At 52.9% G+C, this 69,287-nt stretch overlaps 2 protein-coding genes across 8 annotated transcripts in view; one reads left to right on the top strand and one right to left on the bottom strand.

The window, feature by feature from the left end:
* Positions 1–4,968, top strand: part of TRIT1 (tRNA isopentenyltransferase 1) — a 20,915-nt gene extending 15,947 nt beyond the window's left edge. Inside the window, exons 6-10 of one of the 2 annotated variants that reach the window (XR_003997283.1) lie at positions 746–857; positions 1,311–1,423; positions 2,085–2,162; positions 2,304–3,621; positions 4,375–4,458. Coding sequence is in view for 1 of the 2 variants with exons in the window: in XM_030538804.1 (XP_030394664.1) it covers positions 746–857; positions 1,311–1,423; positions 2,085–2,162; positions 4,375–4,484; positions 4,809–4,952 (557 nt within the window). In the remaining variant the exon portion in view is untranslated. Of the gene's footprint in view, positions 1–745; positions 858–1,310; positions 1,424–2,084; positions 2,163–2,303; positions 3,622–4,374; positions 4,485–4,808 lie in introns of those variants that run through there. The other variant, XM_030538804.1, reaches the window with a different exon arrangement.
* A 21,092-nt stretch (positions 4,969–26,060) lies between these two features.
* On the bottom strand, positions 26,061–63,859 carry LOC115637511 (protein FAM49A-like). 6 transcript variants are annotated; one of them, XM_030538811.1, is made up of 13 exons: positions 63,700–63,859; positions 41,258–41,342; positions 39,462–39,639; positions 39,169–39,249; positions 34,690–34,811; positions 34,492–34,597; positions 32,733–32,869; positions 32,170–32,247; positions 31,473–31,589; positions 30,518–30,597; positions 30,010–30,136; positions 28,713–28,783; positions 26,061–26,834 (listed from the first exon to the last, which is right to left on the bottom strand). In XM_030538811.1, exons 4-13 carry the CDS (start codon positions 39,236–39,238, stop codon positions 26,771–26,773), a joined length of 972 nt encoding a protein of 323 aa, XP_030394671.1. In that variant the 5' UTR covers positions 39,239–39,249; positions 39,462–39,639; positions 41,258–41,342; positions 63,700–63,859; the 3' UTR covers positions 26,061–26,770. The 6 variants fall into 6 exon arrangements, with proteins under 6 accessions (XP_030394671.1, XP_030394670.1, XP_030394669.1 ...); XM_030538810.1 differs by lacking the exons at positions 39,462–39,639; positions 63,700–63,859 and having other exon boundaries at positions 41,258–41,339; XM_030538809.1 differs by lacking the exons at positions 39,169–39,249; positions 39,462–39,639; positions 63,700–63,859 and adding an exon at positions 35,976–36,055 and having other exon boundaries at positions 26,062–26,834; positions 41,258–41,281.
* Between the last annotated feature and the right edge of the window lie 5,428 nt (positions 63,860–69,287).

The following is a 69,287-nucleotide window of genomic DNA, read 5'->3' as shown; positions in this document are numbered from 1 at the left end:
CCCCCTTCCTTGGGGTTCACCCTCACACTCCCTGGGTCATGCCCATATGCCCTGCACGATGTGGTCCTGATGGTGCAGGACTCCTAATAGTTCTTAGCGTATCACCCAACATGAGGCTGGATCCGTCGAAAAGGATTGGAGTTTTGCCATTGGCTTTAATGAGAGCAGGATTTGGCCCGTTACTGTGCCATAATTCTCACAACCCCCGTCAGTAGAATTATTCCAGTTTTACAGACGGGGAAACTGAGGCAGGGAGAAGTGAAGTGACTTGTCTAGGCTCAGACAGTGGGATTGTGGCCACCTTGGGAATACAACCCAGGAATCCTGTCCCCCGCTCCTGTCCTCTGTCCATTGGCTTGTTTCTTGGCAAGTATGGAATGGCCCAGTGCTGCCATCCAGGGATCAGAGTGTGAGTTCGCTGCTCAGTCCCTTGGTCGCTGGTCCCTCTTCCGGAGCTTTGGCAATGGTGCCCCTGGCTCCAGCAGGGAGGGGGCATTCGATGTGGGAGTCACACAGTGAGAGGGGCAGCAGGTTTGTGAGTGTGGAGATGTCTGGGGTGGAGCGTACGGCTGGCAGTGCCCCCCCACGAGGATTTAGGGTGCCTGGTGATGGAGCCATGCGCATGGTCCTCGGGAGGTCCGGGGTGCAGTCTGCTGCCGTGGGTGTATGTGGCTGGGAAGCCAGGCACTCTCCTTTCTGCGAACGCAGCTCTGGGTGTTTGAATGGCTGTTGTGATCTCTGCCAGCTCTAGATGAGCGGCTGGACAAGCGGGTGGATGACATGGTGGCAGCGGGGCTCCTGGAGGAGCTGCGGGACTTCCACCGGCGTTACAACCAGGAGAAGGTGGCTGAGAACTGGTGAGTGTTTGGCTGGCTGCTTCACACTCAATTAATCCCCTGTTGTTGCAGGGGCCTTGAGCATTGGTGCACCTCAATGCTCCTATTCGCTGCTTGTGGCCCACGATACATGAGTCTCCTGGAGAGCCAAGTACTTGCCCTGATTGTGGCTGAAGGGCTTGGTGTGGGGGTAGTTAGAGGGTGGTTAGTGGCCTGTGACATCCAGGATTGGGCTGGTGTGATGATACCTCCTGGCTGTAAATCCTGATGCCGGGCTCCTCATGTGGGCACCTGGACATCCCCACCACATATCTCTGACGCAGACCATTGCTGGGATCGCTCCCATGTGGTCGGTGATGGCTGTGCTGCTCTAAACCCGTGGGAGCTGCTGTTGTGGGGACACAGCACAGAGGGGGGCAGCTTCTTGCTCCAGCGCACAGGGGTTGACCCGCTATCTGTGACCTTATTCTCTAGCCAGGATTATCAGCACGGCATTTTCCAGTCGATTGGCTTCAAGGAGTTCCACGAGTACCTTACGACAGAGGGGAAGTGCCCGGAGGAGACCAGCACCTTGCTGCTGGAGAAAGGTGGGAACTGCTTGCCCAGGAGGCTGTCGCTTGCTCACACCTGCGGAGGGTCTCGTATCTACCCCTACCCGCACTTTGCAATGGCCCAGGAGGTCCCAGCCACCCATGCCTGATAAGCCCTGCAGTGCAGGAGATGCAGCTGTCACTTGGCAGAGTCTTGAGCAGGGTCTGGTGCCCCTTGGCCAGCTGAACCAGGCTGTCTCCCTGGGGGAGGGCTCCCTGGAGCTGGGCTGCAGGGTATCTCCCATAATTAGAGGCTGAGGGAGATGGAGACTCCTTTGCCATTGCTTGGTGAGCCATGGGTTTGCTCACTTGCCCTTTAGTCGGATCCAAAGATGGAGAAGATCTGTTGAGGTCTCCAATCCACCCCCTTGGAGCCCTCTGTAGAATCGTCCCTAGAGTCTGTTCCTTGGGGCTTTGCCCAATCGAGTTTTAACTGTTCCCCATGATGGTGTTTCCATCACTTCCCTTTGGAGAGTCTTTCCCCGCTGAGAGACCTCCCTGATCATTAGCCTAGAGGTCACCCCCCATTAGCCCGGCCATCCCCCTCCTCCCTCGGGGTTCGCACCTTCCCACACCCTGCCCCACGCCTAGCTCCTGCTAGCTTCTTTAACATCCCTGGAGTCTAATTCACACCTGCTTTGTTACCTCCATTCAAAAGGGATCCAGGCCCTGAAACTAGTGACGAAGAGATACGCCCGGAAGCAGAACAAGTGGATCCGAAACCGCTTCTTGAGACGTAAGTGTTTCTATCTCTTCTTTGCCCCCGCCCCCAGCTGCCCTCGGAGTGTCCCCCCCCCCTCCCCTCTCATCCCTTTGCCCCTGATCTGCTCTGGGGAGTGTCCCAGCCCTCCTCTTTCTCCTCCATCCCTCTGTGCAGCGTCCTCCGCCCTCCTGACTGGAGAAGGGAGCCTGCTGCTATTGGTGGCCGAGCGAACTCTGGTTTTGTCAGTTGATGTCCAGCCCATGGAGGGGCTCCGAGTTCTCCCAAGGGGGGTGAATTGCATACAGGTTGTGCTCTGACCCTGCTCTCCGCAGCCCCCCCTCCCTGCGAAGAGCTCTCCTCCACCATTGTGGTTCTACGGCCAAGGCAGCTCTCTGGAGGGAGGGGGCCGGACCCGACGGGGCGGCTGGATAAATAGCAGCATCTCCAGGCAGAGACCACGTTCAAGGACAGTTACGTAACACAGCTCTCCCAGGGCCACCGAGGAAACCGTTCCTGCATTAATTCCCTCCTGCTGAGTCCCATGGACGTTCTCTGCCTGGGTGCAAGGCCGCCCGCTCCACAAATTACCGGGATCTGTCCAGCAGCCTCTGCTGTGAGTAAGCTTTGAGTGTGTCCTGTCTTCAGGCTGCCTAGGCACATCAGGACGTGCTGTTCCTGCTTAGCTCCCTGCCCATCTGGACCAGGTCTGACCAAGACCTTGCTGCCCCGGCCTTGAATGTGGTCATTCCCCATCCCACCTGGAGTGGGCGTTCCTGAGCTCCCTCCCAGGCCCCCTTCAGTGCACCGCTCCCTGCTTGTCCAGCTGTGACAGGGAGGTCTCCACCCCTCCCAGGAGAAGCTTCCTCATTGCTGGCTAAAATCCCAGCAGAACAAAGCCCCACGTGCCACCCGTCCCTCCACACATCCCCTCCTCCTGTGCTAGCTGTTGCTGGCAGTCGGCTCCCTGGCTGCTCACAGGCCAGCTCTCCCCTGAAAGGGGCCACGGGAGATTTGCCCGTCGTGTTTACCTCTCCCCAGGAGCCCACACGCGCGCCGGGCTGGAGTGAAAAGCCCCACTGACAGCTGCCCTCCAGATTAGGAGCTGCAGCCGATTGGTTGTTAGGGGCCTGCCATGGACACCATGATGGCAGGAAGCCAGTGGGACTTCCCTTTCCCTGGAGCAGGGCCAGGATCAGCAGCTGGGAGCTGAGCATTTGTTGAAAGGTGGCTGGTAGGGGCAGGAAAAAGAAAAAGAAACCCAACCAGGCCAAAAGACTGGCTTTGAACGGGGTGCAGAGCTTTCCTGGGGCCAGGTGCGTGGCATTCACGTCTCACCTTTCTGCCGAGCAGCAGGTGGGAGACAGGTGTGCCTTCGATCGGCCTCTGAAGAACCTTGCTTGTGGTTGGCCGAATAAAAGGCAGCACCTGCCGGATGCCACAGCCTTTGATGGCTTTGTCTGAGTGGCGAGGCGCTCGCTCTGCTGGCTGGCAGGTGGGTCCTGGCAGCATGGTGGGGGAGCGACATCGCTGGGGAGCATGCGCTGCCTGGGTTTGCAGACATCTCTGCGCTCTGAGTGCCGGGCAGGCCTCTGGAAGCGCCAAACGCCCTCACGTTGGCTCCAGGAGACAGATTGGTTGGTTTTCAAATAGCCCCGCATCAAATGCAGGCATTCAAATGAAGCACACCCATTGCGATCTGCAGACGTGTCCGCAGCACGTCCACCTCTGCGGCCTTGTTAGCCGTGACCGCTGTAAATAAAGCAACCAGGCTCACAAGCAAATACCTGATCCAAGCATCAGGCTCGAGCCTACCTAGAACAGCTGCACCTCACATAATTGCTACGTGCTGGAGCCATCTGGGTCTCCTCTGCTGGCTGAATGAGCTTGGACTTTTCCAGTGGACCGTGCTGGTGGGAAGCGGGTTGTAGTTATGAAGGGAGCACAATTTGCTTGGCTCTTGCCAAGCTCTAGATGTTGGGTTTGCTTTCCTGCTCCTGGATTGCAAACTGCCCTGCTGGACCCTGGGGTTGAGAAGGTGCAGTTCCTAGCAAACCAAGGTCTCCGGTAATCCTGTCTCGGGACTGCTCTGTCTCGGAACGTTGAAGGACAAGCTGATGAGGATAATGTGGGGCCTCTCCAGCGAAGGGATGTTCGGGTTCTGCGGCCGCACCGCTCAGGAGTAGCGTGACTGATTGGCTGGGATACTGCTGGTAGCTAATTGCTTCTGCTCTGCTTTTCTCCCTAGGCCCTGGACCCAATGTGCCCCCAGTGTATGGTTTGGAGGTGTCTGATCTCTCCCAGTGGGATGAGAATGTGTTGAAACCTGCCCTTCAGATTGTGGAGAGCTTCATCCAGGTGAGGTTCATCCGTGGCCAGGGGTCTGTGTGAGCAGTTGCTTAGGAGAACCTTATTTGGTGTGTGTCTGATCTCTCTGTCCTGCGCTGGGTGGGGACTGTTACCAGAACTGCAGCGGGTCTCTGCTACAAGCTGAGATCTTCTCCCCAGAGCTTCACCCTGGGAGTTTGCGATCTCCAGGCCTCTGACCTAGAGCTCACTCTCTCCCAACTCCAGGGGCTTCCTCTTTACTCCTCTGGCCTCCAAACTTGCCCCTCTTAGGCTGGCCATGGGTTCTTGCTGTGTCTCTAACTCCAGATTTCCGTCTCTCCTGCTGTTACCAAGGAACCCCCAAGCATGCCCCTTCTCTCATACTGGGAGGAGACGGACTCCGTAGCTCCGACCCTCAAAGGTCAGGAGGAAAGCCTCATATCTTCAAATCCCATGACAGTGGCAGTGACGAGAGAAACCTCGCTGAATAGAAACTGACCTGACACGTTTGTAACCTCAGGGGCGGCAGCCATCGGCAGACCCTGTAAAGATGGAGAGCGAGATAAATGAGGACAAACGGAGTCATCACGTGTGTGAGCTCTGCAACAGAGTCATCATTGGGGACAGAGAATGGGCAGGTAAGATCCGGGGGGTGGGGATAGGGGAGGGAATATATATGGGACAACTTAAATGTGGAGATTGCAGTTTGTGCGAAGGGAACAAAATGAGTCCATAGATACCTGCTGTTGGCCATATGACCATCACATGATCTCAGGCTTCCAAGGATTGTTTACAGCCCTCTGATAAAAGCAGCCACTTGCAAGCCGGGAGGCGGTATGTCAGCCATGCCACAGCAGCCATCTGTCAGCTCTTACCATCGGGCTGGGGGGAGGGAAACAGTAAAGCTCACGTTCTCTTCTGGCAGTGGGTAGTGGGAGCCCTCTCCATCAAAACACACTTCTTAGCGCATCACTTCTGAATTTGTCAGTGTTCGTTCTGAGCCGCTGGTCCTTGCTAGCAATTCAGGAGGGTTAGAGAACCTGCACCGAGAATTTTGTTTCTTTTACAATCCATTTTTTTATTTAAAAGCAACAATAATTTACCCTGGAAAGTTTTTTAAAAGTTGGGTTTGCTCCAACATTTACGTTTTGTAAAACTAAAGCTTTTCCCAGATCTAACGTTGATAGGAACATTTCCATAAGTTTGAAAATTGAATTTTAATCTCATTGGAATCGAAATATTTTAAACACATTAACACTTCCCTGAAGCTCAGAACCTCCAAGTGAAATTGGCTAGAAACTGACTAGCAACAAACATGAAACTGACATGTCTATCTTCCTTGTGCAAACTGAGTGAAATGCTGAAAGCAAATGCAGTATTAATAGCGAGAACTAGGTTTTAAAGATTAATTTAGTTTTATTAATCCAAGGAGCGGCTTCTAACATAGGTAGGGAAGTTGGTGTTTTTAATGTAGCAGTTCTCTTTAATATGCTTAGATCATAAATGTAGTTATCTAGTTTTTAGTAGATCTGTGTATTGTCCTAGTTTGAAGACATTTTAAAAGACATCCACACACATTAAGGAGAGAGTATCTCTGAAAGACCTGAGAGCCCACTCCATGCTGCTAGGCATAGGAGGCAGCATGACCAGAGTGGTACTTTCATAAGCAACAGTTACAGGGCAATAAATTCCTTTTCTGGGGTTGTTGCCTAAGTTCCCGGTTATTAATAATATTTATTTATCCTTGATCAATGCTGCATCCCCTGTGTCCATCCATATTTGGCACGAACCCATCAATAGTGCTGGAGCAGTGTTGGGGGGAGGGAGGACGCATGTAGAACTGAACTGAAACGTTGCCATTAAATGGAATCTTAACACTACAGATTTAAACACACGAGGCAGGAAATGAAAGCACTGGGGGCACAAAGTCAACTTGAAATCGAGTCAGTTTCTAAAAATGAGTTGGAAATAGTTTCAGAAACTGCTCCTGGCCCTGATGGTCCTCTCAGTTTTTGTGTTTTGTTTTTTTTCTGTTTTTTACAATTGCACTTTCATGTTGTTTAAAATGAAAGACTCTCACAAATGACAGGAGAGACATGTACTGTCTCCATTAAACTTTGGTACCACTTGTAACAAGATTTTAGAGATGTGCGATTTCATTGCAACCTGATGGTGTCCCAATAACATTGCAATAAAGTACCAGATTTGCATGTAATTTTCTTTAGAAGGAGGCGCCCCCCCCTCCCCCCCCCAAAAAAAAAGTCTGGAAAAGACCCTAGGGCCCCCATCCTGCAGACACATATGCACATGCTTAACTAAGGCAATGTCTACACTGAAGTATTGCTGCCTGAACTATGGCGCCATGATTAAAGCAGCAAAAACCCCTGAGTGTGGAGGCTGTTATACCAGCATAAAAGTGCTTATACTGCCATTACTATTCTGGTTTGGTGAAGCACCTTATGCCGATATAACTGCATGTACACTGGTGCTTTGCCTGGCATAACTGTATTGTAAATGAATCATACCTCTTACGAACATAGTGACGCCAGTGAAACTTTGAGTGTAAGCCAGGCCTAAGCAATGGGACTGCTTGGGTGCTTAAAGGAATGCACAAGCGTGAGTATTTGCAGGATCAGAGCCTACCTGTGGCACACCTGTAGGTGTTAATATTGTCCAGTCTATAGACACACAAAACACCCAGCTGTGGCATATTGTATATAAAGACATAGTCTCGGCTTCGTGGTGCTGCAGACAATTGTCCAACTTCACGACATGATGAGATACGAAAACCGTTTTGTGATACGAGTCTCGCGGCAGCTGTTCCTCGCTGAGGGCTAGACGCGTCAGCAGTGTGGAGGTCACCCGTTTGTGAGTCTTTTGGCACAAAAATGGTTTTGCATCTCTCTCTAAAGTGCAGAGTGTGTGTGTGATATAATATAATGTTTATCCATTTGGATTATTCAAGTGGGTGACAGGATTTTAAACACACCAAGGCCTTTTCCTTTAGTGCTAAGAATGAGTATGAATTGGTTTGGCCTGAGAGGAATATGTCTAGGAGACTGGAACAGGGGCTAATGGGACTTGAGAGCTGGATCCTATGAGGTAATGAGCATCCTTCCTCCTCCTCCCCGCCTCCCCCCAGTAGTGAATGGGAGTTGAGGGTGCTCAATACATCACAGGACTGGACGAGTTGGGTGTTTACTTCCCCAAGATCCCCTGAATCACAAGCTCTGCTTTATCTTTGCTCTCAGCTCACACAAAGTCGAAGTCCCACCTGCACCACCTGAAGAAAAGATGGAAGCTGCACTCAAAGCTCAGTGCTGTGGAAAGCCGAGTTAATGTCACAGAGACTCAAGGAGTCAGTGAAGGGACAGAGAACTTGGGACAGGACAGAAACTAGGCTCAGTTCTGCATCTGCCAACCAGCTGGGGAGCCGGGTCAGCAGCTGTTCTATCCCCGATGGAATCGAGATTGAATGGAGCAGAGCGCAGGAAGGATCTGGGGATAAGCTGGGTGTCTTGCTTTCAGCATCCTGCTGTAGGCAAGAGCGTATCCTCTTCACCTGGCATGAATGGGGCGAGGATCCCCAAACTTCTCCAGCCCAGCCTGAAAACTGCTGAACCTCCAAGCAAGCTCATCAGGAGCAACCGAGCTGATTGTGTTTTTAATTCCAAGCAGTGACCCAGCATCCCAGCCTTGGGGTTTGATCTAGTTTGCTGGCATTTGAGTGAGGTGTTCTCAGGGACAGAAATAACTGTGTTCGTACCAGCCTTGGCCAAAAGATTAGAGCCACATACTAGGGAATTCTTACTGCTTTGATTTATTTTTTATGGAGCCTTTTTTTTTTTTTACATCTAAATAAAGTAGAAACGTTGGCGCTCTCTTTTTGATGAAAACGATTAGCCCTCTGGTTTGGTAGCTCTGATCTGTTCCAGGCTTCCCTGAGCTGCTCATGGGCCTGCATGTTACCCCAGGTCCAGCCCTTTTCTCCAGACGTGTTCTGCAGAGCCTGAGGAACCCATGCACCTGCCCTTCGTGTGCTGTGCGCAGAACGTAGTCTTATCTCTCTGCATATTGCAGGTGGTGAAAGCACCAGCACCTGTTAGCACCTTTGAAATGATCTTGACACTGGACTAGAACTAAAATCCCTGGAGTTGACAACAGGTGAGTCTATCCTAGCTAAACGCTGATACCCAGGGGTTTATACCGTGGTTGGACATCCATTGATGTCTGGAGAGCAGAGCCATACCTGGAGCAGATGTACTCCTGTGGGTTTCTTTGTGGTGGTGAATGCATCTGAGCTTCATTCTGATGGATCAAAGAGAGATCCAGCTCCCCTGCCTGATTTCCCGGTGTAAAAACCATTCTGTCTTCAGACTGGGCTTGTGGGATTCTTGTTGCAAAGGGAGCAGATTGTCTTTTGGCTCAGGTTTCTCCCGTGGGGCTTCCAGCCTTCAAAGCACAAGGTGTTCCTGCAGCTGCCACAGAATCACTGAATGGGGCCAGGATGAGATGAATGCCCCAGGGCTCTGCCCACTTGGGAATGGATTGAATGACTAAAAAAGTCTCTCCGGACAGATTCCCTATTGCAGACTCTGGGGATGGATCTTTGGTTGGGGATTAGGTTGAATTGCCAGGACATGCTCTCTGGGTCCCCTATGTTTAATTGTTTCTGTAAATGCCCTGAAAAGCAGCATCGTTGATTTGCGTGACCCACTGGGGTTAGCTCAGTCAAGCTAAAGCCAGGGAGAATTTGCAAATAACGTGTCGCTCTTTTGCCCTGGAATCAGCAAGGGCTGAACGCTGGCGTTGAAACCTTCAGACGTTGCTATTTCGTAAGGACTCTTTCCCTCCCCCTCTCCGTGTCTTCCCAGCCAGGGTCAGGATCATCCAGGCAAACTCTGTGAAGGAGGCCGGGATTACAGGGAGGCATCCAGTCTGCCTCACGGACCATGTGCTGTCAGATGACCACACTGTTAAAAATGGATTTAATGGGCCTAATCGGTTTAATATGAACTCCACTATCTCCATAGATTAACAATGTTATGCGACCAAAATAGCTGCTGCTAGTCTGCATATTCCATTGACGATCCCATTAGCGATGGACACTGAGCTGCAAGTGGGGGCTTCTCCCTTCTCCTCGATGTTGTGTGTGATGTTCACGCTTCCTCTTGGGCTCTCTCGTGGCAGGGGTAGGAGGATATGGCCCTCATGACTGTAGGTTTTGTTTCACTATCTCATTCCTCCCGTGACTGAGCTGGCAAATGAATCCACTGGTGGAAATGCAAAGGGTCATAGATTCCAAGGGACCATTATGGTCATCTAGTGTGTCCTGCGTAGCGCAGGCCAGAGAATGTCCCCAGAATAATTCCTAGAGCAGCTTTTCCCACTCACGATTTAAAAATGTTCTGTGATGGCGAATCCACCCCGAGCCTGGGTAAATTTTTTATTGCTCCCGCTGTGAAAAATGGATCTCTTATTTCCAGGCTGAATTTTTAACCTTCAACTTCCAGCCTCTGGATCATGTTAGACCTTCCTCAGCTAGACTGAAAAGCCCCTGATGAAATGTTTGCTCCCTGTGTGCATGCTGCAGACTATAATCAAGTCCCTCTTTAACCTTCTCTTCATTCAGGGCTGAGCCTGAGAGAAGCCCCCTTGATTCCTGGAGGTAGAGGGCCCTCAGCACCTGGAAGGGTCAGGTGCAAGGCTTCATTTCCCTGTCACTGTTTGGCACATGGAGGCCTAGCCCAAGCATCTTCTCTTGAGCAGATAGAAGACACCGCTCCTGTAGGTCCTGTACTGCCACCCATCATCGCAGTATCTGAGCATCCTGCAAGTAAAGTCTCTAGTGGACTTCAGACTTTCAGGATCCGAACCCTGCTGCAGATTCAGCTGGAGCAGTGGAAATGCTCCATACACAGGAGAAGGGGCTGAGGCTGTCTTGGCTCTGGACTGCAGTCTTGAGTGGGGAGGAGTTAATGTTTCTTTGAATGATCTTCCTCATTAGCTGTTGCCCTGAGAGGCCAGCGGGGAACCTGCTGGCAGCTGAACTTAGCCAGCAAACTGCACGTTACCCCTAGGTGTGAAAAACCACCCCAGGCTGTTTTTCTTCCCAGTGTTAGGTAAGTGCCAGTACGGGAGCCTGGTCTGAAGGCAGTTCTGGCTGGGTTCTGCCGAAGACCCGAATGGGTTCCTGCTGCCGTGCTGCGTGACCTTTTTTTCAGATTTCCCTCTTGGTTTTGTTGCACCCGGCCCCCTCTCTGCGTTGTTCAGCAAAGAGCGCAGTTAAAAATCAGCCTCCCTGAGAAAGTTGGTGGATCTCGAGTTTCAGGCTGTTGTCAGTTTCGAGTGGAATGAGGATGAGGAATGCCACTTAGCTCCATCTGCCCTCCGCTAATCCCCAGACAAATGCAGCCTTCCCATCTGTGCTGCCAGAGTCTCGGGGACTATCACACCAGGCACTTTATCTAAATGACTTTGGCCAAAGATAAGGTAATTAATTACAGTGGGATTAGAAAACAGCACAGGCCCAGCCTTGCCTGTCAGTAAAAACCTTTGCTAGGCTGGCCCTGACCCTGCACTAGAAGTGCAGGTAGTCGGTTCCCAAAAAGAGAGGTTTGAGGAAGTGCACGGCCTGCCTTAGGGGCAGTCCTCCCTTGGAGCTCATCGGTCACAAACACCCTGACCATCAGCAATTAACATGGAGATCCTGCTTTGCTCCCGCTTCCCAGCGTGTCCTTCCAGGGGCCCTTAGCGCTCAGGAGAGATGCTAGCAGGAGGAGCCTGGAGAATGAAGTCCCCAACCCTACAGAAGAGAAAGCAGCTGTAAGGGTGAGAGGGGGGATTCTTAGTACCTCTGCTGAGTCTGCCAGCAAAGGTGCCATGCAAGTGCCCTGTGCGCTGATGGCTTTGAGTTACTCTCCGTGACTTGAGCTGAGACCCACAGCGCTCATTCCGTGGAGATCACCAACCATTCATTGGATTCCCATTGTCTTCATAGTAAGCAGCTTATACGATTCAGTCACATATTATTGGGCTTGATGGGTGAAATGTTATGGCCTGTTATACAGGGTCAGACTAGATCATTACAACGGTTGCTCCTAAAATGTCTGGCTCCGTCTTTTGCAATCTCTGAAACTCGTTATATGTTTGTTTTATGCTGCCCCACACCCTGGGGACCCAGCTGACCTAGTGGCTCTTCCATCTCCCCATGATATTTACTGTCCTGGCAGATCTTCCATCTTTACTCCCCTTTGGATTAAATCGCCTTTCCTTGTAAGGTTTTGCTTGTGCTCTTCCTCGGCTCTGATCCCCTGTCCCCGTCAGGAGTTTCTCATTCGCCCGTACAAAGCTCTGTCATTGGGTTCACCGTTCCTTTTGTCACCTCACGTGGGTCACCTCAGCCTTTCTTGGCACTGCAGGTGTTTGGGACTCAGGGTTGAGCCATCTCTGAGAGCCGAAACTGGTGAAAGCGGCTAGAAGCCAGCCTGGTCCCTTAGCTGTGGTCTGTCTAGTTAATCCTTTTGCTTTTTTGCTGTATCCCTGTGGATTCTTCTCGGAAGCTTGCTTTCCCTTTTTCCCCTGCAGGCCTCTGAGGAGTGATGTTTGATCACAGCCTGCTCTGTTTTTAATCCCCGGCGCCCTCATTTGTGCTGTGAGATCCATTGCTGAAAATGGCTGGGGAAGAGTGGGAAAGAGTCTCCATTTCATTGGTGTGATCACTGAGGCCAGGGGAAATGGCATGACTCGGCCATGGCCACCCACTGAGTCAGTGGCAGCATTGGGCGTCTATCCCAGACTCCCAGCCCCGGGAGATTGCAGCTGTCCCTTCAGACTTTTCTTTGTTTTTAATTAGCAGCAGCAGCGCCTGGTCACCTGCAAGAACCAGGTCCCTTTACACCTTAGTTACTTGATGGCTCCTTCTTTGCATTATTGCTCGGTTGCAAACTGTGAGGTGCCACCTTTGATATTGTACGTGAAAGTGACCGGCTGGAAACGCAGCTGGTACCTGCCCGGGTGTGAACAAAGCGTCCAGAGAGGGCCCAGCTACGCTGCCAAAATGAGGTCTATGGAACCATAACGCTCTCTTACTCCTCAGCTTCTAATGGAGCTGTGCTGCTGGGGGGGAATTGGGCTGGGCTCTGCCAGGTTTGGGGCAGGCCCATTCCCCTGGGAAATCCCACGTCTCCTCCTGCTCCTGACCCCCAACTAAAGAGTTGGGGGGATCCCTGTCAGGAGATTGTCATGGAGACATCCTACCCCGGAGTCCCCTCCTGCAGGTTTCACTGAAGGGGATAAGCTGGGCCTTTGTTGTCGAAGGTCTGGTCCTGGCGTGTAGTTCTGACAGCCCCTTGGGCTACCCGTCGTCAGCAAAGCAAAGCCCCATCTGGGCTGGGATCAGAACAGTGCCTCGTTTACAGCTGGCCGCAGTCAGCCAGGCGCTAGCATGCTCCCTGGGTTATAAGCCCACTCTGTGTACTGCAGCACAATGAGAGGGAGTTACAGAAACCACCAAGGGACTCGAACCCCAAGCAGGGAAATTGGACTAGAGCCCAGCCCAGTTGTCCGGACCATGGTGAGAGCCTAGGACAGAACTGAAGCCCACATGTCCAGTCAGTGGAACTGAGAACACGTGGCCAGCAGAGAGCCCTCCAAGCTGTCCTCTCTCGCCTAAGGAAGACATCAGGTAACGTTGTGGCAACAGGTGCTGGAGAAAAGAGGTCAAGAGATTGTGTTACATAAACCCAGCCAGAGTGCTGCTCCAGCAAAGCCTCTGTGAGAGAACATCAAGAAACCTAGAACAAAGGAGAAGGCCAACAGCTGGTGGCTCACTCCAAAACCAGCTGTGGCTGGGTTTCCAGGTGGCTCTTGCCCCATGTAACGTGCATCTAGGTGAGGCAGGTGCTGCCGAAAGAGCCTCCGCATTGATTATGGGGAAATGCCCACTTGCAGTTCCTGTGCAAGGGGGAAGGGAACCTTGTGCATAAATCATTATAATTGAGCTCTTGCTGGTTTCTGTTTAAGGATGGCTCTGGTGTCATGTGGCAACAGCAGGGTTCTAGTAGTCAGGATTCAACCACTTTGATCCCCTTCTCTGCCACTGACTTGCTGGGCAATCTTAGTCAAGTCACTTACCCTCTTTGTGCCTCTGTTTTCCCATCTGTAAAACAGGGCTAATACCCACTGTGCCAAGGGCGGTGAACCGTACAGGACTCTGGATTTTAAGGCCTGAAGAGACTGTTTATGAGCATCTAGTCTAACCTATAGAACACAGACCATGGGACCCTACCCAGTGCTTACTAATTTACAAAGTACTCCAATGGAAGGTGCTGGGGAAGTGACACTATGTATATGATTAGTTTTATTGAAAGCATCGGCTCCTATTTTGAGAAGAAATTCTGCAGGGTCTCCAGTGCAGCTGCTGGGTTCCTTGTACCACTGGCATCAGACCTGCCTCATGCGCCAGGCCGGTAAGTTCTCCAGTTTGTTCCTCCTGAGGCGTGCAGGGAAATGTCTGCAGATGGGCCCCCTCCACAGTGGAGAGTTCTGCATGCTGCATCCTGTGTGTGCTGGGAAGCGAAGCCTCAGAGCAGTTTGAAGCATGCACTGGCTGCCTTTGCTGATTTCCCAGTAATACAGCACTGTTGATTTTCAAAGGAAAAAGGTGGTGAGCCCATATTTGCATGAGCAAATGAAAAGGGAGTTTGTTGCGTCAGTAAGGGATTAGCAGCCAGGGGATAATTCTTTGCTGCTGAAGGCCGTGATCTCTCTGCTGGCTGGAGAATGCTCTCAGCCTGTGGCAGAGGGTGCGGGGATAGGCCTGGCTGGCAGGATGGGTTTTTGTCTTCAGGATGCTGTCCAGTCTGCCTTGAATGTGGAAGGAGATAGCTTCTTTCCCCTTTGGTGTCATCGTCTGGTGGTTGCCTGGGGAAGAGAAGAGGGGTGAAGGTTTGAGAGACTAGGCCCAATTCTCATCTCTGTAGGGCCAATCCTGCTGGAGTCAATGGAGAGAAGTCGGAAGAGGATCTAGTGCACAGGTGTTCATGGGACCAATCCTCAGCCTTCCCGACCCTTTAATTCCCACTTGGCAGCTGCCTGGTGATACAATGTGCCCCACCTGGGGAGGGTTCCCGCGCTGAGAGGGCTGGTCCCTGGCCCCGGCAGACTCTGACCTGGTAGGAGGCTGTCTGGGGGTTGGTGTCACATGGGGAGGCACATTTGTGCAGACACATGGCAGCTGCAGGATACAAACTGAAACTGACCGTGGATTAGCAGCGCCGCTTGTGTGATCTTTAGTTCTCGAATTGGATTTTACTGCAGCCGGGACCTGGGAGGAGATAGCAACGAGAGCACTGCTTCAGCTTCCCTTCTTACACGGGGCATGAGAGCAGGGAACTCTCCGGGAGTCCAAGCCAAGGGTGTCTCTTGTGTTGCCACTCCCCTTCCCCCACCCCACTCCACCACGCAGGCTAGTGTTGGTTTGTGCCTGTATCCAGCAAGACAATGTTAACTCTTCTTATGCCAACTTGGGGAGGGGGCGGAAGGAGATGCCCTGTGTGTCTGGGTCTCTCCAGATACTGCCCTTCTAAACTAGGAATAGGGGGGAAATCAGACTCCTATTCTCAGCCCTGCTGCTTCTTTGCTGTTGGTTGGGGTCGGGGTCGGGGTTTCTGGTGGATGGACTCCAAGTCGAGGCCTTTTGTGCAGCTTTGCCATGGGGGTTGAGTTCCCGCAGCTGAGACTGGAGCACCCGTGAATAGTAGGAAACCGCCGCTAGGCGTGACAAGGCGGAGCTGAGTTCAGGCACCAGACAGATGAATGGACTTGTAGTAATAATGCAGCCAGCAATAACTGCCTGTGCATTCCAGTAAGGTCACTGCCTTGCCAACCCTATGGCACCAGTGCTGAGGATTTCCCGGTGCTGTTTCCTGACACCGGATCCCCTTCTCCAATCTGCTCGTGACTTGTGTGCTGAAAACATCGATGCCCCAGCGCCAAGGGGCAACTAGCAGCAGCGCTCGCCTCCTGCTGCTGCCGTTGCATTGCTGGACTGGGAAGGCTGCTCTTTGAAGCACACACCGCTCTTTGAGAGACTAGTGATGATACTGCTTATCCAGGGCTTTCCATCTTCGAAGTCCTCGGTGTCACGGAGTCCCCGGGCGATGCTCTGGAACTGCTCCCCACCAAGCCAGTTAGGACTTTGGGGAGCCTCCTCTCCCTTGGAGCAGACTTGTTCAGGGCAAGAAGCTCACACAGCTTCACCTCCTGGGTCTCTCCTTGGAGCATTCAGCATCCTCTGCCCCTCCGTGTGCTTCCCACAGCGAGTCCACCCCAGCGGGGTCCTGGGGAAGCCACCGGGTTTTGCACCCCCACTTTGCAGTCAGACGTGACTCTCAGCCAGCCAGTAAAACAGAGGTTTATTCGATGACAGGAACAGGGTCTAAAACAGAGCTTGTAGATACAGCGAACCGGACCCCTCGGCTGGGTCCATTCTGGGGGCAGTGAGCCAGACCCCCAGGTTTGCCCTCCACCCTTGACCCCAGCCAGCTCCAGACTAACAACCCCTCCCAGCCCCTCCTCTCTGCTCAGCTCCTTTCCCAGGCCAGGAGGCCACCTGATCCCTTTGTCTCCAACACCTTCAGCTGGCACCTTTGCAGAGGAGGGGCCCAGGCCATCAGCTGCTAGGAGACAGAGTGTCAGGCATTTAGGTGCACTGGCCCTTTGCTCTGCCAGATACTTAAGAACTGCCATGGGGACACTGAGGCACCAACACAGTACTTAGAGAAAACATTAAGAACTTTCCCAGTTCGTCACACTCGGTCAGTATTCGCTCGCTGTCCACGTCACGGGCTTTGGGGGAGTTTGGTGCATTGCCGTGAACCAGATGGGCAAACTGTGGCACAGAGGTGACATGTCCAAGGTCAGACAGGGAATCAGTGGCAGAGCTGGGACTAGAACTCGGGTGCAGCTGACTCCCAGTGCTGTGTTTGGATCTCCATGTGCATAGACGTCCTGTGCGCTCAGCGTGCATAGACAGCCGCATAGAAACATGTCTGCGCGGGTTAGCGAGGGGCCACCCTGCGGCTCAGGGTCCAAGCACCCCCCAACGTTGGGAAAGATCTGGAGCCACGTCAGGAAATTGGGATTTTATCTTTCACAGGCCCAGCAGATCTCTCCAATCTGAGCTTCCCGAACACTGGGCAAGTCTCAATGCCTGTCTATTCCCATCACACCTCCTCGCCCAGCCAGAGCTGCCAGCTCCGCTCAGGGCTGGAACGCAATCCCTGCACTTCTTGCCTTGCACCGATTATACTGGAGCGGGGCTTTGCCTCGGTTGCTAGGAGTCGCGGCTGACACAAGCCCCACCATGTGAGGTGGAACAAGGAGTGAATTATAGAGAGCTCAGTAGCTTGTTGGGAGCCAGCAGCCGGTTCTCTCGCCGCGGCACAGAGCAAACAAAGGTGCGGCGGAAGCACTCCCTGTGTGCAGCTCTTCGAGACAGCACACGCTTTCTGAAGCTACAGCTGCAATTGCCAGCCCTAGGGTTGGTTTGAGAAATGCACCGGTTGCTCTCTAGTCTCCTGCCGCGTCTTATCCCATTATCACTGAGCCAGGGGGCAGTTCCCTGCATGCCCTATTCAGGCTGGAAGCCTGGGCTGGTTGCAGAGGGACACCCCAGACTGGCAAGTGCATCCCAGGGGCAGGAAGCTCCCAGCGTGTAGGGATCACAAATCCTTGGCAAGCTGAAGATGGGACGGGCTGGTGCGGGGGAGGAAGGACAGTTTAGTGGGTAGGACATTAGCCTGGCCCTCAAGGAGACCCAGGTTCAAGTCTCTGCTGCCCCATAGCTGCCCCATGTGACCTTCCATGAGTCACTTAGGGCTTGTCTATGCAGTGAGTTACTGCACGGCAAGCCCAGGAGTGAATCCACGGTGTGCCGGCTCGCCGGGCACAACTCAGCCCGGCCTCTGGGCCTCTCTGCTCAGTGGGGATAACAGCACCGCCAAGAGGTGGTGTGAGGCTCAATACGATAAGGACGGTGCGGTGCTCCCGTGCGATGAGATGCAGCCTTAGAGCAGTGGAAGCTTCACTCCTGCCAAGGGGCTGCGGGAGCAAGAGGAGCTCTCGGGCATCGTGGTCCATCTAGGTCTGGGGACGATCCTGGGGACGTGGAAGCCTAGGCTGAGTCGTTTCCCAAAGGCCGTGCCACCGAGCAGCTCCCAGATGGCATGTGGTGACTCCCAGCAGCTACTGCCCTAGGCCAGATGGCAGCTGGTAGCCGGGCTGCCAAAGGCTCTGGGTCCTGGTGTGCAGCGGGCCTGGGGAGCAGGCTAAGGACCCCGCAGCTGAGAGGCTGGCTTGGGCGGTCTCTGCTGGGCTGCTGGCTGGCTAATCATCTCTGCACTTAGCTGGCCCTGGGCTCTGTGGGATCTGAGCTGGGGAGAGGCTCTCAGCAAGGGCAGATCTTCCTAGCCCAGGGCCTTTTAACCCCTTCTGCTCCTGCTCAGCCTTGATTCCTGACTAGGGGGAGAGATTTTACAGCTTGTTGGGTTGAACAGGAGACCGGATTGCTGATGTCCCAAACCCACTTGTAATCTTTGCTGGGACTTTTCTAGTCGCGTGAGAATTGGCTTCCTCCAAGTGATGGGGGTCAGGCGCTTCCTTTAGTGCCTGCTCCAAGTGCCGAGGGAGTCCCATGCCGTGGCCGTGAGCAATGCCTGTGGGCTCTGCTGGACGTGAGTGCTCGGGGTGGTTCTCGTGACTGTACTGAGATTGTCTCCAGCGGGCAGAGAGCTGGGCCTGTTTCTGCTCAGCCATGCTCCTGATTGGCATTGTCTGCGCCCGGAGCTAGGACGAACAGATAGAGCAGGGGCACAGAAGGAGCAACTGCCTTCCCCCAAACCTGGCCGAAATAGAGGGAACAAACAGGCTGTTTACATGATGCCTGGGAGTTTCCCGACCAGGTGCCAACTTCCCTGTTTGACATATTCCTTCCAGTTGCTCTAGGGCTGGGTCCCAAGAGCAGCATTTCCTCCTCCACGCTGTGTTTTGCCAACAGCTGCTGATCATTTATGTTGCACCATGCGCCCAGTGCCAGAGGCTGGTATGTTCCCCACACACCTGAGCTAGATGTGATTGCATTCAGATACAGGTGCCGTTCTTGGTCACTAGTGCAGGACACAAACCCACAGCCTTTGGGAGAGCCAATGCAGCTCAGCTGTCTGCGTCCTCTCCCCCATGGACGTGGTTCCCAGGGTATTTAGCACCATCAACATCTGACACACCACAAGGCACTGGCTCTAGCCTTGGGCTTACCAAGCCACGCGGCAGTCACGCCCAGCGGCAGTCCTGTGGATCTGCCAAGCGTTGGCTCTGCGGCCTGGTTACAATGCCTAGAATGAGGCGTCATCAGCCCAGCTGCTGCTGTCTCTGGTGCTTTCTCCACAGGCTTTATTGCTACCCTGGGTCTTTCTGTTTCTATCCCACAATGCTTTGTTTCATAGTTGGAAATTACCTGGAAGCCTCTGATCCCAGCACCGTGTCTGGGCACTAGATGTCCCAGAATGCACTGGGCCGGCCCCGGAGGTGTGCCACTGCTTCTGACGCAAACGGCAGCGGTGCTGCTGGAAAGTGATGGAGGTAGCATGTCGTGTAACTGACGTGCCCAGGACAGTCTCCTTCAGAGGTGAAAGTAAGCGGGTACGGGCCGGTACAGAGAACCGGTAAGAAAAGGAGACTGCCTGAGGAAGGGAGAAGCCTGCCCTCTGCGTAAGAATAGTTTAAACTCAGCTGTTCCCTGAGTGGTTCAGCCCTCGGGGTTAGGAGTGGTTTCTGGCATCCTTGTTAATTTCACTCACAGTAGCTGGGGGGAGTGGGGAGGGTGTGTTTGACCATGGCAGGGGCAGTCCCTGTCTGCCCCCGGGATGAGGGGATCTTGTCTCCAATACTAATATACACAACAAATACAAGCATTTGCCTGCACAGCTTAAATCCAGAGCTAATAAAAGCAAGTGGAAGGGGAAAACTCACTGTCACATTGGTTTCTCTTCTCCTCCCTCCCCCTCCTCCAGCCAGGCTGGAGACAAGGCTCTGCATTCCCCCCCCCCAGCAGGGGTTCTCCTCTAGGCTCTAGCTTGCAGTAGGGAGACTGGCTGAGATGCCTGCTGCTGCAGCCTGCATAAGAACAGCTGTTCCCTGTGCAGTTCAGCCCCCAGGGTTAGAAGCCGTTTCTGGCATCCTTGTTAATTTCACTCCCAGTTGTTGTTAGGGGCAGGGGGAGGGTGTGTGTGACCATGGCAGGGGCAGTTCTTTTCTGCCCCCAGGATGAGGGGATCTCCTATGCACAAAAAACACAATCAAAATCAGGAACCATTTCCAAGTTCAAATCTATCCCATTCCCTCCCCAGCAGAGGATCATGGTTGTGATGCCCAAACTGCTTGTAGATCCTCTTTGAAATGTTACTGAACCACACAGGGAATAGCTGAGTTTAAACTGTTCTTATGCAGGAGACAGGCTTCTCCCTCCCTCAGCCAGTCTCCCTGCTGCAAGCTAGAGGGAAGCCCCTGCAGCTGCTGCTCAGTGCCAGGCAGGGAGAAAGCACGGAGCCTAGTGTCCACAGCCTGGCTGGAGGAGGAGGGAAGACACGGAGAAAAATGTGACAGTGAGTTTTCACTTTTTCAGGCTTTTTCCTATAGTAAAGTTTTATTATAGACAGTACTGGTAGCAATAATAGTAGCTTTATTTTCTCTATCTATGTCATGCAGTGGGAGGGATCCATGAAGTACGTAGGAGAGGTGGGTTGCTTGCGATTGGACCATAGGAGTAAGAAATGTAAATTACTTTCACCCCTGCCCAAACCGCAGGGCTCCCAGCTGCCTCTGCAGCTGGTAGCTCCGGGGGTGATTTAAAAGGTCCAACTCCTACCTTCAGCTGAATCCCTGAGCCCTTTAAATCCTACAGCTTTTAAATCAGGATTTAAAGGCCCCACCTCTTCTGATAGAGGCCGCGCCTCTTCTGGTTGAGGCCCCTCACCCTCTGCAGGACTCTGGAGTAACGACAAATCCATTAAGTTACTTTCACCCCTGGTCTCCTTCCATCCTGTGCGGGGGCATCCGTGCAGATCTCGTGCACCAGGCAAGCGTCCCATTCATAGTAATGAATCCCCAGCTGTTATCTCGCACTTTTCATCCCTCGCTCTCAAGGTGCTTTGCAAGGTAGGCCACTGCCATTCACCCCATTTCACAGACAGGGCAACGGCAGCTCAGAGCAGGGAGGTGACTTGCCCAAGGATCAGGATCAGAACCCAGGTCTCCTGTGGCTACAGCACCACTCCTGTGCTCTCCCCACTACAGCCCGCTGCTATCGTCCTAGTTGCTGGAGCCCTGACCCCAATAACCTCAACTGGCACAAAACAGGTCGGATGATAGTGCCATCTGGGCTGGCGAGGGCTGCGTCGCTGGGGAGAGAAGAGCCGCTCGGCTCCAGCTCCCCTCCGGCAGGCTATGGCAGGAGCAGAGTACGTTCTCCTGCGCTCTCAGGCCATTAGATAAGTGTGTGGCTCCCGCGCTATAAAGCATTTGACACCAACTGTTTTCCCTGCTGCGGCAATAAGAGCTGGGGCGCACCCCGCCTCCCCAGGGGCTATGGGCAGCGGAGGTCCTTGTTCTGTTACTCTGGGTGGGACAGATTTATGGTTGCTGGTGGAGCAGGAACCTGCCACCAGGTCAAACAGTTTGGCGGCAAAGCCCGGGTATTTTTTTTTTTTGAGTGCAGAGAGAATTTAGAGACACTCCCTGGATCCTGGCTGCAGGCCCAGTGAGCAGCAGTTCAGGGAACGCCAGTAACAAAGGAATTATTCTCGTCTCCCACCGGCCACTCTCTGCTCCTTCCCCTCCCAGGGCTGGTACTTTCCTAGGCAGCTGTTTGAAAACGTTGGCCTGCAGCAAGAGACTTCATCCCAGCCCCAGCCCTCCCACCTGCTCTCACCCAAGGAATGGGAGAGGAAGGGCTCGCGTCCCCTTCCCCCCGGGTCCCCTTCTCCAGGCCAAAGCCAAGGCAGGTCCGTTAGTCCCGTGGTCTGATAACAGGCCGTCGTGCCGCAGTGCAGAGCAGGTTTCGCGGTGTGGCTGGGTTGTGTCCACACCAGAGCACCGTGTTGCCCCACAGTGCAGCCCTCTCTGTGCTTTGGGCTTCGAGACAAGCTCTGAGCTCCGCCAGCTGCGCCCAATTGACACAGGGTTTTCCCTGGACCCGCTGAGACACGAGGTGTCAGTGGGAAGCCTGGGCTGGGCAGGCAGAGATTTGCTGGGGTCGCTAGAAGCTGCCTGACGTGGAGGGTCAGGGGAGGCAGTTCCAGAGGGAGACTTTGCTTAGCCACTTGGAGCTTGAAACAGTCCGTAACCCTCGTGCTGAGCATGACCCTGGGCTGGGCTCTGCTCCTTTCTCTAGGCTGGGCTGCTTCTTGACTGGGAAAATCAGTGGTGTGGCACGTCCCACATGCCACCCACCAAAAGGAGGTGTCAGTTCAGGTGAATTGGGCCACTCTGTGACCCTTCCACCCCTTCCTCACACGAGCAATGAAATAGTTAACTGACATCATTGCCCGGCTGTCCGAGTTAATGTCATGGAGATGACTGGGGCAGTTCACACCTCTCCAAGCTAGTGAGCCGCTGTCTGCTTTGGTTCTACTCCACTCGCATTTTTTTGATGTTTTCTGTGCAATCGGGTCTGTCTTAAAAAAAAACAAACAACCCAGGTGAGACACTGGAGAATGTGACAGTAGCTTCAGAGCCGTTCCAAGGTCCGATTCCATTCCCAGGGGAAATACGCTGCTTGAGAGGTCTGGGACATTCTTTAATGAGCCACAAACAGAGGCCACATTTTTCAAACCTGGGAGCCTACACTTGAGGGTAGGCTCATCTGTGGCCTGCAGAGCTGCTGAACACCCCTAACCCACAGCACAGTCTCGGGAGCTGCAGGAAGTCCGCGTCTTTGGAAATCAGGCCTCGGTGGATTCAGGAGCCACCCGTTCGGTCTGAGAGTGCCAGCCGCAGTCCATGCGTTGGACCACGGGACGCCCTTCAGGTCAGAGCCCCTCCTTTGTTGGATTCTTTCACCTGGGGATCTCCAAGCACTTTACAAAGGCAGATGAGCACCGGGGTCCCCGTTTTTCTGTTGGAGAAGCTGAGCCAGAGACATGCCTGAGGACCAGAGCCCACAACTCCTGGCTCCCAGTGGAGAAGTGGCTGAAGTGATGCAGAGGGAATGGAACCCGGTGGGGGTCAGGGATGTGGGGCAGGAGGATGTGCTATATATTCCAGCCCCCCAGAAGAACACAGCCAGGGAAGCTGGAGGCCTGAGCAGAAAGGCTCTTGCCAACAGCTCATGCATGGCAGAGGAGTCAGAAGGTTGCCAAAGGGAGTGAGAGCTGCAGTTTGCACCGGTTTGGATTGCTATGATCGGGCGGGGGAGGGAGGTAATCTGAGCGTCCCGGCGGGAAAGGCTCTGGGGCTTAGCGGCAAAACTGGCCGGGGGAAGGCCCTTTTCACAATGAAAAACCTCTTGGAATTTGGACTCTTGCCCTGCGGCGCGAGAGTGGCGGTTGGGAGAGGAGCCGCTCGGTGACTGAGGGAGATTTGGCGGCAGGGTCCCTGGGAAAGCCGCCAGCACCTGCTGCCCACGGTTGGTCTGTGCAGCGGGGGGTGGCAGGGCTTGGGCAGGGCTCAGCTGTGTTCCATGCACCTGAGACTTGGTCCCTCTCTCTGTCAGAGCACCCTGGATTGCGGAGCATGTTACAAACCTGACTGAATTTTCAAGAGACAGGTGGTTTTTTGGGGGGGTGGCCCTGCATGAGACCATCAATGGGCCCAGATTGCCAGAAAATGCAGCGCCTCCTCACCCTGCATATTGGGCCTCTCTTGGGTGTCTTGAGGACCCCAAATCTCTAGTCACTTCTGAAAGTGTAGGAGGTCCTTAGCTACTTACACGCCCCAAGCAATAAGAGGAAAAGCGAGGTGTGGAGTAGCTGCAACTTCTCCAGGGGTCCGAGGGCTTAGCACCCAAGATTCCTAGGCCTTTGCTCTAACCCCAGAGCCTCCCCTCCAGGCCTGTGTGGTTGGTTAGTTGCTTTAACTTTTTTCCTTCCCTTAGGGACTCTCCTTTGCGTTTAACATAACCCACCGATTGCTGCTTATTTCCTGGAGTCCGGTGCCGTTTGCTGTCTTTGCAGCAGCTGGCGCGAGGCACTGGCTCCACCTGGCAAACAGACCCACCACAGGGTGAAGTCTGGGCCCAATCCTGCGCTGCTGATGCCCGCGATGTTCCCCTTGTAGCCAATGGACGCTCTGCCTGGGCCAGTGTTGTAGGACAGGGCCCTTGGCAAAGCAGTTCAAAGTGTCCCAGACACAGAACTGGTGATTTGATAAATAATGTTCCTGTTAAGGCCTACCCCCTCCCCCCCCAATGCACACACTTCTTTTCAATTTTGCAATGTGCTTAGTTGGCTAGGTGACACTTTCGTGGAATAAAGTGAGTTTGCAGCCCCAAGAAGTGTGCAGCGGAAACGGGGCGGATACCCCGATGTGCACTGCGGGGGGCACTGGCCAAGCGAGGGGGGAAATGCTCCAGAGAGGGTTTCTGGCCTGTCTTGCTGCATACAGTTTTAGCAGTGCATTTCCGCCTGGCTTTGAGCAGTGTGTGCGGTGGGAAAGTGTGTGTGTGTGGGGATGCGAATGGGAGGCTGCGCAGGCCTGGGGTGCTGTGGAGCCCAGAGAGGCAGAGTGGAGGGCCCGGGAAGAGGAGCTGGAGCTGAGATGCAGGTAGCAGCAGAGATTCCAAAACGGGATGAGGCGGGGGTGACACTGGAGCCAGGGGCACTTAAGGAGGGCAGGGGGATGTGGCTGGCCTGGCGGCAGAGGCCAGAGACAGGCATGGCAGGGCCTGTGGCAGTGGAGAGGAGTGAGGCCTCCTCCCCACTCCCACTGCTAACTACCCCTCGGAGTGGGGAGGCTTCGCTGCATGGAGGAGCTTGTTGGGGGCGGGGTGCTCCCAAGGCTGTCATGAGCCTGGTGAGAGGGCTAGCGGGTTGTCACCTGTGCTAGGAAGAGGCGGGGGGAGTGGTTGGGATTAGTTGGAGCTGATGGATAATGGGGGAATGTCCTGCCTGAGGTACTGGAAAGGCAGCTGAGGAAGAGACCGAAGAGGTCAAGGTGAGACTCATCGACAGAGAGGCAGGAGCTGAAAGCCGGGGGGCAGGTGGGAGGGGCACGGTCCTGGGGGCTGGGGGAGACGGGTGCCCCAGTGCAACGACTGGGAATCTGGTGCCTGGGCTGGAAAGATATATGGGTTGGGGGCTGAAGTCGATACAAACCTTGACCCGCCCCCCCTTGGGCCCGGCCATACATCCAGAAACGATGGGGCAGGTTCCATTTCAACCAGCGCGCCCCCGGGGGGCCTCTGAGGCTCTGGGCTGTACTGTGGGGCCCTGGCTCGGAGCTGATGGGAGCTGGGGCAGCTCCCAGGCCTGGCATGGCCTTCGGCCTGCCCTGAGCTCACTGATTCTCACCAGGCCACTGCTGACTGCGGGGTGGAAATTCCCTCCCATTCGTCACTCCCGCACCTTTCCCCCGTGGCTGGTACGGCCTCACGGGAACGGCCCCAGCCTAACGGCAGGCCCATTCTTCTGCTGCTTTAATACAAACACACACAGAGAATTGACGGCTTCAGCTCTGGCAGCTGCGTCTCATCAGATGCTCCCAGGGCTTGGATTTCTGTGGCGCTGCTGAGACCGAGCCTGGCCACCGGATCTGGGCATGGGGCTTGGCTCCTGGGGCTCTGGCCTGGGAGCTCTTGGGCAAATGAGCAAGGATGCAATTCACAGCCAGCTTCCGATAGTGTCGTGGGGCCACCTGCTGGACCAGAGACGCAGCACAAACACCGGCTGATCTGAGCCGGGCAACCACAGTGAGCCGGGGCATCAGTGGCGCTGGTCCAGTTTGTTTCCCCTGGCTGCAAACGGGGACCGCTCCCAGCTCCCCCCGCTACAGGTCACCGGAGCGACTCAGGCCGTCGCCAGTGCTGCTGCAGGGCCCAGCGTTGCTACTCTGGTGGTAGCCTTTGCCAACTGGAATCAAGAGTGGACCCAGGCCAGAGTATGGATCCTTGGCCCCCAAATCCCAATGACTGAGGGCTCCCGGCTGCGGCAGGAAGGCAGTGGCACAGGTGGAAAGGGTCAGGTTGCCACACTTAGGAGGAAGATCAAGGACTCTGGTGTGAGGAAGATGGTGCATCTCTGCTGGGGGGAGGGGAGAAAGAGGGTCAAGCCCAGGAGGAAGAGGCTGTTGGGAGCCGTCAACATTTTGCACCGAAAGGGGATGAAATATTGGTGGATCTTTTTAGAGCACGGGCTGGCACTGCTATAACGCAGGGGAAGCAGTCACTGGGGGTTGGCCTCTCCAGGCCCAGCCTGCCCAGGGGGGTGATGGACAGCTGATTGCAGGGGGGGTTGCCGGTGACCCCTTTCCCCTGTAGAGCAAGCCCCAGCGAGGCCAAGTAACAGAGACGGCACCAGTCGGGCAATAAAGAGATTAAATTTTATTTTATTTTATTTCACACAAAAATGTACAAAATAACAGGTGAGTGGATTTTAATTTTTATATTAAAAATCTAAAAGGTACCACTGAGCTATTTTCAATGGACTCAGTGTGAGAGGATTTAAAGATGATGCCGCCTTCTTCTTCTTCTTCTTCATCGTCATCGTCACAGCCGGACCCTTGGAGCAATTCACGCACTTTATTTACATCTGTCAGGAAGGGAGGCTTCCTGCCAGCCCTGCCCTGGACCCCTCCCTTCACACTTGGGGGGCATAGTCCAGATAAAGTGACCCTACACTGTACCCCTGTGGGAACCGTGGGGACGCTCCCCTGCTCCCGGGCTTCCATCTCCTAGCCCCCAGCCCAAGCTCAGGCAGGCTAAGAACTGGGCATGTCACGTCACCACCGAGGGGGCGGGGGAACGGAGACACACGGAGTGGGTGACACACAGCCTGTCAGAGTTGGACACTGATCTTTTTTGGAGGGAGGTAGGTGGGGAGGGGGACGCTGGAGAGAGCGGATTTGTGGGCTGCTTAGTTTGTTCTTGTATTTCTGTCTTTTTATCTTTTTAAAACCCTTTTCCCTTTCTTTACAAAATGAGAAATATGATCATGGTTATTTATAGCAACATGGCAACTTTTAAAATTTTCTGCTGACAGTTCTAAGTGAAGCCTCCAGGCCCCAGCGGGACAGATCCCGCCCCCACCCCACTGCTCTCGAGACTCTCACTGCAGCAGGGCCCGGATCTGCTTGGATGTGGTGTCATCATTGAGGTGCCGAGTGGTGTACCTGCAAACGGAGGAGGGGGATTTATGCCCTGGAAGAGTCCACCTGGTGCTTTTCAAGCCATTAAACCTCATGATCCGACCCCCCCCCCCAATAAATGTGTGTCCTTGAAGCAGCACAATGAGTTAGTGGTCTGAGCACAGGGCTGGGGCTGTAATTCCTAGATTCTGACGCTGGCTCTGCCATGAACTCACTGGTGGCCTTGGGCAAGGTGTTTATGGCTGTGTTGTGGGAGGTGCTGGGCATCTCATTCGATGTCAGTTGCAGCTGTCGGTGCTCAACGCCTCTGAAATCCAGCCTTTACTCTCTCTGTGCCACTAGTGTAGTGTCCCCATTGGGCAGAGACGGACAAGAACGATGCTACTGGGCAATGCCAGCCTCATTTCATGGATGAACGGGAACACCCAGGGTTGCTGTGACTCGCCCCCGGCCACACAGAGAGTCACAGCACCGCTGGTGCCCCCATTCACGTTGTGGTGTTTACGCTGATGCCACATTTTAATCCTGTCCCACCAGGGAACCTCTGAACAGTGAACGCTCAGGACAGAGAAGGGAACGGCAAGGCACAGAGAGAAGCAGGAAATTACCACGCAAGGTAGGACTGATGCCCCTTTTGGAGGAGCCATTTATCTTGTGAAGTGGGATTTAGACTGAGAACCTTTGTGTGGCAAGGGATCGAATCCAAGGGATGGGAAATGTACTGTAGAACAGAGTTCAGCTGCAAGAAATGCTCTTTGACACACCCCTGACCCTTTCCCCAGCCACCAGGCCAGCAGCCAGCTGCATCGGACACCAGATTCAAATACGTCGGAGACCAGCACTCCGAAGGATCTATCTAATGGGAGCAGATCATAGCTGAGATCAACCTAAACATCTATGGGAGAACGCCTCCATGGGTGTGCTACAGCTGGCATTCGAAAGGAAGCCTGGTGGACCTGGAACCAAGAGTTCTAGTCTCATGCATTTTTTATCATTGCCTCAGAGAGAGCAATGGGCGCGCACTAGAAATACAATTTTTGCACTGGCTGATTCAGGGACTTGAAAGCATGATTACTATGTGTATTTCTGCAGTGCCTGGGGGCCTTAGCTGAGATTGTGTTAGGTGCTGCACATACGCATAGTAAGAGATGGTCTTTGCCATCACAACCCTGTTAGACCGTTCTCTGCTAGATCTCTATGTATACACACACACACACGATTTATCAAAGCTGACAAAGGGATTTCGAATATGCCTACTCAGCAAGTGAAGTTGTGATTGTAGCATGGGTCGCATGTCTGCACTAATTTTAACCTAGCTAGTGTGGGCAACAATAGCAGTGAAGACACAGCAGCGCAGACCCTGGCCAGCAACCTCAGGATGTACCCAGAGTCACTAGCAGGCTTGTCCTGGGGTCAGCAAGCCTTTGTCACCAGGTCTTCATGACCATGATTCCATGCACCAGCTACATTCGCTAGATATGCCAACCTGCACTACAATCACTGTGTAACTGTAACCAAAGACGTACGACTCTCATTGACTTGCCCCAGCTGGCCATGAAAATCTTGTCTCTCTGTCTCTCTCTCTCTCTCTGACACAGTTGCTAAATCCCTGTCAGGAATTTCCACCTTCTCAGCATTACTGCTCCAATTAGCGATGCTGTTTCTGCCACCTGGATGTGTTTCCACTGGGAACTGGCGCCAAACCTGACCACCTAGTCCCTGCCCTCAATTGCGATCTGAGCTGGCTCTGAGGGGAAAGAAGAATCTTGAGGCTTTTCAGCTGTGAAGAAGGACAGGAAAGGCAGCTCATGTGACCATGGCTCCTGTTTCGCCCCCACCCCCATTCTCAACGCGGAACATGCAAAGGCAGCCGTTGGTCCGGGAGGACAGAGCTGTACATACCTCAGTGCGTTCAGGAGCCCCTCTGTGCTGGTTGAAGGCTGATCTTTCAAGACTTTGATGCATCCTTTCATCTACCAGGATTAAAAAGAAAGAGCCAGGAGAGTCAGCGCTCAACTGAAAAGAGCACGTGGTAGGTGGGAGCAGGGACCAGGAGCTCCCTTACCCATGCCTCTCTTAGCCCGTCCTTCCCCTCACACTTCCAAGCTGTGTCTTGACTGCTCTCTCCTCCTCCTTTTTGGCTTTGTCTCCACCCAGCAGACGAAGGGGTGATTGTAGCGTAGGAAGGCACAAGCACCTTTGCCTCAGTCTAGCTAGAACGGTTAACAACAGCAGGGAAGACATGGTGGGCCAGCAACCTTAATGCGTACCCAAGATCCCCTGCTGGGCAGATTAAAGCACTGAAATCACACCTTCATTTGCTGTGTAGACACCCTCTGTTTTTTAACATGTCCCACCCCTGCTGCTACTGGTTGCAGCACTGCAGTGGTGGGACCTCCAGTGTAGACAAGACCCTTGGTAAATTAATCACAATGTCCTCTAAGACCTCCTGTGAGAAAAGTTGAAACACCAGGGACTGACCATCTCTAGATTTCTCACCGGTGCTATCCCCAGTGGAGCTGCATCCAGTGGTGGGAAATGTGTAGTCTTGAGACAGCCTTAGTTCCTTCCTCCATCATCTATTTATCTCCATCGCTTCCTTCCTACCATATTCATAAAATCCTGGATTGGGATTTGTCCCCGGCCCACACTGTGTTCTAGGCTGACTGCTGTGTCTGTCAGCTGGCTGCCAACTGCTCCAGTGGATGAGTGCAGTGCATGAAGTCTCCTGTCCTGGGATGTGTCTCGTGCGCGTTACTGCAGATGGGAATCTAGCTGTGGTAGGACTCATGGTCTTTGGGCAGCCTGGAAAGCCAAAAGTGAGTTGCTGCCCAGGCTGGCCAGTAAACGCTTTGCTAAGCTGGGCTCTGCAGGATGTCACCCCTTGCATATTTCATGCTGATCAAGACCTCATTGCTCAGAGATAGGAGAGCAGGAGCGATTCTTGCTCGGCTACTTGTGATGGGCTTTTTCAGCCCAGAAGAACCAGTAGAACCTGGGTGGAGGTTAAATGTCTTCTTTCTCACTCTGCCCTGATGCAGGAGGTGGCTAGCAGGACAGCTCCTGCTAACCACCAAACCTATGCCTGTAGGCCCCATGGCACTCCCCATCTCAGACGGCTTCACTCCCTCATGATTTTTTTCCCCAGTGCCCCTTTCCTGGGCAGTGCGCCAGCTATTGAGACCAAGGTGTCACTCACATCGATTTTGGAGGTCTTTGCGAAAGCCCCCACGGGGTGAACGTGATCATAGAGGATGATGACTCCAACCATCACTCGCATGCAGAAGAGAAGGGTCTCGGTGTTAGTGAACCGGCTCCTGTATTCCCTGAAATCAAGAGAGGGGTCAAAGTGACAAGCAGAGGGAAGTCTGGCAGGGTCTGACTCAGGGTCCTTATTGCTGCTGGCAAGTGAAGGGAGATGAGAGAGAACGTCCCATGGGGGGCGGTCACAGGTGGGAGAGCTTCTACCTGTACATGCCCCTGCTATATGGGTGCCTATAAAAGTTGGGTTTGGGGACCTGCAAGGATCTGTCATTGCTCAGGCACTGCCTGGATTCACTCCTGACAGGGTGACTGCTTAGTCCTGGCCTTCCCAGTGTACAGTGCTTGAATTCCACCCCTTGGCTTCCTGTTGGCCTGTGATTTTAGAAGCCATCTGCCAGCCCGGGTTCCGCGCCTAGGCACACGGGCCAGGATGAAATACTCACGGGGTCTCCAGCATCACCCTGCAGACACAGGCCATGGTGCTTAGACAGTCAGTTGTGTCCTCAATGGGGAGGGTCTTGTTCTGAAAGGAGAGAACAGAGAGAGAATAGATTTGCCTCCTGATCCCGTGTGCCCCTCGCTGGAGAGGAGGTGTCAGTTAGGAACTGAATCACTTCATCGTATCGCTATTTCCCTCATCCCTGTACAGTTGGTCTTACTTTATAAACTCCCCTGCCTGTGCTGCTAATGGACAGCTCTCCATGCCTGTGGCTTAGACACGCCTGTTTCTTATGACGCAGGACGTCCATGATCAGGGATGTTGGAGATGTGCTGAATTCGTGGAGCAATCCTTCCAAAGCTCACAACGTATTTTCTCTCATGGTGACTCTTTGGGCCAAATATACTGCTGGGCACACCTTGATTGACTTCAATGGAGTCTCATGGGTTTACCCAACAGGTACATCTAGGTCAGGGCCGGCTTTAGGCCTATTCCACCAATTCCCCCGAATCGGGCCCCGTGCCTAAGAGGGCCCCGTGCCTAAGAGGGCCCCGCACCCAGTGAGAAACCCTTTCCTGGCTAGAGGTGCCTTTTTAATTTTTACTCACCTGGCGGCACTCCAGGTCTTCGGTGGCGCTTTAATGGCAGGTACTTCGCATGCTCTGGGTCTTCGGCAGCACTTCGGTGTTGGGTCCTTCAGTGCCGCCAAAGACCTGGAGTAAGTGAATGACCTGCCGCAGAAGACTCGGAGCACCGCCCAGTGAGTACAAGCCGAACATGTGTTTTTGGATTTTGTTTTTTTTTTAGTCATCCCTGTCAGGGCCCCGTCGAAACTGTTCGAATTGGGCCCCGCACCTCCTAAAGCCGGCCCTGATCTAGGTTATTGTCTATATTTCTCTCCTCTGGCCCCCCCTTCTCCCAGTTTTTGGTTTCTCTTTCTGTCTTTGGGGCTCACTCACCTCTGAAACAAACTTGGTTGTGGCGTTGCTTAGAGTTTTAAGCATAGGCGTGGCCTCTGCATAGAAGAGAGACATCCTGTTGGCCATTTCATTGTTAACATCACTCTCGGCATCCAACTGCAGGACATGAGATGCGAAAGATGTCTTGAACACGTTAATCCCAACAGGATTGGGCAAATGCTGAAAATGTCTGAGCCCAGCCTAATCTGCCCTGTTGGAATGTGCTGAACAGAGCCAGACTATAACCTCACAACTCACACCTCCCAGTTCAGGTCTGGGTTGGCTGAACTTGGGTGTTCAACCCAGACCGGCTTCAGGTTTGCTCACCCCAAGCCTTGCTGGTGCTGCAAGGAGTCAAGGGGACCTAACTCAGCCATCCTCCAGTTCATTCTGCACATCACTTTATGAGAGGCCCACCCACTGCCTGTGTCCTCCACTGCTTGGTCCTCAAGATGTTTAGTTCTGCCAACCATCTGGTAGAGCATCTAGTGACAACCACTACCTCTGCAAGAATCTCTCATCTTACTTTTCTAGCAGTTTATGCAGAGTTCACCCCCAAAGCTTTTTACCCAGCGTTAACCTGGGCTAGCAAGGCTAAGAAGACTTCCATGTCCATGCTCACTCTGTGCTAGGCTTCATCCCCACACTGCTCTGACGGTGGAACTCAAACCCTTTGGGAGGGGGACCAACCTCTTACCTGTAAATTGTTAATGCGATTTCGGCTGAGGGTTCTTCTGTAGTAGCTAAAATCGTTCTGGATGGCAGGGTTGGTCATCTGCAGCAAACATGGACAGAGAAGACTGGAGGTCTGATCAGCTGCTTTTGGTAACATTCCCATAGGGCAGAATGGGTCCTAGATCTGGATCTGTTAAACTCGGGGGCAGCTTTCCAAGAGATGGTTGAAAAGAGGAGTGGATAAAACTCTCAAAATCTAGCGTAAGGGATGATACCCCAGCGGCGATTGGTGGGAATGGTCCAGAGGACCTCATGTAGGCTAGCTACAGTGTCCATTTGTCTAACGAACGGTTCGTGTGGTTGACGTTTGCATGTCAAGTAAACCAGAGATAATTCACCATGTCACAACTCAGCATTACAAAGAGGAACATGCCAGGGACTATTGAGTCCCTGCACAGCATGGCTTGCATTGGGCTATTAATGCGTCATGCAGCATTGACTCTCTACCAACCGAGCGACCCTGGGAAAGCTGAGTTTCTAAGCTCCCATGTTCCATCTCCAGTCGGACGTGCAAAGCTTCCCTACCTTGAACTCGTCAAAGGTGAGGGTGAAGTGTAGGATTTCTGCAAACTGCTTTGCTAGGGCTTGTTCTCTCTCCAGGTGCTGAGTTGGGGCATAGGGTGGGCTGGTCAGTGCCTCCAGCAAGCTGCGCAGAGCATTCTCTGGGAGCAGGAGGAGAGAAAAAAGATGCATTGCAGGGTGTCATGTCACCGTGCAAATGCAAATTTATTACCAGCGCTCCAGGCTTAACCCCTCCAGCCCCCTCCCCAGTATGGAGCAGGTCAGACTTAGCTTGCTGGTTCTGGGATATAACCTCTCCATCTCCCGCACTCAAGGGCTTTTCTATCTCTCCTGGCCCAGGGGGACACCAGTGGTGTTTCCCCTCCCTGCAAGCTGTCGGAAGCAAATCTCTTTATTCTTGTTTAACAGCAGGCTTATTTCCTGGGTGAATACTCTTGATCTTATTCCAAAGGTGAGCAGCCCCCAGATGGCTCAGTGAAGGAAGGGAGCCAGCCTATTTCAGCCACCCAGTCACCTGAGGTCACTGGAACAGAGCTGATAATCTGATCTGTTGTGTCCTTTTCAGCCCCTTTTAGCCAATCCATTTTTCATATATCGGTGAATTTAGCCTCTCCATCTCCCCACCCCTGTGAGCGAGACTTTAAGGTCAGAAGGGACCATTATGATCATCTAGTCTGACCTCCTGCACAACGCAGGCCACAGACTCTCACCCACCCACTCCTGTAACAACCCCCTGACCTGTGTCTGAGCTACTGAAGTCCTCAAATCATGGTTTAAAGACTTCAAGGTGCAGAGAATCCTCCGGCAAGTCACCCATGCCCCACACTGCAGAGGAAGGTGAAACCCCCCCAGGGCCTCTGCCAATCTGCCCTGGAGGAAAATTCCTTCCCAACCCCAGATATGGCGATCAGCTAAACCCTGAGCATGTGGGCAAGACTCACCAGCCAGACACCCAGCAAAGAATTCTCTGTAGTAATTCAGATCCCACCCCATCTAACATCCCATTACAGCCCACTGGGCATATATACCGCTAATAGTCAAAGATCAATTAATTGTCAAAATTAGGCTATCCTATCGTACCATCCCCTCTATAAACTTCTCAAGTTTAGTCTTGAAGCCAAGATATCTTTTGCCCCCACTGCTCCCCTTGGAAGGCTGTTACAGAACTTCATTCCTCTGATGGTTAGAAACCTTCGTCTAATTTCAAGTCTAAACGGAGGCACAGAGTGGCACAGTAACTTGCCTTAGACACGCAAGACAGTGGCAGCATCAGGGTTTGAACCCAGGGTGGAGCCCCACTCCTGAGCCTTAACTATGAGACCATCCTCCCTTCTGAAGCCCAAGGCCAAATGCTGCAGGCCTTGCCGAGTCAATGCGCTGGTTGTTCTGAATAAAGGACAAGTGTGTACGGCCCAGTGATAGAGTTTGGGGTGACGGGCAGGGAGGCGGATGTGGGCTGAGAGCAGCAGTTTTGTGCCAACACCTGCACGCTTGGGGGCAGGGCCAGCTCCAAGGTTTTTGCCGCCCCAAGCAGCAAAAAAAAAAGTCGCGATCTGCAGCTCTACCGCTGTCACTTCAGTCTTCGGCAGCAATTTGGCAGCTGGTCCTTCGCTCTGAGAGGGAGTGAGAGACCCACTGCCGAATTGCTGCCGGAGATCCGGACGTGCCGCCCCAAGCAGCTGCTTGCTGGGCTGGTGCCTGGAGCCGGCCCTGCTCGGGGGACGGGAATGGAGATTGCTTTATTAGTGGACTTTGGGCTCACCCAGTCGAAGAGAGAACTCATAGAAGCGTTTCAGCTTTGCCACTAGAGGGCACACGGCGTTCCAGGCCTTCTCCTGTAGCTGGAGGTCATTGGGATTTTGGATCGCCTGCAAGGAACCAAGATGGCAAGCTCATCATTAGTGCCTGACTCCCTGCCCGTGTCCCCAGGCTGATGGCTGGAGGAGCTGCAGAGCTGTACCTCTCTAATCTCCAGGCCAGCCCCCGTGTAGGACTGCAGTTCAGCCAGGATTGTCTGTGCCTCCTCTAGCACTGCGTTGACCTGGTTCCACACAGCTGTCTCGGCTTCTGTGGGCTGAGCATCTGCATCGGATCACCCCCCACAAAAAGCAACATTTCAGTGCGTGTGTTGGACAGCGAGAGCACAAGATCTTTGGCGACCGGTCCCTGAGCAGTGTTAGACCTGGGGAAACGCACTGGCTTGTCTGAGGTGCAAGGGCAGACAGAGCGATTCCTCTGCCTAAGTCTGTGGAGAAAGTGCTGACGAGAGACGTGCTAAAGGGAATTAGAAAACCTCCCACCAGTAGGGCCAGGCCCCTGGCTAGCGCTAGGCCTCATCTGTCCTCTAGTCAGATCTGAACCTTCGGGAGCCCTGGCTCTCCTCGCCCCACTGATCTAGTCACACACACAGGCTCCCAACGGAAAAGAAATGTGTGCAAAGGAAACAACACAAAGGAAACCAAAGGGAAGAAACGTCTCCTGCTGAGAGAACAACCCAATTGGAATGAGTTGCCTTGGAATATGACTCTCCTCCATGGGCTTGGTTCTGATCCCATAGCAAATCAGGAGTCAATGGTCCTACAGCAGCATCATACTGGCGTGAGAAGGGAATGGGGCCCTTTCTTTCCTGACTGGGCCAGACTCTGGACTCAACTCCCAATCTTACTGCTCCTGAATGGGACCGTCAGATCCCTTCCTGCCCCACTTCCCCCGCATAGTTCTCTGGCCTGATTGCATTCTGTCCTTTCTTGCCATCGCCTTGACGGCACAGGAGAACAGCTCCCTGCTAGCTAACATCTCTCCGGAATAATGGGTGGGCCTAAGAGGCAGGTAAATGTTAAGAATTCAAGCTTCTGGCTGGAACCTGCCTGGTTGAGCTTCTGTAGGTGGCTTTCGGTTATAATCAACAGGAGAAGGATATCCTTACAGGGATGGGACTTGCACTAGGGATGGAGAGCTAAGCCCCACTCCAACCCTGAAATGCCCCAACCAGCACCCTGAATGACCTGACAGCCCTTTCTGCCACCCCTTTGGAAACAAGCCTGTTAAATCCCCCAACATCTGGCAAGACCAGCTTCCTGAGAAGGAAATCGCTTACGGGAGACCAAGCGGAGTGGTGAGTGGGGAGGAAATCACTACAATTTCTGGAATGGGTACGATGCCATGGGAGATTAACTGAGACGACAACTTAAAATGACATGAATGTTGGGGGGTGAAAAATAAAATAAAATAAAAATCCCATCTCACGTTCAAAGTCAAGGAAAAAATTAGGGCCTTGTTCAAGGTCGTTATAAGTCAACACTTTAAGAAGGTTCCCCATGTGACACCTGCAAGAGAAGAGACAAGAGGAAAAAAATATGATGGGTAGTGAGGTGGCGTTCATGGAAGGAAGCAGTGGGAGAAGTAGCCTGAGGGCCAACATCTGGGCAGCAGGAAGAGTCCCTCAGGCATCAGAGCGTCAAGGTTTTTGGCCGGCTGTGTAACTCCTGAATCTTTGTGGCTGCATGTAAGAGGTGCCAGTTGTTGGCTCTTCGTAAGCAAGAGCCTAAGGGAGGAAAAGGCGATTGTGCCCAACAGGTTTGCAGCACACAGCAATTCTAACATTAATGAGCGGTGCTGCTCAATTAGAAGGAGCTGAGGTTCATTAGAGACTCTCCTATGATCTTGATGGCGACTGCAGCCAGATGTGGCTCGCAGGAGGGCAGCCCGGCAGCTGCTCCCAGCCCCATGAGCTGCAGCCTCTTCCTGCCCCCAGATGGAGATGAGTGCTGGCTGATGGGGGTGGTGACCAACAGTAACAAGTAAAGTGAGGGAGAGCCGCTGTTCTCCAGGAAGAGCGGAGAGGGGGAATGGTCCTGGGGCTTTCTGGATTCCTGCTGCTTGGGGTGGGTGTGTCTCATTTCATCTCCAAAGCCAACACCTGCCCCTTGAGTCTCAGGGAGGTGATTACACAGCAGTGTGGAACATCCAGCTACCTCATGATTACAGATGGCTCCGGGGATCCGGAGACAACATGGGACGAGACTTTAACAGCCTGGCCCACACCCAGACTGAAGCTTCGGATGTGTCCAGCGCTGGTTACAGAACAGGGGTCTGGGCCAGGCTCTGCTACAAATTGGCAGCATGTTTGGAAGGGAGTCTCCTGACTTGCTTGCCGTCAAGAGGTACCCGGGGCCCTGCTGGGGGAATTGCTCTTGTGACAACCAGGCAGGGTCATTGAATGGGGTCTTAGAGCTGAGCCATCCCTCCTGGCCCCATCTCCAGCCTCCCACCGCAAGGACCTCCCCAGCACTGCAGAGCCAGAGGACTATTTTGGGCTCCCTGCAGGCCTCTCTGAGCCTGACCGTGTGGTGAACAGAGCGCTCGCCTCTCAGCCCCTGCCGGGTGAGCTGTGCTGCTCTGGCACTATTTTTACACCCCTCGGGTTTTCCCGAGCGCTGACTCTGAGCTGCTTGTCTGGGTGGATGAGGAGGGGTAGCCACGGGGGCTCTTGGCTCGCCGGGGTTAGTCAAAGGCAGGTGGGTTATTTTAGGAGTGAGCCCCACTTTCAGTCCTCCCTTCACCCTCCCCACATTCCTGGTCGCCCCTGCTGTCTTCTCCCCCTTTCCTGCCTCTCTCAGGCCCTTCCCTTCTCACTGGCTGCCTGCTTCATCTCTCTGGCAACCTGCTCTCTCCCCCTTGGGTCTCTGCTTCCCCATTCCCCTGAGCTCAGCTCACTCCTTCTTCCCTTCCCTGGCCGCTTGGGAGCACTGGGGCAGCTTACGGAGCTAGCCCGAGCCAGGGTGGGTTTTGACCATGGGGGCCCCTCACCCCATGGCTAGCAGTGGGGTGGCTTTCTCAGCATGGCCAAGCCTCTGTTTTGGTTCTCACTGAGCTGCTCCCTGACCTGACCCATCCTCAAGCGCCAGGGGCTGGGGCTAGAGGGAGTTTGGCTCCCTGAAGCCGTTGGATGTTGCCTGCGGTACAATGAGGCAGCATAAATCCTTCCTTCCTCCTTCCTCGGCAGCATGTGACCGGCTGTTACAGGCAGACGGGTTATTGGGGGCTTATTGGCCTGCTGGGAAGTGTACTAGGGTCTCAGTCCTACAGGCTTGTAAAGAGAGAAGGGGATTCAGGGGTCATGGGGCAGACCAGGCAGCCACCTCGGGAGAGTGTGTTTGGGCTGAGATCCTAGCGGTAAGGGCAATGGCCTCTCTCCCACCCAAATATCCTCTGGAGGATGTCACTTCTCCTCCATTGCTGCCATCAATGGATCACCCAGGGAGCTGGGAAGCTTCACTCCATAGCAAATCTGTCTCAGCATCTGGATCCCAGAGCCATGGGTGCTGGATAAATACCGAGAGCCAATGGGCCGGGGCTGCTCTGCTCCAGCAGCGGCTGGACAGTGGTGGGTGCTCCAGCATGGAGGAAATTCCCTCCGCGAAGGATAAAACCAGGAGAGCCCCTGAGCTCGCCATCGAAGACTCCAGGATGAGCCTGGAGTTGCTTGTTCAATGGGGGGCGGGATAAGATTTCCCTCCCCGGGCCCGGTTGGCGATGGAGATGGGATGTGACAGGCGGCAGGGAAATCATATGGTGGTTTCACGTGTGAGAGAGTCTATTTAATGCCCCCTCCCCACCCCCCTGCTCAGTGGCCACCCAGGGCCGGCCTTAGGGAAAATGGTGCCCTGGGTGAACTTGTATTTTGGCGCCTCTGGTCCCCGCTGCCTCCCTAGGCTCAAAATCCATCCCCCATCATCCCTGGTCCCCACCACCTCCCCAGGCTCCCAACCCATCACCCCTTCCCAACCCATCCCCCCATCCCCTTTGGCCCCCACAGCTTCCTTGGGCTTCTCACCCATCGCTCATGGCCCCCCGCCACCTCCCCAGGCTCCCAACCCATCCCCCCATCCCCCCTGACTCCCTATCCACCCATCCGCCCTGGCCCCTGCCACCTCCACAGACTCCCAACCCATCCGCCCTGGCTCCCGATGCCTCCCTCAAGCTCTCCACCCATCCTTCTGGCTCCTGTTGCCTCTCCTGGCCCCCCATCCATTGTCCCTAGCGCTGCTGGCTCCCTGGGCTCCCCACCCATCCCCCTAGACCCTGCAACCTCCTCTCCCCCCCATTGCCCCGAGCTCCCTTCTGCAGTCTCACACCCCAGGCCTGCGCCCACTCCTTGTCTCTTGACCCTGGCACCCCCCCATCATGGTGGTCGCCCACGTTGCCCACCCATAAGGCCAGCCCTGTGTCCACCTGTCCAGCCTAACTTATGGGAGCTGCTAGTGCCAGCATCCTGAGCTAGGGACCTGTTCCTCACTGTGGCTGCCCTCACACAGAGAGGTCTCTAGGGTCGGCCGTCAAGCCCATTGCAGCGTGTGAACATCTTGTCACTTTGGAGAGCAGCGGCTCTTCCTCCTGGCAGGCACAGAAATCCCCCGGCCCTGAGCGCAGGACTTACTTTCAAAATCCAGGAAAAAATGAGGACAGTTTTCTAAATCTTTGCCCAATACCTTTATCAGGTTGCCCATGGCCAGCAGACCTGAGCGAGAGAAACAGAACAGAATGGAACAGCACAAGCACCGAGAGCTACCGCATGCCACCGCCCGGAGCACGGTGCTCCTCCTCCCACCTGGCCTGGAGCCATCCTCCCTCCTGCACCTTTCAGCCTGCACACAGCCAGCAGAGAGCCCCTGGCCAAAGGCTCCTTTGCAATCATCTCCTCTTACCACTCTCCAGCCTGGGCCAACTTACCTGCTTGCGCCAGATACAGCTGGTATCGGTTCTGCAAATACAGGGGAGTCTCTCTCTGCCTCCCCACCTGGCTACGGACTTCGAGGTGCAAGAGCAGATGAGCAGCGGTGAAACCTGGGCATGCTCCAGTCCGCAGCACAGCCGTCTGCGCCGCCTGTGTCCCTCTCCCTCTGGGTGTCTGCGTGAGGACGCGGAAGCGCGATTGCTCTCCCCACCACTTCTGTTTTTTCTATTTTTGAGGCTGGAGGGGAAGCGGAGAGCTCGTTCCGTGCCTCGAATTTCCTGTGTGAGCCTCTCGCATCTTCCCCTCCACCCGAGCTGTGCTGCCTCTCAGGACTTCCTCCTGGCCCAGCAGAACGGCAGAGGCCCGTGGCTTCCCTGGCCCATGCTGATGCTCTTTCCTGGCACCCCTTCAGCTGCTCTGAGAACCTGTTCCCCTGACTGGCAGGGGTCAGGTGGCAGGAGCTCTTCTAGGGCCCACCTAGCATCTATCTGCCACTGCGGGCATTGAGACGGGAAAACACCTGTCCCCATAATACCACGACCTTTATACTTCCTTAAACGGAGCTGCAGGCAAACCAGTCCCTGTGAAGTGGCATGGGACGGTTCCACAAACGAATGGGAACAGGTCTCCCTGATGCGCCCCTTGGGTTTACATACTGCTACATGACAGCTCTGCGCTCAGGCCTGGCTCCTCAGCTGTCCAGCACCGGGCAGTTCACAATCATCATGAAGTCTCATTATCCCCATTAAGCAGTGGGGGAACCTGAGCGGTGAAGTGACTTGCCCAGCATTACAGAGTGAGTCAGTGGCAGAGCAGGAATGGAAGCCGCATTTCCTGACTCCCCATCCGGTGCCCCTCCCCACTGGGCAGTCTTGCTCCTTGTCTGTCCCACCATGAGACTCCACCACCTTCATGAACGACCGTGATGCTTCTGCCCAGTGTGACCTGCCATTAAGGAGTATCAGAGCTCAGTGCTGGGGTCCCTGTTGTCAGTCCAGCACTGGTTTGCTTTGCAGACCAGAAATGCAGCATAAGAATCCTTGGGCTGAAGTGGAACCCTGTGACCTGAACCTCCATCTGCTGCTCTCCTAATGTGCTGTCCAGTTGCTGCAGCCCCTGACAGGGACCCCTCATCCTCTCTCAATTGCAATTTTAAGATTCACTAGCCCCCTCACAGCCAGGGGGCTCTCAATCTTCTCCTCCAGTCTATTGCTATCACTGATTGGCCCCAGGGAATGGCTAGGGCAGGGGCAGTATCAACTCCAAGAATCAAGGAGCCCAACTCCAGGATACCAGGGCCCTAGTATCTAGGGCTTACTTGGTAACAGACATTGAGCAGAGGCCTAGGACAGCCTGGGTTACTATATTCTGTGCCTGTAAAAAGGACTCCATAGAGGAGGCACCAGGACCCCAGCTGGCAGCGCTCCCCTGCCACTAACTATCTGGCTGATGTTGGCAGGAATCAGGGCTGGAAGCCATGCTCCTGCGTAACTTCCTTCAGTGCCTCCTGCTATAGGTAGGATAGCTCTCTGCTTCCACTTTTCATCCATTGAGTACAGTGCCTCCTGTTGAAATTGAAGTTTTTTTGTGCTAGTCCCATGCCCATCCAGTGCCTGCTAGGGGAATTAGACTTAAACTGGTGCTCTTACATCCTGCTGAGAGAGACTGGGCCCAGGCTATCTATGACTTCCCACTAGTAAACATCACAACCTCCTCTCTAAGGTCATAGCCTCCTCCATTGCGGGCCTCCCAGTTGGGTTTGCTCTGAACAGCAAGAGATGATTGTCTTTACCTTGATTTCTGATGCTACAGTGACCTGTATGGCAGGAACCGGGGCTGTGTAATGCTCATAAATCACTTCATCGGCTGGCAGATATCTGCAGTGAGAAGGAGAGGGACAAAACATCACTGGAGGCATCCAAATTTTGACCATCTTCATGAGCTAAACAGTTCCCTATAAACCTGCTGATAGTGGGGGCCGGGTGTCCTTGTTGGAAGCCAGGGAGTGACTGCCTGAGCCCAGGCCTTGCCCATTCATCCAGGGAGAGCTACCAAGGAGGTCTCAGGACAAAGGTCTCAGGACAACTGTCTGGAGTGGGTCACATGGAGGAAGCTATTAGGGTAACGGCAGTTAAAATTCTGCCTCTCTGCGGGCCACGTCATGGGGGTTTGCCCGAGCAGTGGCCTCACTGGACACTTCATTCATTTGTACTCTGGCTCCTCCAGTTCAGATCACCTTCTTGGATGTGTCTCCAAACACGATGTTCCTGTCTGAGAACGATGTGTCCCTGTGGCTAAGAGGTTAACTCCTCTGGGTTGTGGCAAGTGTTTGCCCAGGAATTAAACCCAGGATCTGTAGCTGACCACAGCTCATCAGCCATGAGCCTGTCTCTTGCACAGGCTGGCTTAGATACCAGATTCATCCTCATTGCATTGGGACCAACCCCATCACACCCTCCATTAACTCCTACCCTGGACCCTCCTAGTCCTCAAGGCAGCGTGGCCAATCTTTGTGACGGGGAGGGAATTCTGAGTGTGAGATCAAGTTGCAATACAAACTCTGCATCTCTGCCTGGTTTCCATCTTGGTGCTGAGCTCTCCACTTCACTATGGCAACAGCTAAAATCTTTTCTTAAGACATCCTCCCTCCGCCCTATATCGAGCGCATTACGGGCCTGTTGCTCCTCTGCCTGTCGAGAGCAACAAGGGGTACGTGCCCAAGCGATCGGCACTTTAAGATGACAACAAGGAGTTTCTAATCATGCCGTGACGTGTCTACAATCCAAACTTTCCCTTGCTCACCCAGAGCTGCATGGGATTTGAACTCATTTCACGACGCAGTTTCCTATCATCAGCCATTTCGATTGCAAGATGCGCATGAAAAGGCATCAGTTACTGCTAGCCCAGGGAACAGTCAAGCTATAGTAATAGGTTACTATCGCTGCCGCTCTGCAGAGATGAGTTATGGCTTCTGTACTGGGGATGAACTGCCTTCTGCAGATGTCTAAAAACTGTATGTCAGTGAGAACGGCAGAGAGGCCCCCTTCAACATCTTGTAAAGTTGCAGGCTGAAGGTCTGCAGTGTCATTGCATCCATCACTAAATATGCAATCGGACAAACGGTATTTTTGCCTCTGAGTCGGACTCTTATCTAAAGGCTAGAATGGAGCAGTGATCAGGAGGGGTCTTTCCTCTTTGCATTTGGAGTTAAGTTGCTTCCAAAGGATCTGTCTAATCTTTCTAAAGTAGTGTTAACAGGCCATCAGCAGTTCAGCACGGTATCTAGGCAATTAATAAATTATCATTAAGAATGGCAACATAGACAAACAGAAGTGGTCGGAAATGGAGCATTGTCAGTAATGGACTATGCATGCTCTTTTTGACACTCCTAGATATGTTACCATTCCAGTCTACCAAATAAATACCAGACATCCCATAAATAGCACTGCAATACTACCATGCACCAACAAAGCGGCCCGAAGCTTGGGCCAGTCAGCTAGAAGAGGTGCAAAACTTTCTTTGGTTTTGGTTCACATGGGCTCAGAGTACAATCGTGTAGTTTAGGTTTGAATCTGCCCAAAAATTCAATGAGAAATGCAATCAGGGCCATCCTTTCAAATAGAAAATGTACGTCAGGGCTTAGTTTTGAACCAAGGGCTGGTGGCATGATGGTTGCTTAAAAAAACAACCTCCTCTTCTGAATATGACTTCAATACAGGGCTGTCTTCCTGAGCCTGCAGACGCAGTGAGTCATTAGCTTGAAGAGGTGTGAACTGGCTCCATTAATCTCTTACCAGTTTACGATTGATCATTTGGCCGAAACCTTTAGCCATGCTGGGATTGTGGATGGGATTTGGGATTGTGAGCAGGACATTTTTCTACTCTGATTCTTCTCACATGATTCCCTCCTGAAACCGTAACTCAGCCCAGGATCATACAAACCGTAGCAAACTGAACAGAATTTTGGGTTTGAAACCTAACTATGAAGATATTGCAGAGCTCAACTCACTGAGTAAAGGATTTAAAATACCCTTTTACCTCTGTTTTCTCTTGTGTGTTTATTTTCAGCACCATTTCAAGTTGTCAGGGAAGATTCCACACAATATGAACATAAGAATGGCCAGACTGAGTCAGACCAATGGTCCATCCAGCCCAGTGTCCTGTCTCCTGACAGTGGCCAATGCCAGGTGCTTCAGAGGCAGTGAACAGAACAGGGAATCATCAAGTGATCCATCGCCTGTCGCCCATTCTCAGCTTCTGGCAAACAGAGGCTAGGATACTTCAGAGCATGGTTTTGCATCCCTGCCCATCCTGGCTAATAGCCATTGATGGACCTATCCTCCATGAACTTATCTAGTTCTTTTTTGAACCCTGTTATAGCTTTGGCTGTCACAACATCTTCTGGCAAGGAGTTCCACAGATATGGGTATGGATTTCACTATGTTTGCGCCTTAAAAACAAGAATGCGCCCTGCTCTTTTCCTATAGGAAACTTCTTAGTCCTGGGAAGCCACTTTGCCACAGGACCACCGATTCTTCATTCTTGCACAACTCGGAGGGGAGCGAAGTCTTGGAGATTCTTTAGAAATTTTGGGTGTCACAGAGGAAAAAGTAAAAACAGATGGAGAAAGAAGAGCTAAACTAGAGATCCCTGCCATCCCGCCATCCAGAGCAAACAGCTGGGTAGTGATGCTTATACACTGCTGATTTTCACCAACACTCTGTCTAATTTGAGGTGGAAATACTCTCTGCACGATGTCAGTGAGATGCTAAGGCATAAAGAAACAGCTGTCATAAACCCATCAGTTCTCTCCAGAGATCTGGTCTGCCACTAGCTGCAAACGATCGGGTAGTGTGGCACTGAGCAAACGTGCTCTGAGTCCTTCACAGTTTAAGGAATTGTGTGTCACCATATGCATAGTGAGCCCAAAAGCCATGACCATCGACTTCAGCAGCATTCTTTCAAAATGGAACCATACTCCCCCTTCTGGGCATGCAGAGAAAAAAGTCCTCTCCCATAATCAAGAAGCAAAAGACAGCAGAAGGATTGTTGGACTTGTGGTGAAGGCGCTGGCCTCAGTTCCTAGCCCTGCCACAGCCTCCCCTTACCTCTCAGTGTCTTCATTCCTCAGCTGTAAAATGAAGGTCGTAGTATTTCCTTTCTCCCACCCTTTGTCTCCCTGGATTGTAAATTTTTGGGGCAGGGCCTATCTCATATTATGTGTTTGTGCAGCACCTACCATGACGTGACCTCAAGCTCATATGCAGCCTCTACTCGGTACTACAATGCAACTCACATTAATAATTCCTACTCTTTTCATTTTGGAAAAGTCCAAGACCCTTAAATTCACTGACTCCATTATGAAGCGTGTGGCTTTCATGGCATTAACGGCAGCTGGAAGCCATGCCCATCTTTCCTCCCGCTTTTACTTTCTTTTTCCTCCCTCTCTGTTCTGCCCTAGTTGTCCTTTTGCTAAGTTTTAACATTTCATAGTTAATATTAGGAGAGAAAATACAGCATGTGTGGGAGTAGCTGCAGCTTCTTTCCGCAGGGAAAGGGCTGGGGCTATCAGCCATCAGAATGCGATAACTCGGTCTAGCTTTCTTACAAATTCTTTTCTTTCTTATAAAATCCATTCTAAAAAACAGTTGTGTGTTTGTACATCACCTGGCACAAAAGCTACTGCCATACAAATGCGCAATACTAATCAGTGCAACTTTTTTACTTAGAGCTGGTAAAAACAATGCCATTTATTTTTTATGGGAATCTTTTTTTTTATTTATGTGGGTTTTTTTAATTCTATGTAATTTTTTTTTATAAACCCCTCAAATTGTGAATGGAAAAATGTTTGCTCTTGAAAACTGTTTTTTGTTTTGTTTTTTTAAAATCAGTTTTTGGGAGAAATGTTCAATTTCTGAAACCAAACTGTTTTACTGAAAACCATTTTTTTTTTTTTTACTGAAAACTGAACATTTTAATTTTTTTAAAAAGAAAGCATTCAGTTTCTGGTTTTTCTTTGAAAAACTGGAAAACGTTGGCCAAAATGAAATTTTCTGCAAAAAATGGTTGAGTTGAAAAACTATTTTTTGTCCCACAAAATGTTTCAACAAAAATTGTCAACCTGCTCTAGTTCTAATATGTTTCCGGATCAGAACCGATGTGAAATGTCGTAACTCCTATCGACATCAGTGGGACTTGTGCATTGTTAACATATCTCAGGACCACACCTTGCCGGTGCAAATCTCAAAATGCAGGCATCAGATAAATGCCCAGTAATGTTAGGTGGTCAGTACACAGCGATTCAGACCAGTCGTTGTCCACATCTTCCATTGCATTTGATCCCATTGCTTCCCGGCCTTCACTCCTCTTTAACAAAGGTCACTGCCTCCCCTGAGGTCCTCCGAGAGTTCATTCCTACTCTGAAATGACTCTGTGGGAGCAGCACTGTGGAGTCTGGGTTGGTCTCAGCAATTCTTTAGTAGCTTTCTTCAGTTTGCAGGTTCAAAAGCCATTTCTTTTTTTAGCTGCCAGCCCTGTCAACTCCCCCTGGGATCTGAAAGCCAAGCCGGATTCTCTCAGTCTTGTGTATCATCATCAGTAATACCCATTCTGCTACTTGGCCTAGCTTAATAATTCTCCTGATGCTGCGTGAGCCGGAATCGCATCCAGCTCGGTCTCCTCTAGCTGCACCGGCTCTGCAAGCCGAACCGGAATAAAAAGCACTAGAAGCATAGTTTTGTCACTAGGGTCACCAGATCTGCCCGTGATGACACACAGCTACAAAGGAAAGTACCATTTGTACACAGTCAGCTTTTCTGTGACTACCTGTCATTATAACGGCACATTAAATACCAAAATAAAGGCAAGCGCAGCACAGTCCAGAGCCATGGAGCACAGAGTTTGGGTGTTAGGCCAGATCCTCAAAGATACGGAGATGCCTAGCTCTCAGTGATTTCAATGAGAGTTAAGCGCCTTTGAAGATCTGGGCCCTGCCTCCTGCAATACTGCCTGCTCTCATTTTCTAATTTGTCTGATGTTATCCATACGGGCAGTCCGGCTCTCCCTGCTGTGGGTGGGGCCAGCATTGCAGCCTGTGCCTCTGTGCTCTGCGCCTTGAAGGTTCACCTTATTTGCCTCTGTTTTTTTTTTCACCAGCAGTCGGTGGCTTTTGGAAGCCAGCCAGCCTTTCATGGAAGGAATCTGTTCTTTTTACTATCATCTCCTTCAGCTCTTCCAGCTGACATCTGAGCAGAAGCCTCCCAGGAAAGGAAGGAGCCCTGTCTTTGTGTAATAATACCGAGCCTTTACATAGCATTCACAGCACCTCCTGGAAACGTTCTAGCTAATCCTCACAACACCTCTGTGTGAGACAGATGGCTGATTCCCATTTTACAGGCAGCCACACTGCGCTTGGAAGGCAAAGTGACTTGCCCAGGTCCGTCCAGTGAATAAGTTGCGGAGCTAGGATTAGCACTCGGGACTACCTGCTTCCCACCCATGGGCTTGGTCGCCTCAGACCAAGCTGCTTTCCCGCAAGCACTGGGTATGCATCTACTCAAACGTCCTTCCAGACAGGACATTCACCTTTCAGCCTGGCTAGTGCATTGGAAAGCTTGATGAGATGAAGCCAAGAGATTATGAATTTCTCCTATTGTTCTACTGGGTTTTGTTTGTGATTTTCCTCGCCTCACAAGAAGATCCCTGTGACAAGTGGGGATTTTCCCTTGTTATGTGGAATGTAAGCCTTTGTGAATCTTACTGTTTTGCATGAATGCTGTGTGTGCCTCAGTTTCCCTGTGTATTGCACCAATGTCTAGGTGGTGAGAATAAGGGTGTGTGACTTTTGCAGGGGCTGCTCCAGCATGGATGCTGTGGTCGCCCCTTCGTAACCTGCGACCCAGGAGGGGGATGTGACCAGCTGACTCTTGGCCGGGGAAGTGAGGGAGGAGGAGCAATGGGCAGGACAGGGGCCAGGCAGTATGAAGTGAGCTGGCTTAGGCTGCAGGGGAAGGGCCAGAGCCCTGGCTCTGGGCTCCCCTGCCCCGAAGATGGACTTGGCTGAAAGTCACTGATTTCTGTGCTAACAAGTTCTGTTCATGCTGTGTCCTGGCAACTAATAAACCTTCTGTTTTACCGGCTGGCTGAGAGTCACGTCTGACAGTGGAGTTGGGGTGCAGGGCCCTCTGGCTTCCCCAGGAGCCCCGCCTGGGCAGACTCACTGTGGGAAGCGCACAGCGTGGAAGGGGATGCTGAATGCTCCAAGTTCAGACCCAGGAAGGTCGAAGCTTTGTGAGCTTCTTGCCCTGGCGACAGGCTGCTCCGAGAGAGGAGGCTCCCCCAGGGTGCTGGCTGGCTTTGCATGCAGTAGTCCAGAGCAGCACTCCGGTGACTCCGTGACACTCCCCTGGCTCTGGTGCATCAGTCTTGAAACAGACTACAGCTATTTCCACCACCAGCTCCCCGGATACCCCAGCAGTTAATATCGGATTGCTCGTTTCCTGTGTTCTAGATCCCAGGACAGCCGGAATTCACCAGCGGGCTGCCATAAGCTATGTGTCTTAAACAACACGCCCTCTTCGGCATGCTCTAATTTGCCGCTGACCCAGGTGCAAAATGCCCTCCCGCCGCCCAAAAATCAACCAGTGGAGGGTGAGTTTTATTTTTATGGGGAGTTTAATTTCTTTACAAAATAACAATAATAAAAAAAAATCATTCCTCACTACATTGGGTCCAATTTGTCATTGGTGTAACTCCACTGATATTGATACAGCAATGCCAGGGGCGAATTTAGCCCAGCATCTATCTTAAGGTTCGGCGACAGTGCCTGGGCCTTTCTGTGGCGTGTTGGGTACCTGCACTACACCCACGCCCCCAAGCACAGGTATAGATAGCAATGTAGATGGTGAGGCATTGCATAGCTGAATAGAGTTAGGACACAACTGAGCCCTGTGGGTGTGTACCCTGCACAGCCCTCTGCACACCCAAGCAGTGTCTGCCCGGTGCTGCACTGCCATTTTAAACAGTGTAGTGTCCCACTGCCACTCTGCTGCCAGGGAAGGACTCCGGCAGCAGGGAAAGGATCCGGTAGCTCCCCACTGCTGGGCTTTCCTCACTGCCTTCCCCCACCAGAGCCTTTCACCGACTGCGTGTAGCTACACACTACAGCATGAAAGCCACCTGCTTTTCCCTGCGAGGTGTAGTGGGGTGCAGTGGAGATGTAGCCTTAGGTTCTTATATGGTCCCTGATACCATATTATCCGAGCTTTTCCCAGCATCCCTGTGAGGTAGGGAAGTACCAGGAGTCCATGGGACAGGTGGGGAACTAAGGCTCCAAGAGGCTAAGTGACTAGCCAAGGTCACACCAGGTGTTTGTGGCAGAGCAGGGACCCAAGCCCAGGTCCTAAGCTAGTGCCTGAACTGTCCTTACCCCTCTGTCTATCGTTTATTAGAAAACTGACTGCAACTGGATTGGGTGAGATTGTTTGTTTATTTCCAATGACATGGAACTAAATTCCCAAACACATCTCCAAGTCATTGGTTTTCCCTGATTTATGCCTGTTTGCATAGGTGAGTTTTTCATCCCCAGCAGGTCGCACAAGTCATCAGACCCAGAGGAGAAAATCTCTCGTCATCCAGAGATTTACAGTGGACGCTCGAGCCGCAGCTGGTATATGGGATTGTTACTCTTTGCTATTTTAAAGATGCATGTTTCCAGTTAGCAGGGCTGCCACGAAGGACCGGTGCCCCCTGGAAAATGGCATTTGGTAATGAGGAAACCAACGAGGAACCTGACATCAGAGTTGGCTTCAGAATACAGCCTAAGCAACAACCAGGGTAAAGTCACCAGATGATTATAATTACTATTAATTTATATTGCAGTAGCAATCAAGAGCCGTAGTCATGGGCCAAGCTTCCCCTTGTGCTAGGCTCTGTACAGACACAGAACATGTTCTCTGTATGTATAAATATCTCCTGTCTGTGTGTTCCATTCTATGCATCCGAAGAAGTGAGCTGTAGCTCACGAAAGCTCATGCTGAAATAAATTTTTTAGTCTCTATGGTGCCACAAGTACTCCTGTTCTTTTTGCGGATACAGGCTAACACTGCTGCTATTCTGAAACAGAACACAAAGACATTCCCTGCCCCAAAGAACATAGAGCCTATATACAAGTCAAGAGACAACGTGTGAAGACAGGAAACCATGGCTTCTCCTACCCCCAGCTGCTCCATTGACTTTAATGGGAACAGCACTGGGTCCTGTGTCTGTGGCGAGCTCTCTGCATAATCACCAACCTGCTAGTTGCTTGATGTAGACGGGGGTGGATCAGTGATGTGGTGGTGGGGGGCCTTGGTTAAAATTCCATCACTGGGTTTTGTGTGGGTGATATCCATCCCCACCCCCACCCCTTGCTCCCATCCTTGATCTTGATGCATCATCCCTGCAGGCCAGACTTGTCACTGGGGCCCACAGTCCCAATGGAACAGATTGCACCGAGCTGTAGGTAAGAAAAAAATCATCCCCAGGGTGGGGAGAGGAGGAATTCCCCTGCAAGCCGACACCTGGTTTGCTCAGCAAAAGACCGCAGGATCTGGCCCAAAGTTATGCCTGGTCCTCTGAGTCAAATTCTCAGAGGCACTGGTGGTGTTCCTTCAGATTGGTGTAGCTAAGGGCAGAACAAAGCCCTCCCCTTATGCCTTCCCCAAAGCTGCTTTCTCATTCATTCTTTCACTCGTGGGTAAGAGGTGGAGGAAGCATCAGCCCTGGATTAGGGTTTTCTTTTTGTCTCTTTGGGCCGCACGTTTCCCATTCAAGCTAGATTTTGCATGTAACAGTCTGACTGCTTGGGTTTAATTAATGCGGCGGAAGATCCAACAGGGCTTAGGGTTCATGATGCAATTTGCACCCAGCTCAGCGCGGCAAATCATCCCTCTCCTGGGTTAGAGAAACACATTCTGGGAAGGCCTCTGAGCAACTGCAAGGCAGCAGCTACCCAGCCAGAGAGCCGCCTCATTAAAACTTTGAGATGGCTGCCGTGTTCTCCAGGACAAGAAGGGAGCCCTCAACTTTGCACGAGGACCCTATTAGAAAGCTGTCCCTTGAAAAAAAGGTATTGTTGTGGATTCTTCTTCGCCCCCGGGCGCTGACCCCATCCTCTTCCTCCTGACCTCCTGGCGAAGAAGTGATGTTACATTGTACTGATAGAAAGAACAGGAGTACTTGTGGCACCTTAGAGACTAACAAATTTATTTCAGCATGAGCTTTCGTGAGCTACAGCTCACTTCTTCAGAGGCCAGGCCGGAATTGTAATACACAGTGCAAAGGGATTTTATTTACAGTAAAGGCTACCAGGGTCTGACTCCTTATTCAAACAGCTCTCGCAAAATAAAGCCTGGTTTCCTTTTGGACTAAATCGCTTGTGTCCCTTCTGGGGATGTTGTTGTCTTGCTGGAGAATTAAATGAGGTCTTGACAAAAATTTTAAGGCGAGGCAAATTATTCGTTCTCCTAGACACTGCCCTGTAGAGATGGTTCTTGTCTCTCCCAGTGGTAAGATACCAAACCTGATGCAGCCATCCCTCATCTCTGCATGTTCCCGGATGCTGTTGTAATGGGGGCATAGTAACGCCCCAGGGCCAGATCCTCAGCTGGTGGAAATCAGTGTAGTTCCACAGTTGATAAGCCAGTTTGCGCTAGCTGAGGAGCTGGCACCAGATGTTATGTTATGCTGTAGTAGATCCAAGGTAACACAGATGTTTTCCAATGCCAGAGCCTCATGGGCACCATTCTGAAATACAAGGGTGTCACCCATGCTGCATCTCAGTGCTTGTCTCGAATGCCAAGTGTTGAATAATCCCCTCCAGGACGGAGCTTTGCCCTCAGCCAGGCTGAAGATTGGCAGCACTACAGCTCATCCTGGCACCTTCCCACTCTAAAGCACAAGAGAGCCCCAGCAAATGCCATCCCAGCCATTTGTCTCTCCAGGCCAAGTTATCTTAGGCAGGCTGCCTTCCCTTCGTCATTTGCCTTCTGAGTGGCATTACACCGTGGGGGGGGGCAGCGGAGTGGCGCTGTATGTGAATGGAGAAGCTTGTTCCCAGGTTATCACTCGCCCATGGCTTCTTTCCTGCTCTGCCATTAACAGGTTTCCAGGAGCCCTGCAGAATCCATTGCCACCCTCTCTACTGCAGCACTGTTGGCACCGTTGCTACCAGCGCCGTCAGCCTTTGCATGGGTATTCGCGCCTGCCAAATAATCAGCCACGCCGGCATCGCTGCCACCACTTCCAGCCTCGAAAGTCTCCTCGACCCTGGTATTAGCTTTGCTGACACCAGCTCCCTGGCATGTGCGGTTTGGCTGCAAGATGCCCTTTTGAATGCCTTAACGAGCACCTCGCTGCCGTGGTGATGGGGCTCTCCGTAAGCTAATTAACTAACTAACAAATTGCCAACATGGTGGTGACTCTGCATAGATGCTTGTTAATTAAGGGCAGTTCTGAAAGTGCCCTTTTTGTGTGAAGGAACCGCTGCGACAGCTGCTGCTGTGGCTTTGGAGCCCTCTAACGGGTCATGGGCATCTGCACCATACCCACCAGGCTTTGGGCTGAGTGGGGGCAGCGTTCCCAATCGAGGGCACTGGGCCGTAGGCAGTCTGGAGCAGCTGCCCTCCACTGCCCTCTGCCATCTGGAAGAGCAATTCTGTGAAACTAACAGCTGTGAGTGTTACCTTGGATGGGGTTAAACCGAATTGACTCTGATTCTGTTTCCTCGTGTGTGCGAATGGGACAAGGGCATCAGCTGCCCTAACAGCTGGATTGCCACTGCTCTCAAACCAGTATAACCTTCCCCCTGGGCATCTCAACCACTCTCATCGTCCTTGCTAACACCGCCCTGTCAGAGACAATAGCACCACCCGGTTCCCACCACCATGACTGCCAGCACCTCGACTATCAACTTGGGTACCGCCCATACCATAACCACGGTCAGTTACCTGAACAAACTGCCCTTACCCAAGTGGAAAGGGACCTCTTCCACGTGTGAAGACAGCCCGATAGCCTGGACACACACACACACACACAACAGGAGAAATGAATGAATGAATTCATTAGAGAAGCAGAGCGAATGGCGAGTAAAAATCCAAGCCAGCATTTTCACAGCTGGGTCCCTTAAGTTAAACACCTCCACCTGCGCTTAGACACCTAGATAATTTGATTTTCAGAGGTGTTGAGTACCAGTGGGAGCTGCCAACATCCCGCACTGCTGAAAATCAGGCCATTGATTTAGGTACTTGAATATGGATTTAGGTGCCTCTGGTTTATTTATGGGGGTGCACGCAGTATGGTAGGTGCTTTTCAAACACTAAAGAAGGACAGTCCCTGCTTCAAGGACAGACAAGCCAGACCCTGGTTAGAGGAAGGGGAACAACAACAGGCACAAGCAGCACAGCCGAAGTGGGTCTTGAAGAGGGATTTCCATGTCACCAGGGAGCTCCGTGGATGAGTTCTATGCAAAGGGGGCCATGTGGATCCACATTATGGCACCCACGTTTGAGAAGGCTGATGCTCTCTGTCGCTGTCTTTTCTTGCAAGGAGGAATACCTGAGTGGAGACACTTTGGAGGGAGACTTTTAGCCATGACAGAGCATTTCATTTCTTCGCAATCCTCCACGGGGCTTGGCTCCAAATGTTCCCCACACCCTGCCTGAGAACTGGCCTGCACTGCAGCAGTTATTTCAGGTCACTTGCTGAGAACGGTGCTTAACGAACCACCCTCCAACCAGCCAGTAGTCTCGTCTCAGGAAAGTCTTTAGCCGGCCTTCTGCTTTTGCTTTCTGAATGGCAGACACCATGTAAACAAACCACAAGAGCAAGAAAAAGTGCTAGGTCGCTGTTTCGAAAGGGCTGCAAGGGAAGCTAGAAAAAGAGCCTCGCTCTTTCCTGACGTCCACAGGATGTACCGGGTGGTTGGAAACAAATGTTGCATTTTGCATTCCCCACCAACTAACCATTTCTAACTTTGGTAACTTCCAGTCGTGCCCGTAACACAGGATTCACACTTCAACTTTGAGGCTGCAAACTAGTTACCAGGGTGAGGGGTGCATTATAAAAATATGATGGGTGGGTGGAGGTCTTCCATTGCTGCCAGTTTTGCCATCCTTTCTTCCTCTCTCTTTTCCATTCTCTCCCTTTCTTGCATCTCCTTTGGTTTCAGTTCCAGGGGCACTAAAAGTGCGTGAGTGAGGAAGTTGCTTTAATTACTGTGCTCTGAATTGCCAGCCAAATAGCTGCATCCCTCTAGCTCCTACCGGACACCAGTATATCCCCAAATACCTGGGGAGCGTGTCCTCAGGGCTGGCTTACAGGTTTGTGAGGTCTCTGCCAAGCAACACATGCAGGAACCTTATAGATTCATAGATTCTAGGGCTGGAAGGGCCCTCGAGAGGTCATCGAGTCCAGTTCCCTGCCCTCATGGCAGGACCAAATACTGTCTACACCATCCCTGATAGACATTTATCTTTCCTGGGTATGGATTCCCCCAGTTGTGCATGCTTATCACACCCCTCCAGAAGCCTCTCTGTCTAGGGTCGTCCCCACAACCTGACGTGGAGCTCTGCATCTTTTGGTAATGCCCCCACACCTTCCAATACATGGATAGGGCAGCCCAGAGATAGGGCCAGTCTTTTCCAAACATGGACTGACGGGACTCCAATCTCTCGGTGTTGGCTAAGTATCTCCAGCGTTGATGGGTGTCCACATGGTTGGATCTGGGTGTGCATGACTTTGGTTTTTCTCCCAGTTCAGACACTGACTTTCTATTCATTTACATTCTAATGTGAACTGGTTGTTTTTTCGGCTGATCAGGTCGGCCCTCTGTGGTTGATTCTTCCCACCCTGCGTCTGAGCCGTTTTATGGTAATCGCACGTCCTGGGAGCACTCAATGAAAGTTTGCTGTGCCGTCATCTTAGGGAAGAGATTTGCTGCAGCAGATTTCTGGGCAGACAACTGGACGATGAGCAAATTCAGCTGGGGAGCTTCCTGATCCAAAGCCCATTGTAGTTATTACCACGGATCCTAACCATCTCACCTCCGAGGCGTTACCAGCCTTCTGCCTCCGAGAGGTAGGGGATAATGGGAACGCAGATGATGAGCTGGTCACAGTGATCCATCAGAAACGGCCACACTGACCTCAAAACAACAGCAGCTGGTCCAGCTCTCAACACTGCTGGTCACCAAGGCTCGGCGCCTCAAAAGCATGTAGGTGCCCAGTTCAGCTGGGAGTTAGGCACCCAAATACCTTCGACAATCTGGATCCAAGAGCCCACCACCCCCTGTGCTTCTCTTGCTAGGCAGTCTCCTCATGCAGAGGGGCATATTCACAATCCTGGCTTTTCTCATGAAGGCCACTCTGTGGTAACAGCCCTCCCTACCTAACACAACATCTTTCACTCAGAGACCACATCCTCCCTTGACAGCTTCATTTCGCAGCCTCCATAAAGCTGCGGACCCCCCGGCATTAAGCACAACAGCGCTGGGGACAGGTCTGTCTTGTGAGCGGGTTTGAAGCTGTGGGAACTCCCTTGGAGGAGGTGAGAGATGACCACAGATCTCAGCTCTCACAATGCAGTGCTGGCTGCTGTGACTGAGTCTTCCAGGCAGCACCTCTCCCAGAGGTGCTAACTACCACTTCAAAGCTTTTCCAGCTGCTCCTGGAGCAGGGAGGAGTCTAGACCGGGCAGAGGATGTTCATGCATGCAACTGTTGATTTGCACGTCACGTCCAGATGCTGTGCTGTGGTATAAACAGGTAGACAGATGTCACCAAATGGCTGTTGTGCTACCCCTTGTCTGCTTGTTGGATCCACCTGTTGTCTCTAATCTTCAATTGCCAACGCTTTGGGGTAAGGGCTGTATTTTTGTTATCAGCATTTACAGCGCCTAGCAAGATGAGGCTTTATCCCTGTAGGTGCTACCACAATATGTGGGGATAACTTTCACTTCCTGCAGAACTGGGTTGGATTTGAACTAGCCACATAGGGGGACAGTCTCCATGTCCCCCTCCAGTCCCCTGAGTCATCTAGTTCCTCCACTTAGGGTCTTTTTTTTGGCCATCCCTGCACACCAATTAAGTTCCATGAGCCTCTGCCTCAGGTTGCCATGACAAACTAACCTACCACTCCAGACGTGGTATTTTTCTGTCTGTGGCTCGCTACGGAGTTAAAATAACCTGAAAAAGAACAGCCGTCTCTTTGTCAAATTAGAAGCCAGTGCTGATATTCAGAAGCACTAAATTAACGGGAACCTTAAATCTCCAAGAGGCCCTGGTTTTTTTTTTGTTATCTCAATACCTCCACAGGCCCTGTAAACTATCTGACACTCCTCATTAAACCGTAATGCAGCAGCTGATGCAGCACGGTCTGTCCCTGCCCAGGGCCAGGCCCTAAGCTCTCTGTTTGAAGCTCCGGGGATGGGAAGGGAATTGCCCGCTCTTTTCTTCAATCCCTGAGCAAGTGACAAGCGCTCAGCTCCTGCAGAACCAGCCCATTTTATCCCATAAAGTGATAGAAGAAGGCCTGAGGGTAAACCCAGGATTAGCGAAACGGGAGAGCTGGACAGCTTGGTTCCAAGTAGGTTGGTGGTATGTGCAAACGGCCTGCTGGATGGTTTTGGAGCGTGGATAGGGGTGTGGTGGGACTAGTGCCTTCTCCGCGGAGGTTTGGGTTTTTTTACATATGGATTATTTCTTTCTCTGTTGTTTTTTTTTAAAAAAAAAAATACAAACCCCAAACCACTTCATTAAATAATCCAGGAGCCCAGAACGAATCCCCAACCCCGCCTGCTCCAGGAGATTTTAGTGCCCTGCTGACACCGAGGTGAATTCCCCATCTGGAATCTCTCTGCGTGGCTCTGGTGGCTTGTAGGGATCTTGCAGTGTGGGAGCTGCAGGGGCAGGGCTGGGCTGCTGCTTGGTGCCCTAGCAATTGTTGGAAGGGGCAGGGCTAACTCTGTTCTTACAAAGCCGACCTGTTCTCTGCCTCAGTGGGAGTACCTGGGCCCACCAAGCTTTTACCGAGTTTATGCCAGGTGCTTTGGGAGAGCCCTGTTCTCTCCCTTCCCATCCCAACAGGTCCAGCTTTTAATGGATTTTATGTGGCAGAAGCCAGAGTTGAATAAATAAGTAGCAAGGAATAATTTATGAGCCATATTCAGCCTCTTTTATCCACCATCTGATGGTGAGTCTGGCTGATTCCATCCATGCCTCTTCCAATGGGCTTGCTTTCTGGACCAAATACAAAGTCCAAATTCCAGCGTTGCTGGGATTGGTAAGAAAGGTCGCATGGGATTGTTTCTCTACTCTGATTGGATCAGCAGGTGAATGGTTCTGTCGTGTACATATGTGCGTGTGCAAATTTACGATTTGGTGTCTGCAGGTACTCTGGCTTTGAAATGCCCTTTCCATCGGCCACTTTTGCTAGGAAAATTGCCCAGATGTTTGTCTGAAAATGAGGAGCAAATGCAGCTAAAGAAAATCCCTTTAAAGGTTCAAACAAGCATGAATGGAAACAAATGTCTGCAGTATCCCTCTCCCCATTAGAGAAGCAAGGAGCTTTATTGGAATGGGTGGATTTCTCGGAAACCCAACTCGGTGCAAACCATCTATGGCTTATGGGCGATCAGAGTACATGGCCAGAGTGGTCCCTTCTGGCCTTAAAAGTTAAGGTACATGATATGCCGGCCCCCAAATTTCTCTCAGTGGGCCTGTTTCTGTGGCTGTGCTGCAGGCAATTCTAGGGCAGTGCAAAGAGATGAAGAAGCAGCCAGAATGTTTTTTTCCCCCTTCACTGTTGAAATGTTTCTTCAGCTTCTAGTGGGCTCTGGTCTCTCCTCAGCACATTGTTCTTGGTTGCCGTCCTTTGATCTAAGGCCACCAGAAACCCAGGCCTAGACTCAAAGGGATTTAGGCGCCAAACCGGTGGAAGTTAGGATCCTAAATACTTCTGACGGTCTGCGCCCATGTGTTGTCTATGTCCCACGCACTGGTTCTTACATATGCAGAGGGATGCTGCAGGAATCCAGGCTCTAGCAAGATCCTCGATGAATAAATAACAGTTTAAAAGGCGAAGGTGAGGAGGAAGAATGATCTCGTCTCTCTAACGGCCCTTCCACGCCACAGAGCAATTACTCTCCTTTGAGTGATTTTAGACCCAGTCAGTCTCTCCCAATTCCCACAAGGCTCTGAAAGGAAAGGGGGGCTCGCTCTCCAGAGCCTGTATACAATCCCCTCTGGCTCTGCTCTGCCTGCGGTGGTGGGGGTTTACTGCCGCCAGAGGGGGTTTAGTGGATTCATTATCTCTTCTGAGAGTTCTGTCAGGCCGCCTCCAAAATGTCTGAGGTGGGAACTGAAGGAGATTAAAGCTAGGAAGGCAGGGAGCTGGGGGGGAACAGGGGAGGAGGGAAGATTCACCACAGTATTTGATCCCTCAGGCACTAAAAACCATGTCTTTTCCAGCGGAGTGTTGCAAATTCAGACAACCGACCTCAGCAGGGGTAGCTGAGAAGCTGTGGTCTGGCTGAGTGAAGTTTGTGGGGAAAGGTCAGCCGGGCTGGAGCTCCAAACTCCACTCCAGATGCCAAGTGCCTGGGGATGGCCGCAGAATAGTGCAAGAGAGCACAGATGGGGCTGTCTGAAGCTGCTCTGCGCCCTCCCGCCATCCGTCCCCTGGTACCTTCAAAGGCTGTCTCTGCGTCTGCTCTGTTGTCTGCCTTTGGGTCTCTGCTACATCCCAGAACCCCCCTGGCTGGCTGTCTCCTTTTGAAGCACTGCAGCAGCCAGCGCTAGGTGCTGGGCACGGCAGGGGAGCGGAGGCTCCAGCTGCAGATGACAGAGCAGAAACCAGGAGGAAGGAGTGACCTATGGAGAGGACGGAGCTGTTTATGGAGCTGGTTGTCTGAGGGGGGCAGGAGGGGCAGGCCCTCTCCTTGGTCTGGATGCCAGATAAGGCAGGTCCTGCTCCTCTTACGGATGGTAGGAGTGTCCCTGATGGTAGTGTGGGGGGGCATCTCTGCCTGTTGGAGAGGAGAATGAAACCCCCAGAGAGGGAGGGTTCTCGGGGCCTGTGGCATGCAGCTGCCAGCTGAACAGGTCTGCCCTGCCCTGCCCAGTGGGTGCTGCTCCCTGCTAGGGGATATAATACTGGGATGGGAGTGAATTGCTCAGTCAAGTACACAGTGTGCAGAGGACATTGTAGAAGGAAAAGGGCATTGGGCTAAATCTCTTTACAAGTCCCTGCCTCAGAAATCACCGCTTAATTTACTTCAGTGGCTGAGTTGAGGCTTTGCCATGTGTGGGGAACGCTTCTTCCAGGAATCAGAGTTGGGAGCCAGGACTCCTGGGCTCTGTTCCTGGCTCTACCACTGACTTGCTGTGTGATCTCAGCCCAGTCACTTCATTTCTCTGTACCTCCATTTCCTCAGCTGTAAAATGGGGATGACAGTACTTACTGAGGGGTGCATCTCATAAGACTGCTGGGAGGTGTAATTAATTCATCCTTGCTAAGCCCTTTGAGGCCCTCAAGGGAAAGGTAAGTAACGCAGGCACCAGGCATTGGTAATTAGCTACAGAACTGCATTATTTTGTAGCTTATTTTCAGAGTCCATGATCTGGACCTCACGAGTGTCCCACGGTTTGTACTGCTGGCTGATCACCAGTGTGATGAACTGAAAACCTGGGGGAACCTGCTGTACCAGCCAGTGCCCGTCTCTGCAGGTACGTCTCTGATGTACCTTCAGTCTACAGAAAGGTGCTACCCGCATGGGTTTACGTGGCCCCTCATTCCCCTTTGCACTGAGCACATCTTTCTACCGGACGTCTCTGGGGCCCTGTGTTAGCGAAGAAAGAACACGGTAGAGATGCCCTCAGTACGGGCCGGTTGGCACAGCAAACAGCACCCAGGAGCCTTGCTTGGAGAGGGCTCGTGGCAGACTGAGGATGCAGGAGCGGAACTCCCCAGAGGAAGAGAGAACTGGAGAGAGGGGAGGGGAGAGCAGGGGGGAGGGTAGGTGCCAGAGAAGGGAAGTGGAGGAGGAGAAGAGAGGGAGTGAGACAGTGGGGAGGCGAAAGAGGAGAAAGTCACAGAACCAGTGGATGCGGAAGGAAGAAGGTACGAGCAGAATGACAAGTGGGACATGCGGGATGTTCTCCAAGGGGTTAGTGGGGCAGCTGCTGCTGGGAGAATGCACTCCCAGGCGCTTCACTCCAGCAGCCGTCCCACCCCCACCCTTGGGATCCAGCACCGAGGAAGCGGTGCTGCTGCTGGTTTTGCAGGGTCGACGCTCACATGGCACAAAGGGGCGAGGGGAGGTGGCACAGGGTTTCAGCCTCCATTCTGTGCCGCTCCCTCCTCACACGGAGACCCCGGGAACCGAGGGGTTTGTCTCTGAGATGAAACGCTTTAAATCAACACATGAATATTTAATGCCAATTTGTGCCCGAGGGGCAGGCAAGGCAGTTTAAAGGGAGGAGGAGACGCACAGACCTGACCTTTGCTAACCACGCTGTGGCTTGTCTTCGCAGGGCTTTCCAGGGAGCTAAGCGACACAGGCCTGAGCCGATGGGCTCGGTTATAGGGCAAGAAGCGGACTGGTTCAAAGGTGTCTGGGTGCAGCATACAATGGACAAAGCCGAGTGAAGACGGAATGAAGGAGGTGCACCGGTGGGGGGGGTGGGGGGCGGTCAGAGCAGGCCAGTGCGGTCCCAGCAGAGACGGGCAGAGCAGAGCCCTACAAATGGAAGGCAGAGCCTGGGAATGTCAGCGCGGCCCCAAGACATGGTGCTAATTCAAGGGCAATAGTGACAGCAGAGGAGAGTCAGTGAAAAGTGGAGAGCCCCAATCCAAGAGCAGGATGAATCAGAGGAGCTGTGCTATAGCAGCGTATGGACTCGACAGGACCAGCCCGAAGGCAATATCGACTTGGCGGGCTCAGCCCAGGCGCAGTCCGAGATTCTATCCTTTGTGCATGTGAATTTAGTGCTGGTGAAAGGGGCTAGGCTGGGCTGGTAGCCCCAGTCTGCAGCATGGGAATTTCCAGCGGAAGCGTCACGGAGCTGACCTGCTAACGTCTCATCCACTCAAAGCAGGGATGGGACTGGAACTACTGAACTCCGGGCATCTGAAATCGGCCAGGATCTAGGAGGGACTGCATGGGGATCAGGTCAAGGGCAGTATAATGATGGACCTACCAGAAAAACAGCTATAGCACAGACTGGAGGTGTCCGTGCTCCATCGAGTACAGTCGAGGCTGGATGCAGCCAGCGCTAACGCTGCCCAGTAAACACCTGCTTTCCCTGTCTGCTCCTGTCAGTGCACTGAATGTGTCTGATGGGAGCTGCATACAAATATGGGGGAGAGGGAAGGCTATGGCTGTGGGGGTGAGTGGGGAAGACCTATCTCCCGTTCCCCAAGGGGCTGTTCTGAGTAAGATCCTGAAGACAGAGGCATTTGGGGTATAATCCCCCTTCAAGCCAGCTGAGTTTGGAGATGTTTTCTCCAGCCCCGCGCCCAGCAATGCTCCAGGACCCAGGGAGCGCAGAGATGACAGAAGAGCAGATGCAAAGGATTTCAGTTTTTCAAAAGCCCCCCTCCCTCCCCCCAGGAGCGGCTGGTGATGCTCCCCAGCCCTCCCCACCCTCCAGGGGGTGGGGCAGGGCATCCCAGCTGCACAAGTGAAGAGTGTGTGACCCTGAGAGTGTAAAGGAGCAGGCTCGGCAGAGGAGCCCAAGACAAGCCAGGAGGGCAGCCTGTGAGCGACCCCCTGGCAGAGACACAGTAAGCCCGTTACACATCAGATTGGAAGCATTTGCTAGACAGGCCACTTGGAACTCAGCTGACTCCCTCTCCATCCCAACATACCGTCCCACCCCTGGTCAGCCCTACTCCCTTCAGATCTGCTCAGGGAAATGGAGGCATTTCAGTGGATCCCTGCAAGCCACGGGGGCCTGGAGTCTACTGGGCTCGCCCCACTTCTCTAGCGCAGAGCGGCAGCTGCAGCCATTGCTCACCTTAGCTGGCGTTCTGGGAGCTGCTGCTGGAAACCTTCATGCTACCACCCCTGGCTACCGCCACCACTGCCTAGCCAAGGACCAGCCTCTGCCCAGGTGAGGAGGGCAACAGCCCAGGGCTTAGTTTGGCCACCCCTGTTATAGACTGTGGTTCACGAACCACATGTGGCTCTTTTACCATTAAAGTGGGGCTTGCAGAGCCCCCCACACCCTCCCATTCTTCACCTACCGGACTGGGGCGGTGGGGGGAGAGCTCAGGATCTCTGCCTTGCAGCAGGGTGGTGTGGCAGGGGCTTCTACCCGTGGAAGGGGGTACCTGTGGAAGGCTGAAGCCCCAGCCCCTGGCTCCCAGCAGCTGTGCCTTAGCTCTTGAACTTCTGAAGATTGTCGTAGGTGGCTCAGAGGGCCAGTAAGTTTGGCCACCTCGGTCTAGAATATTCCATCAAAGCCCCCTGATGTGGATGGATGGACCCTCCTTTCTTGGCAATCTTCATGTTTGTTCATTTCTGGTCTGCACATCCTCCACCCTGCCCTGACCACCCTGTCCCAAGGCCGGTGAGCAGGGCTCCCTCAGTGGACCACCTCTGTCTGAAGAAATCCCTCTGCTGGGATGGGCCAGAAATGCAGTTATGTCCTTGTCCTTTAGGGACCCTGACTTATTTGCATGTAGTTTTGGGCTGTATTGCTTTATTGCTGATGCTCGGGGGAAGTGGTGCATTGAGCCTGAAAGCCTGCATCATTGAATTTGAATCCAACTCCCCTGTATCGTGCCAGCAAGCTAAGCCATGGAGGATACCTAGGTACCAGAATGCTGGCACATTCCCATCAGACACAGCACAGAGATGAGAATCTACAAGCTGCAAACCCACTGGAGAAGTGGAAGCTCCGAGTGGCCTGATCCTCTCCTCATGCCCAATGTCCCCCCACCCAGATCCCAGCAAGGGCAGAGCTAGATTAACCCCAGTCAGGCCTCCTCCTTCCCAGATCTTGTTTTGCAGGAGTTTAATAAACACTCCTGGAAGGCAACCTGGGAATGAATTTCACTGCATTACCTGAAATTCTCTCACCCCTCCCAGAAGCTGCCTCCATTGTCCAAATCTCCAGGCCAGCCAGGACCCAGGCACTGGCCCAGAAGAAGGCACCACAACAACAGCTGGAAGTCACCCTCACCAGCAAGAAGCCCCTTTGATCAAGAGAAGGCAGCTACAGGCCAACCATCTCCCACCACTTTGGGAGATGGATGCTGGGCTCTACTGGGAAGGGGGGGGGCGCATCTCTGGGTCCTGGGAGCTGCCAGAAGCAGGAGGTAAGGTAACAGGGATGGGCACAATGGCACGCCGTTCCCCTGTCCTCAGACTCACTTTGCTTGACAGTAGCACTCTGGTGGGTCTTGCCCACCCTTGGCCAGAGCAGGCAAAGGGCCACTCTCCTACCAGCCAGGCTGCTGGTACCTCCATGCAGCCTCCTTCCCGGCCCTTCTGGGAACTTGTGGCAAAGGTCTCCATGGACCCCAGAGGAGCTGCTCGGACCCTGACACAGTTGGAGAGGGAGAGAGAAAGCCGGCTCCCAAGCCAGAGTGCTCAGCCTGCACCACAGTGCCAAGCTGGGCAGCGCGCTCTCCTCTCTCATCGCCTGCTACTGCAGGAGAATTTACCGCAGGGGAGTTGAGGCGGGAGATGCAGCACCCAGCTGTCGGCAGCGGGGGATGCACCGACCCCCAGCTTACAGAACGAGACCCTCTCCCCTCCTTGGAGGGGCCCGTTGTGTGCAGGGTGGGAGGAGGACCCAGCTTGCCTGCAAAAAGCACGGACTCCCTCCCTAGCCCCTCTGCGCGCCGACCGTGCCTGGCATGGAGTCACCTTCAGCTCCCACCCAGCGCAGGGGCAGAGCAGCGCGAACTCTGCAGACAGGGTTGGCTGGCAGGTGGCAAGCCTGGCGTCGGTAGCCGTGGGGACAGAGAGACCCACCCTGATGCAAAGAGAGTTGAGGGGTGCAGTGGAGGCAGGAGGCGGATTGTTGAACAGGGACTCTCCCCCCGACAGACCCGGGGAGCTGTCCCGCTGCTTTCCAGGGGAGCCCCCAGCGGGCAGCTTCCTTCGGGCTCTGCAAACGCCAGATGCTCCAGGGCTCTGCACCCAACCCAGCCTTGCTGCCCACCCCTTGTCTCCTTCCCTGGCACTCACCGCTCGCCAGCCCGGCTCTCAGGGAAAGGCAGCTGTGAGGATGGAGGCTGGATCCCCGTCTTCTGCAGAGCCCAGGAGGAGTGAGGCGCGGCTGGGGTGCTCAGCCGCCCCGGCCCCTGGGTGTGTGTGAGCGAGCGTGTGTCTCGCGGATGAAAGCAGGCTCAGGGCAGCAGCTGCTGCTGTCAGTAGAAAATGCACCACAAAGACCACCATAGACCACTGCTCCCCCCTCCCCTCCTAAGACAGCAGTGACGTCTAAAGTGCAGGGAAGCCAGGGCCGTTTAACCCTCTGCTCGCTGGACTGCCCGTGCCTCGGGTCCCGCTGCACCCTGGCGAACCCGGCGTGGGTAGATCTCGGGTGGGGGAGCAGCAGGGCATTAGGAGCCAGGAGACCCATTTCTAAATGCTCTCCTGCCCCTATTAGGGGTCTGCTAAGCCAGCGCACAGCTCTGTCTGCCCTACTCTTGTAGGGGGGCAGCTCTTTCTTTACAAGCTCCAGCTGTCCATTCGTCTGGCAACGGATCTAGTGGCTGGAGCACTAGCCTGGGAGCCAGGCATTCTCCTCTCAACTCTGCCCCAATCCAGGAGAGGCATGTCATCTTTGTGCCTCTGTTTCCCATCTCGCCCTGGGCCGATCCTGCTTAGTTCCATTGTAAGGGTGCCAGGGCAGAGGCTTTCTCTCACTCTGTGCCTAGTGCAATGGGGTTCTCATCCAGTGGAGCCCTGGGCTCTACTCTGACATAGACCAGGATAATCCCACTCACCACTAGAATATCAGCAAGCCCATGTGGCAAGCAGGATATTTACCGCTTGTCCCCAAGGCTTCCTCTTAGCCAGAGGTGCAGGTGCTGTGGGTGCTGCCACCCCAACCCCGCTTGAAGTGGTTCCCATCGTATCCAGGGTTTATAGTTTTGGTTCATTGGCTCTCAGCACCCCCACCACAGCACCAATTGTTCCATCCCCCCTGCTCTTAGCCAGCCTGCCCTGGCTGCTGTATCTGTTCTAGGTCTGGCAGGTGACAGGTTTTGCAGCTCGTGTGGTGTTGGGCTAAGAGTGGCTAGCTGTGAAATGATCACAAGGGAAGGTTGGCATGGAGCAATGGGGGAAGGAGAGAAAGGCCCCTTTCCATCGGGCAGGGTGGGCCAAGGAAAAAGGCTGAGAAGCTGGACTGAAGGGAGCCTCCCTTCAGAAGATGAGAGGACAGGAGACAATGGAAACGTTCAAAGGATGAGATCTGCCAGGCGCTTGCACTGACTCCCAAGGGCGATGGCTGAGGTGCCGTCCCGGCACGGATTCTGGAGTGGATTAGATAAGACATTAGCAGGAATGACGGGGGTAGCCTTGCTTCATGGATGAAGCTGGGGGTTCCTTTTGGGCTGATTGCACCCCTGCAACTATGGACCTGCCTACCCTGGCAGAGGCCTCAGAGTTGGGTTTGAAGGAACCTCCCATCCTTCCCCCTTGCCACCAGTTCCTAACATCTCCCCCACGCTTCCTACATCTCTGTGAAAAATCTTCCTCTCCTCGCAATCTGACAAGAGTCCTGACTCTCAGCCCAGAGCCTGGCTCGTAAGCCAGAAACCCACCTCCTTTGGCCCCCACAGCATTCTCCTCTCCACCCGCCTGCCTCTTGCTACTTGTCCTCCAAAGCTTTGCCCTCGTGCCATTTCCAGCCCTCTGTCTCCAGCCACTAGTCCCAATCCATCTCCTCCCACTTCTCTCCTTTGGCTTTCTCTTCGACGTGCTTGGTTGCTGTCAGTTCTTGGGTGTCTTGCAGTGAGGTTGCTGACACAATGCAGTCATATGACAGAGGAGAATCTTGTAGGCCCAGCTGTTTTATAGAATCATAAATTATTAGGGTTGGAAGGGACCTCAGTGGATCATCTAAGTCCAACCCTCTGCTCAAAGCAGGACCAATCCCCAAAACGGCCCCCTCAAGGATTGAACTCACAACCCTGGGTTTAGCAGGCCAATGCTCAAATCACTGAGCTATCCCTTCCACCCAGAGGCAACCCAGCCCTCTGTCAGCACTGCGGCCCTCGCAGTTCCTAGACACTGGGCTGTAACACAGGGCTGGAATGCAGTCATTTCTCGGCTCTGTAGATTTCCAGATGTTGTGCTGTGAAACCATGGAACTAGTGCAGTCTCAGGGCTGGAAGTTTTCCCAGCTGTTCAGCTTGTCAATGCCATTTTGCAAACCTAAGAACTAATGACTGAAGGCTCCAGAAATATGGCATGTTTTCCTGATGGGCTCATGATGCCCTCTTATGCCAGGACTGTCATATGGCAGGGAAGCTGGGGTGAGTGCAGAAGGGGCCACGTCCTGTTTGCTCCAGGGCCTGATTCAGCTGCACCAAGCCCCGGCACCAGATTCCTCCACTTAGGAACGTGGCCCAGGTGATTCTGGTCAACTTTGACAAGCCGGCATCATTCCACGCTCTGCCTCTGAACCCAGCCAGCGATGTGCACGGTGTGCCAGCCCTGACGGCAAAAGGAGGCAGGAAATACTCTCCGGGTCCTTCGCCCTGAGGAGTTCACATCAGGGGACAGGGCAGCCGACTGAATCCAAGATGGCAGCTCCTGAGCAAGAGTTGGGCCAATAGGTTTCCGGCAAGTTGACTTTAGGTAAAGAAAAAATAAGGTTTTTCCACCCAGGATCTCCCTAGGCAGGGAGCATGAGAGAGTGGCCATGCTGAGTAGGTTCATCCGTTGGGCGGGAGAGCTGGGGTGAGGGACAGAAGTGCCCGAGGCCAGGGCCTTGTGCACCCCACATTGTGCTCACATGGCATTGGGGAAACGTATCAGCGCTCTATATCCAGCCTCTTCCAATCACACAGGAGGAGCAGACAGAGACTGGCTGGCCGGTGTGTCCCTTACAGAGTCACCCACCAGTGGGGGCTTAAATCTCCTTGGATTTCGATGGAGACAGCCAACCACCTCATGCTGGACAGGCCCCTCATTCATCACTGCTCCAGCCATCGAGGTGGTGGGAGACACAAAACAGATTGTTGCTCATCATAACTAAGTTTCACTGTGTGGGAAGTGGGAGAGTCCCATAAGGACAAAGAAGAGGGACTGCTCCTCCCAGGGCATTGCTTCAGGAGGATCTCAGCTCTGGAGAGCAGGGGGGTGCAGCTTCTCAGAGCTTAGAAAGGGTTGTTATTAGGGGTCGGTGTGGTTAGGAGCATGGGTGTTTTGTGTTGCTATACAGCATAGAAGGAAAAGGGGTTGCTGGGGCTCTGTAACTATACAGCTCACGGTATTTGGCTACACAGAATATGAGGCTATTCTAGCACTATATTTAGCTGCACAGACTATATGGAGAGTTGTCATTCATGATGCACAGTATAAGGAGGAGTGGTTGTGGCTATGCAGAATAGACTGCAAGAAGGGTGTAGCCAGAGGATCGATGTGGCTTTCCAGAATATAAGACCTGGTGCTGTTGGTGGTGCAGATGACTATATAGTATTAAAATGGGTGTAGCTGGGGAGCTGTGTGGCTGTGCAGATAAGAATAAGTGTACTGGGAGGTGACTATATAACGTACTGTAATAAGTGTGTAGCTGGGGGAATCTATGCAGCCGTACAATTCATATGAACAGGTAGGTGGAGGTTCAGGTGCTAGACAGAGTAGTAGAATAAGTTTAGGAGGGGTAGCCGTGTTAGTCTGTATCCACAAAAACAGCGAGAAGTCCGATGGCACCTTAAAGACTAACAGATTTATTTGGGCATAAGCTTTCGTGGGTAAAAACCCCACTACTTCAGATGCATGGAGTTTTTTACCCACGAAAGCTTATGCCCAAATAAATCTGTTAGTCTTTAAGGTGCCACCGGACGTCTCATTGTTTTGAGGAATAAGTTTAGCTGGGCTTTCCTTTGCTATAAAGCCATGCGGCCTGTTCCAGCTCCCGCTGGCCTCAGGGGAGTTTTGCCTCTGCTGTGCCAGGGAGCAGCATCAGGCCGGTGGACATGGGAAGGTTGTTAATGGAATTATGATTTAACATTTCATCCTGCGCTTGGCTCATGCTGGAAGGAGTCCCTGTTCTTTTACCAGCAGGTAAGTTATAGACTGGTTAGGTCGCCGACGGGTTTTGTAAAATGACACGAGCTGTTCTGGAGCAAGCAGCAGGGCTGTATCCAGTACTAGGGATGTCTCCTTAAGGCTACTGAGAATATGGTGGAGAGAGTCTGAACAAAAAGAAATTGGCTTCCACATGCCACGGTTCAGGGACAGGGAGTTCAGCCGTCGCAGAGTCCAACCTGAGCTGTTTGTTGGCTGAGAACGTTTCCTAGGACAGGGTTAGCCATGAGCCCACAGCAAAGGGCTGCATTCCCTGCCACCCCGAGAACGTTTCTCACCAGCTGGGGCCCATTCTGTGGAAACAAACACATGCTCAGTGGGGGTGCTGAGCTGGTTGTGATGTCAGAAAATCAAACAGGTCCCAGCCTCCCCAGCCCTGCCCCACAGATTTGTTGTGACTGTTAATAGAATGAACAAAATGGTGGGGTTTATTTATTTCTTTTGCGCAAAATCTTCCCCCCAACACACCTCGTCTGCTCAGCAGCCCTGTATTGGGGAGAAGAATAAATGCCGATGGAAGGGACAGAGACAACGGTGATGGTGAAGCCTCCCATGCTTGTGTTTGCAGTGGTGCTGTGGCTAGACCCCATGACTGGGCTATGGGAGATGTGGGTTCAGTTTTCTGCTCAGCTATAGACTCTCTGGCTGAACCGATCTCTCTGTGCTTACAATTCCCCATGTAAAGTGGGGACAGAACTTCCCTGGCTCACAGGGGTGTTGTGGTGATAAAATCCATCAGTGATTGTGCGGGGTTCAGCTGGGGCCCAGGAGAGCAAGGAAGTTCCAGCAGCGATTCAGTGCTGTAAAAATCTCTCTCTGAAGTTTTTCCATCTGTCATGCATTGTACTGATCAGCAAACTGGTTCAGAAAAGAAGTGTTAAGAATGAAGCCGGCGTGTCTGCTATGGCAGGCATGCCCTGGGCAGCTGCAGCAACACGCACAAGGGTCTGACCAAAACAATCCCTCCCCTGAGTGGTACTCAGAGAGGGCAGGCTTATGGAACTTAACATAGAGGACACACAGAGAGATCCAGGATAGACAGGGACGGTGGAGCCTTGATCCTGCCCTAAATGACGTCTGACATTATGGGAAGATTCAGAAACTGTTTGAGGAGAAACCCTGGGCTGCAAAGGAAAAAAGACCTGCCCCATTTCTAGAACCTACCAGGAACTCACGTTCTCAGGGTATTTGGACACCAGAGCCTCTGCGACTGGGAGAAGAAATGCTGAAAACCCACCTTTTTCTCATGAGGTTTCCAGTCCAGCTAGTTGGTTCAGATACTGGATTTAGGCTCAGTGATCATCCAGACTCCTGGGCGGTGAACTGAACTCTGAACTGATTAAGGTTCACCCACCTACTTTGGTCCTCCAGGCCTCCTCTTCCTCCCTTTTTCTCCTTTTTTCCTTTCACTCTCCTCCTCTCCCAGGGTGGCCTGCCCCTCAGAGTACGTGTGAAGATGTGCTCTCAGGCCTGGCCTCAGGACCAAGTTCCTATTCTTGTGAAGAAGA

This window comes from Gopherus evgoodei, chromosome 20 (assembly GCF_007399415.2).
Source record: "Gopherus evgoodei ecotype Sinaloan lineage chromosome 20, rGopEvg1_v1.p, whole genome shotgun sequence".
NCBI classification, from domain to species: Eukaryota; Metazoa; Chordata; order Testudines; family Testudinidae; genus Gopherus; species Gopherus evgoodei.
Note: the sequence above shows the minus strand (reverse complement) of the source record. Positions and strands in the feature narration are given on the sequence as shown.

Coding starts and splice junctions, on each gene's coding strand:
- LOC115637511 (XM_030538806.1), bottom strand. CDS start 36,150: ATGTTGGCCCTCAGGCTACTTCTCCCACTGCTTCCTTCCATGAACGCC. Junction 30,598..31,472: donor CAACCAAGTTTGTTTCAGAG/GTGAGTGAGCCC, acceptor CTCTCCTTTCAG/AACAAGACCCTCCCCATTGA. Junction 26,835..28,712: donor GGGCTCCTGAACGCACTGAG/GTATGTACAGCT, acceptor CTCCGTTTGCAG/GTACACCACTCGGCACCTCA.